General features: G+C 35.1%; 1 protein-coding gene and 1 pseudogene across 2 annotated transcripts; one reads left to right on the top strand and one right to left on the bottom strand.

Moving 5' to 3' along the window:
• Positions 1-13,751: 13,751 nt before the first annotated feature.
• Positions 13,752-15,332, top strand: LOC127132605 (PH, RCC1 and FYVE domains-containing protein 1-like; annotated as a pseudogene).
• A 16,214-nt stretch (positions 15,333-31,546) lies between these two features.
• LOC127132604 (receptor-like cytoplasmic kinase 176) lies at positions 31,547-39,310 on the bottom strand. Of its 2 annotated transcripts, XM_051061560.1 has the most exons (9): positions 38,544-39,310; positions 37,110-37,196; positions 36,795-37,013; positions 36,220-36,594; positions 35,398-35,607; positions 32,853-33,224; positions 32,465-32,708; positions 32,240-32,387; positions 31,547-32,100 (listed from the first exon to the last, which is right to left on the bottom strand). In XM_051061560.1, the coding sequence occupies exons 1-9, from the start codon at positions 38,551-38,553 to the stop codon at positions 31,720-31,722; spliced, it is 2,046 nt and encodes a 681-aa protein (XP_050917517.1). In that variant the 5' UTR covers positions 38,554-39,310; the 3' UTR covers positions 31,547-31,719. The 2 variants fall into 2 exon arrangements, with proteins under 2 accessions (XP_050917517.1, XP_050917516.1); XM_051061559.1 differs by having other exon boundaries at positions 36,795-37,196.
• Between the last annotated feature and the right edge of the window lie 32,779 nt (positions 39,311-72,089).

The following is a 72,089-nucleotide window of genomic DNA, read 5'->3' as shown; positions in this document are numbered from 1 at the left end:
CTTTTGAGAAGATTCGTCAATACTTGCAAGAGCCTTCTATTTTGATTCCACCTGTCCCAGGAAAGCCATTAATCATGTATCTGAATGTACTTGAAGGGTCAATGGGATGCGTGCTGGGGCAACATGATGAAACCGGTCGGAAAGAACATGCTATTTACTATCTGAGTAAAAAGTTTACTGATTATGAAAGTCGATATTCGCTTTTGGAGAAAACTTGTTGCGCGCTAGCATGGGTCGCTCGTCGTTTGAGGCAGTACATGATTTTCCATACTACTTTGTTGATCTCGAAGATGGACCCGATAAAGTACATCTTTGAGAAACCTGCCTTGACTGGAAGACTAGACCGTTGGCAGATGCTCTTGTCAGAATACGACATCCAGTACGTAAGCCAGAAAGCAATCAAGGGAAGTGTTTTAGCAGAGTATCTCGCTCATCAACCAGTTGAAGACTATCAGCCATTGAAGTTTGATTTCCCCGATGAGGATATAATGGTGATAAAGGATTGTGAGATCCCAGGCCCAAATGAAGGACCAGAACCAAGATCTCGATGGAAGCTCGCGTTCGACGGTTCCTCCAATTACAGTGGTCACGGTGTGGGAGCTGTTTTGATGAATCCAAATGGTGGCTTTACCCCTTTCACAGCAAGGTTGTGCTTTGATTGTACGAATAATGTCGTAGAATATGAAGCTTGTATCCTTGGTCTTGAAGCCGCAATTGATCTCTGAATCAAGATCCTTGAGGTGTATGGAGATTCAACCTTGGTGATCTATCAAGTCAAAGGTGAATGGGAAACTCGTGATGCGAAGTTGATCCTGTATCGTGCTCATGTTGTAAAGATGATGGAATACTTTGTGATATCACTTTCCATCACATCCCAAGAGTAGAAAATCAAGTGGCTGACGCTTTGGAAACATTAGCATCAATGTACCAAGTCAGGTTCCGTAATGAAGCCCCATTTATTCGAATCGAGCAAAGAGATGATCCTGCTTACTATCAATCGATTGAAGAAGAAACCGATGGTAAACCTTGGTTTCATGATATCAATTGATATCTTCTAAGTCAAAAGTATCCAGAAGATGCCACATTGTTGGATAAGAAAATGCAGAGGAGGTTATCATCCAAATTCTTTTTTAGCAATGATGTGCTTTACAAGAGAACCCATGACACGGTTCTGCTCAGATGCGTGGATAGACATGAAGCAGACCTGTTGATCAAGGAGATTCATGAGGGATCCTTTGGGACCCATGCCAATGGACATGCCATGGCTAAGAAGATTTTGAGAGCTGGTTATTACTGGTTGACCATGGAGTCCGATTGTTTCAGCTATGCTAGGAAATGTCATAAATGTCAAATTTATGCTGACAAAGTGCATGTACCGCCAACACTGCTGAATGTTTTGACATCACCTTGGCCCTTCTCAATGTGGGGCATCGACATGATTGATGCTATAGAGCCTAAAGCTTCCAATGGTCATCGTTTCATCCTGGTTGCCATGGATTACTTTACTAAATGGGTGGAGGTTGCTACCTACACCAATGTGACGAGACATGTGGTTGCTCGCTTTATCAAGAAGGAGATTATCTGCCGCTATGGAATCCCTAGCAAGATCATCACCGACAACGGTTCAAACTTGAACAATAAGACAATGACAGAGCTATGTGAGAGTTTCAAGATTGACCACCATAATTCTTCTCCATATCGTCCAAAGATGAACGGTGTTGTTGAAGCTGCCAACAAAAACATCAAGAAGATCTAGCAAAAGATGGTGAAAACTTATAAGGATTGGCACGAGATGTTACCCTTTGCTTTGCATGGATACCGGACCTCAGTCCGCACTTCAACATGGGCAACCCCATTCTCCTTGGTGTATGGGATGGAAGCAGTTCTCCCAGTCAAAGTAGAGATACCTTCAATGAGAATATTGATGGAGGCCAAGCTAGACGAAGCTGAATGGATCTAGAACAATTATGATCAACTTAACCTCATTGATGAGAAGCGTATGACTGCTCTGTGCCATGGACAATTGTACCAGTAAAGAATCAAGAAAGCGTTTGACAAGAGGGTTCGCCCTCGAGAGTTCAAGAAAGGGGATCTCGTGCTCAAGAAGATCATGCCGGTACACAAAGATTCGCGTGGGAAGTGGACTCCCAACTATGAAGGCCCATACATTGTAAAGAGAGCATACTATTGAGGTGCTTTGTTTCTCACAACTATGGATGGCGAAGAGCTCACGCACCCTGTGAACTCTGATGCAGTCAAAAGATACTATGCCTAACAAAAACCCGATGGACTGAAAACCCGAAAGGGCGGTCCAGGCAAAAGTTAGGGATAATTAAAAAATGGTGGTAGCTCGCTAAGTTGAAAACCTGAAAGGGAGACTTAGGCAAAAAAAGAGCGTCCCGGTGGATTAAAAACCCGAAAGGGCGATCCAGGCCAAAATTAGGGACAAAAGGCATAGACTGCATCAGTTGTCACTGATCAACACAAAAAAGCTAAAGGTGGAAGATCAATCCAACTGCTCCCTTCAGAAACAAGGTTTGGTGGAGTCATTGTTATTAGGGATAGTAGTAGTCATTGCGATTCGATGTAAACCTTTCCCTATTTCCATTTTCAAATGTGTAACATTCTGTGGAGCTACACCATTTGTGTGCTACCATTCTTGAATAAATACAAGTTTTGTTGTTTTTCTCTAATTTTCTTTGTTATGCAAAATGCCATTTATTTGTTAATAATGAAATTTTGAACTTAAAAAGAATTTTTGTTCCAATATATTGAGAAACACAATTTTTGCTTTGACATGTGGAAATATTAAAAGGAAATCTTTCGTCTTTCCCCACAAGTCTCTAGTGGCAGGATTTCTCCTGGAATAATCTACATATATCTTCAGAGAGCACAAATTTATCATTCTCTGAAAGAATTATTAAGCCAGTTCTAACTGTTCAGCTTGATAGATCCTCCTTTGATGCATTTACTCACTCCTTTGGTTGAGTTGCTGGTGTTGAGGATTCAGTACCTCCATAAAGCTTTCCCTAATTTCAAGTCTGTATATCGTCAGCATTTGCATATCGTGGTCATTCATATATCATGCACATAAGCAAAATCCAAATCATGCATAGCCCGAAGTATACTTCGTGCTCATTTGCATAGTATCAGGTCTCGTTGTTGAATTTATCCTTTGACCTCTAAGTCCAGTTGTTATTGGCATCGTTTGTTAAGTCTGGTTATCACCAGCATCTTTGGTCAAATCCAGTTGTAACTGGTATCCTTTAAAGTCTGGTTGTAACCAGCATTTGTCTTAAGTCCAATTGTTATTGGCTTTATCTATTAAGTCCAGCTGTAATTGGCTCTCAAATTTTGAAATCCAGTTGTAACTGGTATCCTTTTAAAAGTCTGGTTGCCACCAGTATCTGTCAAATCCAGTTATAACTGGTATCATTTTAAAGTCTGGTTGTCACCAGCATTTGTCAAATCCAGTTGTAACTGACATCCTTTTAAAGTTTGGTTGTAACCAACGTATGTCAAGATCCAATCGTGATTGGTACCTCAAGCACAGTTGTAACTGATACTTTGATAAAATCCATTTGTCAAATGGTATGTTAAGTCTGGTTGTAACCAACATTTGCGTTAAGTCCAATTGTTATTGGCATTATCTGTTCAAGTCTTGTTGTAACTGGCGCCCACATTATTAGATCCAATTGTAACTGGTGTCATTTTAAAGTCTGTTTGTTACCAGCATCTGTCAAATCCATTTGTGAATGGTATCTTTAAGTCTGGTCGTCACCAGCACCCTTGAAGTTCTGGTGTAACTGTCACTAATCCGTTTGAAGAGAGTCGTACCATATGTTTATGGTATAAGACCAATTGTTGTTGGCACATACAGAGTGTGTTCTATCCTATTGGCCCTGGCATTTCCTAGAAAGTTGTCATCTTGACTCTTTCATTGACAGTAATTTCCAGAATTTTTGATAGGGTGATTTTCTTGTGAGAAATCTCTGGATTTGTCAAGAATGTTCAAATTGTCATCAGGTCATGTATGAACCTGTTGATATATGCTTTTTGGATTTTTCTAATGTTGTCAGGTCATGTTTGAACCTACTGTCAGAACTTTTTGATATTCCCCAGCATTGTCAGGTCATGTATGAACCTGTTGTTGAGCCTTTACTCCAGTATTACCAGGTCATGTCTGAACCTGTTTTGAAGAACCTTTCTCTTTGATTATTCTAGTGTTTCCTGGTCATGTATGAACATGTTGTAGGAATTTTCTTTTTAAAATATATATGTTCGGGTTGCTAGTAAGTCATGTGTGAACTTACTGACGAAATCTCTTGTATTCTAAGTGTTGTTTGTCAACTTTCACTTTGAGTACTCCCTAGTGTGTGTCTGACTCTCCAGCAGGATTGTTATCCCCAGCAAGTTGGTTTTACATTATTTGTCTGTTTCCCTGTGGGCCATCAGTATTCCCCACATAATGGTTTGTCTGGTATAATATCTCCTGTTAAGGGTTCACCATGTCCCTAACAAGTAAATTCAAAAATATATGAGTCCTTCACCCATGCATATCATATCATAGCATGTGCATTTTTTTTCAGGATCAAAATCTGGGTCTCCATGGTATTTAATCATCCCCCACTGCGATCCAATGAAGAGGTGCAGCTTCATATTCCTCTGGTTGAGGATGTTTAAATAGGGGAGACTGTCACACCCTGATTTTGGTCCTGAAAACTTTCCCAATCGATCACATCAATTGCATTCTTTTCATCATGACCATTTCATCTGGTCATGATGTTATCCACCCAAACATTACGTGTTAGACTTGTTGTCACCTGCTATTCCATAAACTTTTGGGCTTTGCCATTGGTTTTGGTATAAGATAATTAATTTCCTCAGTCAAGCAAGTTATAGAATCTCATTATCATTTGGTAGAATCAAGTGAACCTCGTGATTTTCGTCCTTGTGTCCAATTGCAATCCATGTTTTGTCTCCCTCATAAACATTACTCATCCCTCATTGTCATATTACTAGTTCGCACCCCTTTTCAAAGAAATTACATATCAAGTGCAAAGCGTTTTGTTTGGGTCATCATTCATATTCATTTTCTCATTCATTCACAATTCAAAGAAATTTCACTCATATTCCTTCATTCACATACAACATCATGTCGCAACTTCTTCAAATGTTTCGTTTGACTTAATCTTTCAACCCATTAAACATCTTCTATTTGGCTTGCACCAATCTCAAGTCTCTGACACAGGGTAAACAGATTCATGCTCATATTATCCCAATGGGTATTGATAAAAATTCTATCTTGGTTTCTAAGCGTATTAATTTCTATGCAAGTTTTAATTTAATTGTTGATGCTCAAATTGTTACTGAGAGTTCAAATAGTTTGGATCCTTTGCATTGGAACATGGTTACCTCTTTATATGTTAGAAATAGTTTCTTTGAGGAAGCCATTTATGTTTATAAGATTGTTCAACCAGATGATTTTACCTATCCATCTATTCTCATGGCATGTGGAGAATATCATACATGCGCTGTTACGATGCTGGGTTACTTGGTCATGGAAATGAAGTTAGTCACTGGATTCCTAAGAGATTAGGTGGTGCATTAGAAGGATTATGTGTATCATATGCGTCCTGCGGTCCCTGGCACACGGCTATTGTGAAACAAAACTAACAAATATGTGAAATAACTATTCAAAACAAAATAAATTAAACCTAATTGCATTTATACAAAATAGTGAGAATAAAAGTGTGTAATTACATCAAAACTTGGTAAAAGGAACCAATAAAATGATATAAAAAGTAGTACCAATTGGTCCCTAACAACTCTCCCCAACTTAGCATTTTGTTTGTCCCTAAACAAAAGTTTCCACCCTTACAACCAAAGCAATGACACAAAAGATTGAAACAAGGATTTACCAAGGACATTCAAATGGTTCAAAAGCGTTTGGCATTTTCTCAATTCACCTATCTCAATTCTAGACAAAACATGAATAAGGGAAATGGTTGAGTGCAAAAATCATTCCAAGGAATTCAAAGCCATATATGTCAAAATTGAATCAAACTTACACACACATCATATTGATGATGAATAACATGAAGGGTTACTTTCACTCATCCAAGCAATTAAATCAACAACAACTCAAATCATGCGGTTATCACAACAAATACCAAATCATGTGAAAAATGTGAATCAAGAGGTCTTTCAAAGGTTGTAATGTGGCTTAGGTTACAAGAAAGAATATGATTAAGAGAATTCAACCAAATTGCCTATCCTAAGGGAGCATTCCCAAATATTCAACTCTACATAATTTCCATTTCTTTGATCCCTATTTTTTTTTCCTTTTACATCCACACAACCATGAGCATTTCTTTGTTTTTTTTTTTCTTTGCTCTATGGTTTCAAGGGTGATTTCTTTTTCTTGTTTCTTTTCATATTTTCACCCTTTTATAAAAACTCACTTTTCCAAGTTTCTAATCAACTTTTCACTTTACTCTCCCCAACTTTAGATTCCAAAACCAAATTTATTCAATAATGCTCCCTACTTAGACATAAGCAAAAGGCAAAATTTTGCAAACAACTTGGTTTGAGGTTTCAACTGATACGAAAGAAATTAGGATTCATTTATTCCATAATTTTCAATTGATTTCACAATGATCAATCAAATGAATCCTAAAATAAGCTCAAAGGGGTTTAACTAAGGATTATTCCTCACAAGGTTAGTTGATTCAAACTTTTTGGTCGAGTGGTTTTTCTCACAAACAATGCCTCTATCATTTTCAAAATTTTCACAAAAATAGATTGATGCATGATTTAGCATGATAAGAATGAGTTAAAATAATGCTCGGTTTCCCGCTTTTTAGTGTAGAATGGAAAGCTTCCTCACAAATGGTTAAGTCCTATTTTGATTCAAAGATGACATACATTTCAATGAGTTTATGATATGAAATTTGCACAAACCATCAAACTACTCATGTTAAGTCTAGAAAGCGATAAAGTGTACCTTGAAATACCGACACTACTTCTTATCATCACCACTCGAAGTGTCCTATGCTTCTTTCTTTGCGATCATTTCTCGGTTGCTTTAAGCTTGACTTAAGAGTAAGAACAATTTAACAGAAATGTTGGTAAACCAAGTTGATTAAAAACACACTTAAATCTCAAATAGTATTCATGCAATTATCAAGACAAACTCTAAAATTCAACAAACTCCTCAATCTTCCTTCAACTCATCGCCATGGGTTACACCACCTCCTGCACCCCCAAAAAAAAATTGGCTTGCCCTCAGGCCACTTAGCATAATCAACAAAATCCTCTTAGGAAGGCAATGGAGAGGGGAAGTTTTGAAATTTGGAGGTTTGGACGTGGAGTAGCGAGGTTGTTGAAAGAATCTCCTAAGTTCGTGAAAATAGGAATGAAACGAAAATGACATAAAACAAAAGTTTTTTTTTTTCAGTTCGCGGGGCGAACTGAAGGAAATTTCAAAAAAAATGGTTCTGCCATTCACTGTTCGCGGGGCGAACCTTGTTCGCGGCGCGAACTGAAGCTGTGAATTCAGTTCACGGGGCGAACGGTGAAAAACAGAACCCAATTTTTTCAAAATTTAACACAGCAGAAACTCACACAGCAGAAAAAAAATTAAAATGCAGAATTACAACGTTGGGTTGCCTCCCAACAAGCGCTTTGTTTAACGTCGTTTAGAGCTCGACGGTTCAACGGTCTTCACGATCCGGCTTTGTTGAGCAACTTCCTCAAGGGCTTTGTTGTCTTTAAGAGGTTCTTGATGAACCTTCGATAAAATCTGATACCACCCGTTTTCGGAACTACTCGCACAACACTCACCCATTCACCATCGGAAATAGAACAAATCATCCCGACCTCTACTAAGTTGACAACTTCCTTCTTTTTTAGCACTCGCATCAATCGATTCTCCTCTTTTGTGGACAATGTATTACTAACAACCACCGGTTTAGTGCAGTCATCACCAAGGAACAAATACTTCAAATTTGGCTCTAGTTTTGGCTCTTCCACTTCCTTTGTCATATCCAAGCCTTCGTTTTTGGTCAAAACTTTGTAGACTCCGATAAGAGATTTCTCTGATGGATTAGAAAGATGAACCTGATCTGCGATATCAACTAGTCCCTCTTTGGTGGCATCGATTCGGAAGGAGTCACACTTACTATTGAAATGCTTTTTGGCTTCAAAAAGATTGAAGGCTACCTCTTCATCTTGCACCCTCACTTTCATTAGTCCATCATCAATATCAATCATCATTCGGGCCGTTTTCATGAATGGTCTTTCAAGAATTATAGGAACATCACGATCCTCATCCATGTCTACTATCACAAAATCTACCGGAAACAAGAATTTGTCCACCTTCACTAACATGTCTTGAGCAACTCCATATGGTGAAGTGGTAGACTTATCAGCTAGTTGTAAAGTCATCCTTGTAGATTTGATCTCAACATTTCCCAATCTTTTAACAATGGATAGGGGAATTAAATTGATGCTAGATCCCAAGTCAATCAAGCCATTACCCATGTAGGTGTCTCCAATAGTTACCGGTAAAACGACTCGGCCCGGATCGGATTCTTTCCTTGGGAGAGTCTTTTGGATGATGGCACTACACCGTGCATCAAGCAATATGGTTTCGTCTTCCACATGTCTTCTTTTCTTTGTGAGAATATCCTTCATGAACTTTGCATACCGCGGCATTTGCTCTAATGCATCGGCAAATGGAATATTGATTTGAAGTTGTTTGAATATGTCCATAAACCGTGCATAGTGTCTAGCATTATCCTTCTTTGATGGTGCGTGCGGATATGGTAAATGTTGAACTGGACTGACCTTCACTCCTTTCTCTCCTTTCTTTTTCTTCCTTGGTTCGATTTCCTTATTCATTTCCGCTTCACACTGCTGCTCTTCCATCAATTGCTGGTTCTGCTGTTTTCGCGGCGCGAACTGAGCAGTTTCTACCACTTTCTTCTTTCCACAAGCCACATACTCATTTTCCAGCACAGCATCCATATCATTCTCAACTGTAATTTCCTCACTTTTTTCACTTGTCAACTCTCTACCGCTTCTAGTAAAGATTGCTTTACAATGCTCCTTTGGATTAGTTTGAGTATTAACGGAGAAAGAAGATCTTGCAGTTTGTTCCGACAATTGTTTTGCAAGCTGACCTACTTGATTCTCCAAATTCTTGATTGCTGCCTCGGTGCTCTTCTGATTTGCCATGGAGGTTTGCATGAATTGTTGGAGAGTGTCTTCTAGCGTTGAATTTCCTCCTTGCGATTGTTGTCCTTGAGAATTTGGGTGTTGATAAGGACTTTGCTGCTGAAAATTCTGGTTGTTGAACCTTGATGGTTGATAACCTTGATTGTTCCTTTGATAGCCTTGATTTTGATTGTTCACATAACTCACTTCTTCTAGTGGAGGGCAGAAACCAGTAGGATGATCTCCTTGACATAATTCGCAACATGCTACTTGATGTCGAACTTGAGAACCTTGAATTTCCTTCATTTGTTGTGGAAGCTTGGCCATTTGTTGAGTAAGCAACTCCACTTGTTAAGAGAGTAGCTTATTTTGAGCAAGAATGGCGTCATTGGTATTTAACTCAAGAACTCCCGGTTTACGTTGTGAAGGACTACGGTCATGTTGACTTTGACGATCATTGAGTGCCATCCGGTCAATAATGACTTTAGCTTCTTCCGCATTCTTTGACATAAGAGAGCCACCCGCGGTAGCATCCAAAAGTGTTCTGTGAGTTGATTGGAGCCCATTTAGAAAAATATGGATTTGAGTGAGCTCATCAAAACCATGACCCTTGCATTTTCTCAACATTGACTTGAATCTTTCCCAAGCCTCATTTAAAGACTCGTTGCTTCCTTGAGTGAATACTGCAATAGCCATTTTGGCTTCCATGAATCGGGATTGAGGGAAATATCTTTCTAAGAACTTTTCTTCTAACAAATTCCAATCCGTCATCACTCTTGATTCTTGATCAAGGTACCACTCTTTTGCCTTTCCTACTAAGGAGTGTGGGAACATCCTCTTGAATAATGCTTCTTCACCCGCTTCGTCTATTCCCGTAGAACCCGCAATCTCATAAAATTTAATGAGATGGGTATACGGATCTTCATGATCCATTCCGGTGAATGGATTTGCATAGAGAAGTTGGAGGATTCCAGTCTTCATCTCCGTATTTCTTCCTCCACGGGCAAATTGAGCATTTCTTCTTGGACTATTAGCGGACATTTCGGTACGATTGTCATCCGCCATGTTTCCGTCACAAGCCTCTACAACCACTTCTTCGATTGGAACAAGTGCGGAAGTAGATGCTTCTTATCTCCGGTTCCTCTCTTCGGCTAGTTTCCTTCTTCTTCGTGTTTTGCTATTGAGCTTCCGAAGTGTTCTTTCAATTTCAGGATCGAATTGAAGTTGCTCCTCGGTTGCTTTTCCTCGCATGCACTAGAATCTACAAAACTAACAAACCAAGTGAAACAAAAGAGGGATAACAATAAAAGTAACAAAACTTAAAACAATGAATTATTGCAATGCTTGTAATATCGACACCAATCCCCAGCAACGGCGCCAATTTGTTGAAAAGTATATCTTCGGCAAATATTTTATATCGTATCCACATAGATTGGTTGATATTACCGCCGTTCTATAATCCAAATGTTATAAGTTTAGAAAGTAACAAGGTTGTTTTGTTTGGAAAATTATCTTGTGAGTAAATGTCACTAAAAATAGTAGAATGGTTTTAATCAAATATAAAAGCTTGGCAAGATTGGAGTTCACTATTTCAAATGCTTATGATTCCTTATGATAAATAAATAGATTCAAGATTATTGATGATGTTCAAGTATCCTCTCAAAGTCATTTATGTCTAAATGATATTGTGATAATCACTATATTGATCCTTAGACGATCTCTCCACCTAACTATCAATATAGCAATCTTTAATGCTTAATACCAAAGAAGAGTAATGAGTAAATCTATCTCTACAACTTATTCACTACTTGAATATCTGTTTTATGTCAAGACTCAAATAATCTCTCTCGACAACTACTCAAATCTGGTTTTCAACGTAGGGCAAAAACAGTATTCAATACATCAACAATCTTTATCATACATATAAATCAAATGGAATACATAAACATATGAGAATAGCTACTACCTCCAATCTTGACAAAGGGAGTTTAGCTCCTCATCACCATTGTTACAAAGCAGAATGTTAAAGAAGAGAAAACTCTGTTTTCTCTCTTACAAAAATATCTCAATGTGTGAATGATAATGAATGATTGTGAATAATGTGTTTTTCTCTCCTAAAAGAGTTGACATTTCCTTAATTGATCATTTCCATCCAAAGCAGAAAAGCTATCCCAAGGCAGACACCAAAAAGGTAAAACCAGCTGGCCTTCAAAACAGCACTTTTGACCCAAAATCAACTTGCTGGATTCGCAGGGTTCGCGGGGCGAACTATGTTCGCGGCGCGAACTGACACTGTCATTCAGTTCGCGGGGCGAACTGAAGCTGCCTCAGTTTCCTTGCTTTGCAAGCTTCATCCAAAATCTTCCATATTATGATGCTGCAATCCAAAGCTTTCTCATCCAAAAATTCTACAAAACTAACAAATATGTGAAATAACTATTCAAAACAAAATAAATTAAACCTAATTGCATTTATACAAAATAGTGAGAATAAAAGTGTGTAATTACATCAAAACTTGGTAAAAGGAACCAATAAAATGATATAAAAAGTAGTACCAATTGGTCCCTAACACTGACATCCTTTTAAAGTTTGGTTGTAACCAACGTATGTCAAGATCCAATCGTGATTGGTACCTCAAGCACAGTTGTAACTGATACTTTGATAAAATCCATTTGTCAAATGGTATGTTAAGTCTGGTTGTAACCAACATTTGCGTTAAGTCCAATTGTTATTGGCATTATCTGTTCAAGTCTTGTTGTAACTGGCGCCCACATTATTAGATCCAATTGTAACTGGTGTCATTTTAAAGTCTGTTTGTTACCAGCATCTGTCAAATCCATTTGTGAATGGTATCTTTAAGTCTGGTCGTCACCAGCACCCTTGAAGTTCTGGTGTAACTGTCACTAATCCGTTTGAAGAGAGTCGTACCATATGTTTATGGTATAAGACCAATTGTTGTTGGCACATACAGAGTGTGTTCTATCCTATTGGCCCTGGCATTTCCTAGAAAGTTGTCATCTTGACTCTTTCATTGACAGTAATTTCCAGAATTTTTGATAGGGTGATTTTCTTGTGAGAAATCTCTGGATTTGTCAAGAATGTTCAAATTGTCATCAGGTCATGTATGAACCTGTTGATATATGCTTTTTGGATTTTTCTAATGTTGTCAGGTCATGTTTGAACCTACTGTCAGAACTTTTTGATATTCCCCAGCATTGTCAGGTCATGTATGAACCTGTTGTTGAGCCTTTACTCCAGTATTACCAGGTCATGTCTGAACCTGTTTTGAAGAACCTTTCTCTTTGATTATTCTAGTGTTTCCTGGTCATGTATGAACATGTTGTAGGAATTTTCTTTTTAAAATATATATGTTCGGGTTGCTAGTAAGTCATGTGTGAACTTACTGACGAAATCTCTTGTATTCTAAGTGTTGTTTGTCAACTTTCACTTTGAGTACTCCCTAGTGTGTGTCTGACTCTCCAGCAGGATTGTTATCCCCAGCAAGTTGGTTTTACATTATTTGTCTGTTTCCCTGTGGGCCATCAGTATTCCCCACATAATGGTTTGTCTGGTATAATATCTCCTGTTAAGGGTTCACCATGTCCCTAACAAGTAAATTCAAAAATATATGAGTCCTTCACCCATGCATATCATATCATAGCATGTGCATTTTTTTTCAGGATCAAAATCTGGGTCTCCATGGTATTTAATCATCCCCCACTGCGATCCAATGAAGAGGTGCAGCTTCATATTCCTCTGGTTGAGGATGTTTAAATAGGGGAGACTGTCACACCCTGATTTTGGTCCTGAAAACTTTCCCAATCGATCACATCAATTGCATTCTTTTCATCATGACCATTTCATCTGGTCATGATGTTATCCACCCAAACATTACGTGTTAGACTTGTTGTCACCTGCTATTCCATAAACTTTTGGGCTTTGCCATTGGTTTTGGTATAAGATAATTAATTTCCTCAGTCAAGCAAGTTATAGAATCTCATTATCATTTGGTAGAATCAAGTGAACCTCGTGATTTTCGTCCTTGTGTCCAATTGCAATCCATGTTTTGTCTCCCTCATAAACATTACTCATCCCTCATTGTCATATTACTAGTTCGCACCCCTTTTCAAAGAAATTACATATCAAGTGCAAAGCGTTTTGTTTGGGTCATCATTCATATTCATTTTCTCATTCATTCACAATTCAAAGAAATTTCACTCATATTCCTTCATTCACATACAACATCATGTCGCAACTTCTTCAAATGTTTCGTTTGACTTAATCTTTCAACCCATTAAACATCTTCTATTTGGCTTGCACCAATCTCAAGTCTCTGACACAGGGTAAACAGATTCATGCTCATATTATCCCAATGGGTATTGATAAAAATTCTATCTTGGTTTCTAAGCGTATTAATTTCTATGCAAGTTTTAATTTAATTGTTGATGCTCAAATTGTTACTGAGAGTTCAAATAGTTTGGATCCTTTGCATTGGAACATGGTTACCTCTTTATATGTTAGAAATAGTTTCTTTGAGGAAGCCATTTATGTTTATAAGATTGTTCAACCAGATGATTTTACCTATCCATCTATTCTCATGGCATGTGGAGAATATCATACATGCGCTGTTACGATGCTGGGTTACTTGGTCATGGAAATGAAGTTAGTCACTGGATTCCTAAGAGATTAGGTGGTGCATTAGAAGGATTATGTGTATCATATGCGTCCTGCGGTCCCTGGCACACGGCTATTGTTACATCAGCTGGCAGTTGTTTACATTTGGTGATGGAACTTTTTGCCGCCTTACGCCATGGATATCATAGCAGTTCAAGTATTCCTCGGGAAGTAGAAACTTTGAAAGAGTTGAGAACAACCAGGGTGGGATTTGGTGTTTGGCACACTACTGTCATTGTTGAGGTGATAGATGAATCTGTGGAATATTCTACACAGTCATCTAGTGGAAGAATGTTTACTTGGGGTGATAGCGATAAAGGCCAACTTGGAATTCTTGATAAGAAATTTAGACTAGTACCCGTGTGTGTAGTTGCATTGTCTAACGGAAACATTCGTTGAGTAGCTTGTGGCCACAGTCTTACAGTTGCATTGACGACGTCGGGACATGTGTATACAATGGGAAGTACATCTTACGGACAACTTGGTTTGTCCTGCAGCAAATGGGATGGTTCCTGCACGTATTGAAGATAAAATTGTCGACAGTTTCATAGAAGATTTTGCATGTGGTTCATATCAGGTTGCAGTCTGGACTTCCAAGGCAGGGGTTTTCATATGGGGGAAGGGTTTGAATGGGCAATTACGTCATGGTGACAACAATCACATGAATAATCCCACACTTGTCCAATTTTTAAAAAGATGAGCAAGTGAAGAGTGTTTTCTTTTGTGGTTCAAACTCTACTACTGTTGTTTGCCTTCATAAGCGGATACCGAGTGTTGATCATTCTGCATGTTCAGGCTGTCGTAATCCATTTAATTTCAGAAGAAAACGTCATAATTGTTACAACTGTTGGACTTGTTTTTGCAATTCAAGCACCAGCAAAAGATCTATGAAGGTTTATCTTGATCCAAATTCCAACAAGACATATCGTGTTTGTGATGATTGTTATTTTAACTTAAGAAAACTGCTGAATGGGTATCCTTGCAAACTCTTAGCTAGAAAAGTGTCAATTTGCAAGACAGTGAGGCCCCTAAAACACAGGGAACACTATTAAAACTTTCTTCATTTGGTTATATTGTTCAATCATGACAGCAGACCATTACCACCACAAAGGACGAGAACATATGCAGGTCCAAATCAATTTGTCACAAAATCTGATTCCAGCAAGCCAACTTCAAACTCGCAGATGTTGGTTTTCTTTCATTGAAAGCTTCCGTAAATACCACAAGTACCTGAAAACCAACAGAGTTCAAAGAGAATGAGTGAAAATAAGCCATGACAATAAGCATTTTTCATTTCATATTTACCACAGTAAAGCCAAATTGACAGCGATGGCCAAACGAACCCTGCAGCGATGAGAAGCACATAGATATTTGAGATTTAAGTGAAACTTTTACCAATTTACAACAGTGATTTTTACCTGTTGCCCAGGGTAGAAGGTTAGGACAAGACTTGGGGAAGGACCACCAAGTTTGGGCGGGCAATTTCAGAGTACTCGCGCTCCACTACATGGACAATTGCCTAAGATTTTGATCACTATCAGCGGTACGGAAAAGCAGACAAGAGAGCGACCACAGAGAGAATTTCCGGAGACCTCTCACAATCAGAACGGGACTACATAAAGAAACAAAGAATATGTTAAAGAGGCAGAAAAAACCCTAAGAATTGTTTTTTGACGGCGAGAAGAACATCAAAACCCTAACGAAATCAACGAAAGTTAAGAAGGAGGAAAGGCTGAAGAACCCTATACCTTTTTTCTCACCACCGTTGGATGAAGCTTATACTGGAGGCAAAGGAGGCGAGTTTTGAGCGCACCGGTGGGAATCGATTGGCGAAAGAGTGAAAGATTCAAGTGTCTGCCGCCCAATCGTCGTTTGACCTCCTTGTAAACGGTTATGTTGGTTGCTTTCCGGTCGGTTTTCATCTCCGTCATCGGCGTTCGTTGTTGTCGCGGTCATTCATTTTTGGATCTCCTCAAGTTGAGAAGGTTCGTTTTTTCTCTGAAAATAATTTGGGCTTCGTTTAGGGAAAAGATTTGTTTATTTTTACTATTCATTACTGGTTCCTCTTTAAACATTATCCTGCATTTTATTTTATTTGTTTTTCATTTGAAATGATTGAAACCATTTATTGTTTGCTCGTTTGCTGTGCCATTGAGACTCGTGTGGCTTTCTATTATAGCCACCATTCATTCATTCCGATAGTTGGCATTATAGTGTGACCGTTGGACTCTTCGGTTTCCGTCACCCAACAGCCAGGCGGCTAGGGTGACGGTTGGACTCTTGACCTGTTCGATTTTCAAGATATGGCCACTGTCGTGGGCTTTGGTCCAACTTACTCCAACGGCCCATTAGTTGGCCTTTTTTTTTCTCTTTTGAAGTTTCAGCTTAGTATTTAGGTTTTTGTTGGTCCTAGTTTGATAACTGGTAACTCATGGCCGGGTGGAGATGGAGATAGTTGATCTCCCTCTTAGCCCTGGGTTTGATACTCGTGTGTGGCATATTTGGTTTTACAACATTTTAATTTCTTTTGTACGTATTTCTTTTTAATCCTCCCATGTTCATGTTTTATTATAATTTCTCAGATACTCATTGTTTTTAATGTTTACCCTTTTTATTTATTTTAATTGACAAAGCATCGATTTTAATTTATGGATTCAACCGCTCTTACGTTGTTTATCCATGACTATTTCATTGAGATAACAATAGAATTTTTCCGCGTTTCAGTTGGTCGCACATGATCATTTGATGTTGACATGATGCATAAACCGGTGTTGAGCACAGTACTTAGTTGTAATTTCCCCATCTCCACACCCTTGTAAGTCGATTGCCTTTAAGCATCGTCGTCCACCTCACACAATTTACTCTTGGGCTTTCTTACAATGAGACGACTCCCTTGCACACACACTCATGCATTGCTTACTCATTGATTGGTCTGCTTTAATTATTGCATTACTTTGAACCCCTATTCGACAAAATGTACCCCACTCCTCTGATGTGTAATAATTTTACGGTTTTATTTCAGTATCTGCTTGACTGTTTAGCTAGCTACTAACACAAGAATAAAATCAACCTTTTCACAAGGATCAATAAAATAAAGACACGATCCAACGTCGAGCATTTTCTCAATAAACAAAATTCATCCATTTCTACCCACCCCTTTTCTTTCAAACCACTTCATTCAAATCTTCCTCAATCATCCCATCAATTGCTTGATTCAACGTCAAGCCGTTTTCACAATAAAAACTCAAAAAACTTAATTCATATTTAAGACATTTTCAATAAATATGGAAATGGAACGTGGTGGATACCACGCACTCCTGAGACTAGGGTTCGAGATGGATGTCTCGCCTATCTTAGCTCTCGCCGTCATCCAAATCTATATTATGTTTTTCTCAAACCTTCATTCAAATTTCTCTTAAAACGTCCATCAATGCTTGATCCAACGTTAAGCCATTTTCATAATAAAACTCAAAATACTTAATTCATATTTAACACTTTTTCAATAAAGGTGGAAATGGAACATGGTGGATACCATGCGCTCCTAAGACTAAGATTCGAGATGGATATCTCGCCTATCTTAGCTCTCGCCATCATTCAAAATTGTCAAAGCAGTTTCTTCAAACCCTTTCTCAATTAAGTTCAAAAACACTTAATCCTTATTAAATACTTTTGCGAATAAGATGGAAATGGAACCTGGTGGATACCACGCACTCCTGAGACTAGGATTCGAGATGGATATCTCGCCCATCCAAGTTCTCGTCATCACTCAAAAGTCATCAAACCAATCAAACCTTTTCTCGCCGTCGTGTGATTGACCCTTAAACCTTTTCTCAAACGAAAGTTACTTTGTTTCAAAACAATGCAAGGCAATGTTTCTCCACCTGTTTTGGGTAGTCCAACAATGTTTTCGTCGATTGACACAAAGTAGCTTTCGCTAAAATCGATCAACAAACAAACATTTTTCTACCCAGAACTACGTAAGTCTTGATTTCTCTATTGAGATACGTAGGAGCAGGATTTGTAAATCTTGTCAGGCCCACGAATAAAAAACTTAGGTTTAGTCCTTCGTCGAAAATCCAAAAACATTCTTCTCTCTTATATTCTTTCTTTCCCACATAATAACTTGAAAAGCCTAACATTTCAAACTAACACTAACACGCACAACTAACCTAACGGTTCCCGTTGAGTACAACAGACGTGAGGGGTGCTAATACCTTCCCCTTACGTAATCGACTCCCGAACCCTGATTTGGTTGCGACGACCATAATCATTGTCGTTCTTTCTTGGGTTTTATCGATATTTCCACTTTCCTTTCAAGAATAAATAAAGTTCGGTGGCGACTCTGTTCAGTCCATCATTGCGAGCATGCGATTGCGCTTCGCTGGGTCATATTCTCATTTTTCCGAGGTACGACAGTGACCTTGTAGGTTCTCGCGACATTGGTAATTATATTAAATCACGTATTTAACATAATAAACAGTGAGTGATATCTAGCAACACATCACTACTACCAAAGACACGAAAATATCATGTGATCTGACAAATCCTTTTGTGATAATACATATGTGTACAATTACCCTTTTACCCTTATGTCTATATTGAACACAAGGCATACCCGTGTCATCCTTGTCTAGTTCAATATTTGGCCCTTAGACATTTATCCTGTTATGCAGGATGGGCAAATTTCATCTAGGTCACTCATGTCCCTCAGTATGCTTTGTGGAGTACCCATCAACTGTCTTTATGGTCATCCATTTACGGACAATGTTTGATCAGCAATAAGGCACTCGATTCTACATCTAGGGTCCATAGTGGTTTCAGGTTGAAGGGTGGTATACACCATTATCACCATGAGAATAACTTATGACACTTTGCATAACATTCTATATAGTATTCTTATAGCGGGTCAATCCAGTATAAATATTACTCTTAATATCCATACATATGTTTAAGAGTTGATAACTCCTTATCCATGATCCATGAGATATGATCATCAGTCTATATACATAATATTCTTAATGTTTTAATATTATCCCACTTCACAATAAAGCTCGACTACGGATACTTTAAGAATAGTGTCCTTATATTTAATGGGATCTCATGATTAACTCACACTTGATATATTAAACGGACTAGCTATTCTCGGGACTTTATTAAACAAACATAATAAAGAAAAAATCATTTTATTATTAATAAATAATTCGATACAAGTACCAAAAGTATTGGCCTCTAGGGCTTACACCAACATATATATCATCCTGCAATGCATCAGAAGCAGACAACACAAGAACATGCCATGGTCTAAAAGTCTGCAACATCAAAATGCAACCTGTAACATGAAGCAAGTTCCAACCAAGTCAATGCTAACTAACATAAGATGTGCAACAACATGAGCAAATTAACATCAAGGTTGTGAGAAACAATATGAGTAAGTCTTAGCCATGAGAAAGACTTAACACACCCTGCTAAATATCAGCATGGAAAATGCATCAAAGCAGTATAACCCAAACCAAACTTAACATAACAATAACAAGGCAATAATAGGGTTGGGCTAGCAGACAGACACGCCAAGGTCGAAGTAAAGTAATTCAATAGCAATAATAATGCAATTAAAAATCTGCATAATAAATCCCAGTTACTAGCATTTTTTCACGTGACTTTAAGACGGTTGATTAAAATTCATAAATATGCATTTTAGTCACAATTAAATCAGAGTAATTTCCAGCTGGATAAATCGTGTTAGAGTCATAACAGATTCCAATTCAATCAATAGTCTACCCCTTGATCACCCTATAAAGGCAACCATTGCCAATCATTAGGTCGGCTAATAATTCCCTCTGACACCCTTCAGGATCCTCTCTTTCTCTCTCTGAAAATCTTTGAGTCATCACCCTCACCATACGCTCTACACCATAGTTGTTAGAGCTTCAATCTCTGAAGCTCTAAATAGTTGAGCATAGTCCTCTCACACACTTTCAATCCTCGTTGCCTCAATTCTCACACCAGAGCAACAATAATCACAGGCATAGAAGAAAAAGAGGTGAAGTAGAGCCAAGATTGGAAGAAGGAGAAGAAGAGATTCAAAAGAAGCTTTGTACATGAGTTCATGTTCCTCATCTTTTTCATTTATGCACCATTTCCTTTGAAGGTAGGTAAGAGTCCTTCAATCCACTTCAAACTCATTGCCATCGTATCGGTCTTACTGACGTAAATGAAAGCCCTAGGCGTAGAGGTCTCAATTCCTCCATATGAGGATCTAATTTGAAATTCTTCTACCTAGGGTTCATGAGAGATTTGATTCGGTTTGTATGTTTAAGGAGGAATTATGAGAAATTGGCTGAGGATTTGGAAATGGTTTTCATCCGAATTTTTTGAACGAGAGAGTGAGGTGATTGAACGGGTTTGCATGTGTGTGGATCCAGTGAGTAGATCTCTTCCTCTGAAAGTTTTACCTTATACCCCTACATTTATCCTTCCACCCCTACATTTTATAAAAAATACCAATTTTATCCTTATATATTTTTAATTAATTTATTATTTTATCTTTTAAATATTTTTAAAATTTTATTTTTGTGTACCGGAAGACTTTGCAAAAGAGTTCCGGTAGTCATTTTTCAAGTATTTTTTTAATATTTTTTTATGTACCGGAAGACTTTGCAAAAGAGTTCCGATAGTCAATTTTTGTGTACTGGAAGACTTTGCAAAAGAGTTTCGATAGTCAATTTTTGTGTACCGGAAGACTTTGCAAAAGAGTTCCGGTAGTCATTTTTCAAATATTTTTTTAACATTTTTTTTGTGTACCGGAAGACTTTGCAAAAGAGTTCTGGTAGTCAAATTTTATGTACCGGAAGACTTTACAAAAGAGTTCCGGTAGTCATTTTCAAATATTTTTTTATCATTTTTTTGTGTACCGGAAGACTTTGCAAAAGAGTTCCGGTAGTCAATTTTTGTGAACCGGAAGACTTTGCAAAAGAGTTCCGGTACTCATTTTTCAAACATTTTTTGACTCTTTTTTTTTTATACCTGAAGACTTTGTAAAAGAGTTCCGGTAGTCAATTTTTGTGTACCGGAACTCTTTTGTAAAGTCTTCCGGTACATAAAAAAAAATTAAAAAATACGTGAAAAGTGACTACCGAAATTCTTTTACAAAGTCTTCCGGTATGTAAAATAAAATTTAAAAAATATTTAAATAATAAAATAATAAATTATTTAAAAATATATAAGGATAAAATTGGTATTTTTTATAAAATGTAGGGGTATAAGGATAAATGTAGGGGTATAAGGTAAAATTTTCTCTTCCTCTTGCTTCAGTTTGGGGATCGATTAGGCCTCAGGCCCAATCACTTTCCTTCCATCAGCTTATTTTACTGGATACACCTTCCTGGTGCAAACCAAAGGGATATGGGCTCAGGACCTTGGGCCTCCCTACGCATAGCCATGGCAGCACCCTGGTTTTGGTCCATAAACCCCCTTGTCTTGCTATTATTTTGGTTTATTTATCTTACTTGTTTTTTTTGCCTATTATTTTTTAATATCTTTTGATATTATGCAATGTGGATCTTGATTTCCATCATCGCATCATCTTGATCTTATTTTGCAATTGGCCTTATTTTCAATTGGATTTAACTTGATATAATTGCTTAATTTTTCATATTTAATTATAATTTAACCACTAATTACTAATTTTTAACGTCTAATTACTAACTTTTATTCCGTTTATTTTAATTTGTTTTGATGGCTTGATTGATTAATCTTCCACACTTTAAATTATTGATAGATGGATGTCTCAGTTGATTTAATCTTCTTTGATTCAAACTTGTTGACAAATGATCATTGGATCATGTTTTACACGTTGAATCATTGATAGGGTATCCCTTAATGCGCTGTATTTTGAGTCCTTTGATTTGTGGATAGATAATCTCAAGTAATCGTTCTTTTTTTGCAAATTGACTTCTAACATTTACCTTATGCACTCTAACCTTTATTTTACATTCTTGTCATTTATCTTATGCTCCTAAATATCATCTATCATCATTATCATCTATATCATCATTATAAACTTTATCTTCTTATCATTTTGATCTTTAATTCCTTTACTTTGTTATCTAATCTAAAACGAACAAAAACATGATAAAACGGAAAAGACTAAAAAAACCTAATTTGAGGACTATTGGACTATAAACTTAATGTTTTACTTTAGCATTGGACATGGAACATTATGGACCATATGAACCTTGTGTATGACCTAAGCTTAGAGACTTAGAGGACCTGTTTGTACCCTTGCATTTGGACCTTGGACTTTTGTGATCGACCTATGCAACTTGGAGTCTCTTTGGACTTGTAATCTTTCATTACAAGAGAGTATTCATGGCACTATCCTAGGGAGGCATGATTTGTAATTTCATTATTCACTTGTTATATTATGACACAATGCACACACAAGGTTTTCTCTTGGGCTACCTTACAACGAGACCCTTTAATTCTCGCATCAATCCCTTGTATTTTTTCATGTATCCCCTTTCCCATTTTGGTGTACTTTTTACTCGTTTTCCTTTGTCTGTTGTTGCTTGTTAGCCAACCTTAGAAGTAAGGACCATCACTATTTTGAAACAATAAAAAAAACCTTAATCCAAAGCCTTAAGTGGTGGAGAAGGAATGAAAATGGAGTTTTCCTACCCTCATTCTGAATATTTTGGACACAAGACGCTTGACTAGGTAGTTTTAAATACTCACCCCTACTCATAGTCTTTAGTGCAATCCGAATTCAAAAAAACTCTATTTTCAAAACCTAAAATCAGTATCAACTCATCAAACCTTTTGTTTTGCACCTGAGGGCATCACTTCCAAAATCCTTTTTCAAGGTATAAGATCAACAAAACAAATAAACATTTTTACCACGAACTACGGGGTTCTGATTTCTCACTTCAGCAAGTGAGCATACGTACGCGCGAGGATCCAAATCATTGGCGAGCACACTAATAAAAAAACTCATTTTCACTCTGTAAACCTTTAGCAAGTAAGCATTAAGATGACGACACCCATTCAAGCATAGAAATCATAGATGGTTCCCATTGAGTATAATGGTTGTGAGGGGTGCTAATACCTTCCCCTTTCATAACCAACTTCCGAACTTGTTCATGGTTACGATGACCATTCTTTTGGGGTTTTCTCGACATTTTCCCTTTCCTCTTGGAATAAATAAAATCTGATGACGACTCTGTATTTTTCGCATAGCGACAATGGGGTGTTGAAATTTTTTTATGGTGCATTGATAATGGCTAAAGGGTCTAGAATATGTGGGTTATATATTTGGATGGTTCCATTGTTATTCGTCATGCATCAGTATCTAGTTAATACCTTATTGACAAATCTAAGTTATGGTATGTGAGATAAGGGAATGCCAGTGAAAGAAGGTTAGTTGAACTTTATAAATATGATATGATATGGAGTGAGAAATTAAATAAGCTAGAATTTTGTGATAATTGCATTCAAGGCAAACAAAAAAGGGTGAAGTTTGGAAGTGGTGTACATAATTCTAGTTGACCTTTTGAGTATGTTAACTCATATTTATGGTATTTGTATGGGGGGGATTATATTTCCGCTCTATTATTGAAGATTTCTCTAGAAGCGTATGGGTTTGCATTCTGAAAAGTAAAAGTGGGGTTTTTGAATTTTGAATTAACGGTATACTCTTATAGCAAATCAATTGAAAGTTAAATTTACTGTATTAAGAGCTAACAATGGGATGGAGATTATTTGAAAGTAGTTTAATAATTTTGGAATGAAAAATGGCATTAAGATGCATAAAATCGTTCTTGGAACATCTCAACAAAATGGCTTAGTAGAACGTATGAATAAAATCATTTTATAAAGAGTGAGATGTGTGTTGCTGGGAGTTGGGTTACCAAAGATCTTTAGGGGTGAAGTTGTTTCTATAGAAATTACATGATTAACACATGCTCATCCATATGAATAAACTTCAAGACACCTATGAAAGTTTGGAGTGCGAAACCTGTAAGCTACTCAAATTTGAACGTTTTCAAAACTTTGGTGTTTGCTCATATCAAACAAGACAAACTTGACGTTAGGGCTATGAAGTATGTATTCATTAGTTATCCTAAAGGTGTGAAGGGTTACAAATTATGGAGAATGGATCCTTGAGGATCAAAATTTATCATAAGCAAGGATGTTACTTTTATGAAACTTGTATTGGAATGAAGTGCAAAGACCTGGAGGTTAAAGAATTAGAAACTTTGGTGGAAAAGACTTTGTTTGAGGTGGAGGTTCCAACTAGTGAGACTAAAGACAATAAGGTAGTCAATACCCCTATTTCTTGGAAGTAGAAAAACGGTCTAGAGGTAATGAATAGACTTAACTTAAAATTCAACCGTCGTTTTCAAAATTATAGTGCTTCCAAAAATAATTATGAGCGGAAGGTTTGATGCAAAAATGTGAAAATTATATTGTTTAAATTTTGATCAAGTGAACACATAGCGTTTCAAAAATATCAAAGATAAATAAGATGAACCACTAGGTGTGGATTGATTCAATTGTGTAATTCACAAGAAGTGTATACACAATGATTTAATGAATGGAATTCTATTGTCAATTTGTTTCTCAGAAAATTAATCACCAATCTAGCTTAACAAGTTATCCAATTCCAACAAAACCTAATGATTACGTAATAAATCTCTATAAATGAACAAAATATAAACTATGAAGGAATTGAAAAACCTAAGTGTGAAAATACTATGAAATAAAATGCAACAGTAAGAGAGAGATGACACTGAGATTTATAGTGCTTCTGCGTTCGTCATCGCTATGTCTACGTCCATTCTTCAATGGTTTCCCATTATAACCTGCATAGTTCCTTGTCATTTGACAAATATTTTTTAGACTTCACACAATCACCAATCCATAATATAGTTGAGAAAATAAAATCTCCTATTTGGATCTTGACTTGTATACAGTATAATGGCCAAACTCTTATAAGTAATCTTTACTCGAATTACGTTTCTTGAATCTTCAAATATCACAAATCTTCTCCAAGACTTCGCGTGTAGCTATCAACCCCTTGATCCTACCGATTCCTTGAGTGGTGCATTTTCTAAAGATCTGAGAAGAACTTCGTCTTATCCGCAACCTTCCATACAATCATTACTAAGGCAATTATTGAGAGAAGAACTTATTTCTTTTCAATGGAATTTGTCACAATCATTGACTATCACCTCAATCTTGCTAGCAACCTGAAAAACTCAACCAAATATCCAAGAACGATTAGTTTCAAGGACGCGCCTCCTTCAATCAATCACGAAACTCTTGTTATCAAGACTTGAACCAAAATGAAGTTGAAGATGCAAGAATTTCGTTGCAGGACTTTGAACACTCAAAACATAGGGAATTTATTTTTCACTAAAAATATAATCAGAATGATATATGTTCTATGAGAAATGATGACAAAAGATTTTATATGTGCTGGAGATTAAGCACAGAAAATGGTTGAAAAAGTCAGTTAAATTCGAATCAAGAGTAATCTATAATTTGAATCAAATGAGCAAGTGAAGTGTAATAAAAGGAAAACAAAATGTTAAAAATATGTCAATTAATTCACATTAGAGGAAGTGTGATTCGAATCATGATCCAAGTGATTCGAATCATGCACAAAAAATAATTTGAATCAAATGCAACAGCCCTAACTGGAAAATATTGAAAAATATGTGATTCGAATCATGTTCAAAATTTAATTTGAATCAAAACAAATTGAAGTGGGCATCAGGAAATTGATTCGAATCAAGTGGAAAAATGATTCGAATCAAATGATCCAGTTTTGCCTCTGTCCAATTTGATCAGAATCATAAAATGTGTTGGAGATACATGATTTAAATCAAACACATAAAATCATAAATTATTGTAGTTTTAAAAACACTTTGAGATTTTACTTTGAATCAAACTCAAATAAAAAACGTAAAAGGTTTTCATTCCACTTACGCATGCAATTGATCAAAAAACATCATGACCAAGTTCAAACCTAACATATGGTTTATGTATGCTAAAAATGAATCTTTTCAAACTTGATTCAGAGAAGTGCAATCATGAATGAGACTCAATAAATTAAAATTAAATCAAATATGAAAGTGATAAGACAAGCAACAAAGTAGTTAGATATAAGTTCCCCCTGAATGAATTAGGGACATGCAACTACAATTGAGGCTCGTGTCTTTCGAGGTGAATTAAGGAATTATCCAATGGAAGAAGAAGAAGTTGAAGCTCAACCAATTGCAGTCAATGAAGAAGTGATGAACACCATTCTTGCAATCTCCCGTGTAAATTCTCTAACTCTTCAAATTTCGGTCAAAGAATTTGTTGTCATCAAGAAGAACACAATGGGAAAATCCAAAGTCAAAATGATGATAATAGTTACAACTAGCTAGTAGATGTCTCACTTTTATGTTTTTAAGAGTGCTTAAATTTCTGCATTTCCCCCACTTATTGTATTTGAATTCTCCATTTAGTTAACTAAGATTTTTGTCTATTATATGTGTGCTTCTTTCACTTCTTATCTTGTGATCCATGATAATGGTAAAGGGAGAGAAATATACTCTCAATAGGGGTAGAGTATACTCTCTATATTTGTCAGAGGGAGTTTAACCACTTCAATATGTTATCTTTGTTTTCTTGTTTTTCCACCTCCTTGAGAGATGCATTATCATCGTCAAAAATGGGAAGAATATGGATCTATGTGTTTGCATGTATAATGACTGCAGTAATCAGTTGACCTTGATGGTTTTGATGATAACAACATTATAAGGCGAATTCTTAATTTAATGTGATGATCAAGTTATTGTACTTGGAGATCAAGATATCAAAGCATGTCTCTAAAGGACAACACCTAATGTCAAGCGGCATTTAATGGAACCCCTGATGATATCAAGTAAGCAATCTCTTTGATGATGGTATCTATGAAAAAATCTTATCAAACCTCATTAGATAGAAAAAGTCAAGTCTCATGTGAAGTGATATATGTATGTATCAAGTGATATGTGTATGTAAAGGCATAAGACTGACTCTTGAAATACTTAGGAAAATTACACACACTTTTGAATGATAAAAAACCTTTATGACTTTGTTAAAACTATCAGAAAACCTTTTTATGCATAGCTAATGGATTAGGGACTCATTCTAATCAATTAAGAGAATTTTTACACTGCATAATAGATTATCTCATTAGGGTTAATCAATTATCACTTGTGTAACCCTAATAAACGATTAGATGAAGCCATGACCGAGTAGTGATGATGTCGTTTAAAAGTCTTCCATATTTTAACTACATAATCAGTTATGTGATATGCATAATTCATTATGTGCATTAAAAAGCCCATGATGTCTTTTCATTTTTTAGCCACACTTTGACCTATAAATAGAGAGCTTGTTTCTCATTTCGTTCACACCAGAAAACGTATTTTGAATTCTCTTTCTCACGTTTCTCTCTTTTCTTTCTTTTTATTTCTTCCTCACTTTTTTACTTGGTGATTTGAGAGTGAAATTTACATGTGAGGTGTTTGGTTCTAATGTTGGGGAAATTTTGTAAAATCTCTTGTGATATTTTGTTGTTTGGTTCTGAGCTAAACTATGTTAAAATGCTCTTGTTTGGTATGTGAGATTGTCTGTCAAAATATCGTGTTTAGTTTGTGAGCTTCACCTATTGTAAAAGCTCTCTTTGGGTTAGTAAGATTGGCTTTAGTGATGGCGCCTTGAAAGTTATGGTGTTACTTTCTGGTCCACACGATAATTATATGGACTGGCTTACCACTGAAGCATGTGCTCCACCAACTGGATCTAGTCAAACGGTTGACGAAGTTGTCCATCGAGATGTATAGTTTGATGTTTCCTACGAGTCAAGGAAAGCTCTGAATATGCAATTGTTTGTAGACTTCATAGCAAAAATGACCTTAGACGCTCTAGAGTCATCTGATACCTGGGTAGTATTTATAGATGGCTCGTCCAACAGTCGTGGAAGTGGAGTCGGGCTCATCCCAGAGAACGGAGTCGGCTTAATGATTGAGGTATCCCTACATTTCGAATTTTCTATAACTAATAATCAAGTTGAGTATGAAGTGGTCGTCTTCGGCCTCACAATGGTCGCTAAGATGGAAACATAAAGCGTTAGGTTGAGGACGGATTCCTAGCTTGTGGTAGAGTAAGTCAAAAGAGAAGTCAATGCCAAGGAGTTGTTATTGCAACTGTATGTCAATTTGGTCAGAAAAAAGTTGTCAAAGTTCAAGACGTCAGAGATATTACACGTCTCGAGAGAACATAACACCCATAATGTGTTTCTCTTGATGTTTTATATTTGAATCGTCATCTTACAAAACTTGACCTAAAGCAAATATAAGTTTCCAAAATAAAATATTTATATTACTCATAATTAATATGTAAAATTACATTTACATTCCTTTAAATTTGATCTATTAATTGGATAGGGTGTTTAAAAATTTTAAACTAATGTGTTACATTTCATTTACACAGTTAAGTTTTTGTTAAAAAACATGTATGTTTTATATTTTTTCTTAAGTTAAAATATAAAGATATGAAGTAGAAGAAATTGTGAAATGGAAAATCAGGTGAATCAATCCTTATGGCTTTGAAAGCCGTCATAGATAGATTAAAAAAGATGAAGGGTTACTACCTCTTTTTTTACTGTTATTTGGATCATTTTCGAAAGAAAAAAAACGGTAAAAAAATAGGGATTATCCCCCTTAATCTTTCAAGATTCCTCTCTTTATTCCCCCTCATTAAACTCGGTTAGCTTCCCCCTCATTAAACTCAATTAACTTAAAAGTTGATGTGTCATTGACATGTATGCAATTTTCACTTTAAATCATTTAAATCATTTTCACGTGTGTAAATCAGTAAGGGTAATAACCTAATTACCCCAATAGATTAAAATGAAAATTGCATTCATATCAATAACACTTAGGCTTTTAAGTTGACTAGGTTTAATGAATGGGGAATAGAGGGAAATTTTGAAAGGTTAAGACGGTAATAAAAAAAAATATTACAAGGGTTTTTTGAAAATGACCCAAATGACAAAGGTAAAAAAAAAGGTATTAACCCAAAAATGAATGATCATTTTAATTCACTTCATAGTTCAACAACGCACCAATGATTCTCATTTTGTGGAAGATGTCTTGTAAATCTTTAGTCTTTAGGTTCCTCTATTGTTGGCTTCATAAAGTGGTAGTGGTTTCCCACTCGTCAACTTGGTGGTTTCCCACTCTTATCAGTGGTGGTGGATTTAGTTAATGCGCTGCTTTTATCATCATATTTGGAATTAAAGAGAGAGAAACTGAGTTTGATTTCTATGTTTTTGATGGAGGATGTAAAATGAAGTTAAATGACATTGAAGTTGGGAGAATGGATGCAGGGTGATGTGAAAATCACAATTTTTTAGTATGATTTTGAAACAATTTGAATTTGGTGCGGTAAACACTTTGAAAATGTCATCCTTCTTTGTTGCTTTCCTTTTTCCATATTTCTAGTTTTAAGTATCATTGAAATTTAAAGATGCACTATATTTTTATGATTTATGATTTAAGAAAATAGTTTAATGTTAATTATTCTTTTAATAAAAATATTATTGGCCTCAACTTTACTTTTATTCTTCTTTTTTTGTAATTTAAGATTTAATTTTAATTTTTACAAATCTATTTCAATTGAAATTTGTTATTTATTCACATAATTTCTTTTATTATAATTTAATAAAAAAATAATTATAAATAAGGTGGATAATCTCGATTTTTTTTTAAATAATCATGTTTTTCAAAACAAATACGAAAATAACCAACTTTTTAAAAAAAATTCAGAATGCGCCGAGGGAGTCAGCGTGACGCCTATGTGTGTTTCTTTTGAAAATAAAATTTAATTTTGCAGCCAACAAGAATCAAACACACAACCTTTGAATTAATAGTGAAACAGATTACCATTACACCATGAACCCTTCATGTTAATTTGTTTCATCATATATTTAATGAGCCATTGTTCTTAGATCATAAGAGAAAGACACTAAATTTTTATTTTAAATTTTAATATCTTAAATATATGAATTATATTCTTCAATAGTTATATAATTTATTTATAATCAATATAAATTGCTATTTCCAATATAAATTATATGTTACTCCTATTTTGTAAAATATTTTATTTTATATTTTAAGTTGTTTTGCAATATAAATTAAATATTAATAAGTTTTTCTTATCATACTATCTACTATTTATATTATTCTTTTATTTCATCATCTTTTCATATCATTAATAAATGATATATAATTTATTTATTTATAAAATTAATTATAATCTAAATTTGTGTGAAATATCATAAAGAAATTATTATTTAGGACGAAGAAAGTATCTCATTTAAGTTATGCACGATTTTTAAAAAATAATTGATAGTATTTATTTTATTATTAAAATAAATCTAATTTATTATAATGTTTTATTTTTAAAAAATATATTGTTTTTTTTTTATTTTATTAAACTTTATCTCTATTCTTTAATTTTTAAAAATATTATATATTAATATATTCAAATTAGTATTCAATTATTTTGTGTTTTATTTTATAATGTATTTATATTTTATTAATTTTTTATATATTAAATATTTAAGTATTATTTTATATAACTTAGACATGTATTAATATATTATATTATTTATAAAAAGTAACTTATGATAAGACATGTATTAAATATTTAAGTATTATTTAAATATTTAACTTAGACATGTATTAAATATTTAAGTATTATTTTATGATAAGAAAAACTTATTAATGTTTAATTTATATTGCAAAACAACTTAAAATATAAAACAAAATATTTTACAAAATAGGAGTAACATATAATTTAAAATGGAAGTAACAATTTATATTGATTATAAATAAATTATATAAATATTGAAGAATATAATTCATATATTTAAGATATTAAAATTTTAAATAAAAATTTAGTATCTTTCTCTTATGATCTAAGAACAATGGCTCATTAAATATATGATGAAACAAATTAACATGAAGGGTTTGTGGTGCAATGGTAACCTATTTCACTATTGATCCAAAGGTTGTGTGTTCAATTTTTGTTGGTGGTTGTAACATTAAATTTTATTTTCAAAAGAAACACACATAGGTGCCAGCTCTATTGACGCCTCTTCATGAGGCCAATGCATGTGCACCGTTGAAAATTGATTATTTTCGTATTTTTTTTGAAATAAAAATATTTTCTAAATTTGCAGAGGAAATAAAATTAAAGAAAAACTCAAATAAATAAAAAAACTCAAATTTTAAAATGAAAGATCAAAACCTAAAACTAAAAAAAAATTAAAGAAACTAAAGTTGCAATTAAGCCAATATTATAATTATAATATTTATAATATTGTTTGATTCAGGTAGCCAATCCTATTTAATGAAATAAATTTTGATTGTTGTAAATTTTTACATGGTAATAATCTGATTGTTTTATTAGAACTCAAATAATGAAAACTAATCTGGCTATTTTTGTTGTATTTGTAAAAACTATATTTTTTTTATTTATTTAAAAAAAGTTTCTTATAGATTATGTCAAAAAAAGTATATACTAATATTCTAATTCCTAAAAAAACACAATCTGCCAACTACACTATTTACTCATTAATTAAAATCTTGTCACCCAAACCACTTACCAAATACCAATAGGTAAAAGCTTCAATCACGTCGGAAAATTTTGCTGCTTATGATTCAACCTTTAGCCAAGGATTGAAGTGGATCTAATTACAATATTACAGAGTTTTTTTTTCGGTATTCATCGTCCTTCATGAAGATCCTCAGAGAAAACCACTGTCCTAGAAATGTTGTCATTGTCAAAGGCGGCACTTAAACCGGAGTATGGGCCTGAAGAGAACACTGACGATGCTCCGTCAAACTCAAACGTGCTAGAGGACTGTCTCAGATTGGTCTGTGTATTGGATGAGGCTAGCACTGAATCATGGTATTCTGTGATTCGCTGCACCATTTTAAGTGACTGCACCACTTCACCCATTGTCGGTCGTTGGTTTGCTTCAGGAGCAACACATGCTGCTGCAATCGTGCACACGCGTACAAAATCTTCGTTTGGATACTTTCCCCCAAGCTTCGGATCAGCAATCTCATCTAACCGGTCTTTATCTCTAAGGATCGGTCTGGCCTGAATGGAATAAAAAATTTACAGTCTGCTCAATAGTGAAACTGAAAACTTCACAGAACAGATTGAAATGCAATCTTTGCTTCCAATTATAAAATGCAGAAAACATGGGAAGATGCTTTCAAGGTATGGAAGAACTAACCCAGGTAACAAGGTTCTCTTGTCCAGATGGCTGTGACATATCCACGGGTTTCCTTCCAGTGAGCAGTTCTAGCAAAACAACTCCATAGCTATACACATCACTTTTAACAAGTAGGTGTCCAGTCATGGCATACTCGGGAGCTACGTACCTACATAAAAGGTTTGTTTCACCTTAAACCTAAACTCTGGAAATAAAAACAATAAGAAGGAATATACCAAGACTAACCCAAATGTGCCCATGACACGAGTAGACAAATAATTAGCTCCGCCTTCAGGTGCCTGCTTAGCAAGACCAAAATCTGCAACCTTAGCATGAAAATTATTTTCGAGCAATATGTTGGATGCTTTGAAATCTCTGTGTATTACACATGGCTGTGAGTCTTCATGTAGGTATGAAAGTCCTCTTGCAGCATCGAGAGCAATCTTCATTCTGGTGTCCCAATCTAGAGGACAATTTATTCCCATTGGACCTGGAATAAGGCAATGTGAAATCTTAATTAAGGTGTCACATTTTGAAAGTAGAAAAGACTATACCAAGAAAAATAATAGAACAAATAACACAAGTAAAAGTTCAAATTTAAAATAAGAGCCCACTATTTGAAAAATTACACTACCATGAAGCCAAGCCTCCAAACTTCCATTAGGGACAAGCTCATAGCAAAGTAGATTTTGTGACGACTCACGATTACTATAGTATCCCACTAGTTTTACAAGGTTACGATGATGCAACCGACTAAGCATTTCAACCTCGGCCAAAAACTCTTTGTCACCCTGTTGCCCTCCATTTGTAAGCCTCTTAATTGCAACAGAAGTACCATCACTTAAGATACCTTTAAAAACCTTACCAAACCCTCCTTCTCCAAGTACACTTGCAGGTTCAAAATTGTTTGTGGCTTCTTTAAGTTCTTCAAAAGCAATAAATCGTGTACTGGTTGGGTGGGGAATAGAACCCCCAGCTGAAACAGCATTCTCTGTCCTTGGCTTTTCTGCAGGAAAGAGAGAAATATGAGCTGTATATACTAAAACACAATATAAGACAACACAAGATAAATGAAATGAATTCTAAAATAAATAAAAACATCATTGACATCTAAAAACTATCATTGATATTAATGTTACAGATGAGTGTGTTATAAGTTATTATTATTTCAGCAATAGCTGGTAGGTCATTTTTCCATAAGTAACAAACCTATAGTGTTACAAGCATATGACTTTACACTCTGCCTTACTGTTTAAAAAGTAAAACCATGCTACGATGAAATCCTTAAGAATAATTAAAAGAGAAAAAAAAAACATTTTACCATTTCGCTCCAAACCTTTTAACCCAGTTTGGATTTGCTTCTAGATTATAGAAGCTTCTCAATAAAATAAGTTAATGGTTCTTCCCATACAAAAAAAGTCCTTATAAGCTTGTAGATATTTATGAAGTAGTTAAATGAGAAAGGTTCTAAAAGAATTGGGATGCAGAGGCTAATTTCAACGTATACAGCAAGCGATTGTTTAAAAATTCTATGATTGTTGCAAAACTGTGTAATATTTCTTTTTCCATTAATGCTTCTCAAAAAAGTTTTCCAAACGGGATCTAATTTGCTATTTATTTCGTCGGCAGCTTGGCACATCATTTCTTCATAAATAACACCCTGAGTCTCAAATGCATTATGCACATGATCTTACATTATACCTTACTGTAAAATGTAAAAACATGCTAAGAAGAAATCCTGAAGAAGGAAATAAAAGAAATTACTATTTTGATCCAAACATTTAACAAAGTTGTTAATTATTTCATCAGCAGCTTGGCATTTCATTTGTCCATAAATGGCAAAAATTGAAATTCACAAGCACGTGACCATAGATTTTAACTCACTGTTTAAAATGTAAAAAAAAAGGATGAAATCCTAAGGAAGAATTAAGAACAAAATTACTATTTTCTCCAAACAGACCTGTAACCATGAGAGTTTTGACACTTGGCTGCTTTCAATGGGTCAGGTAGACATAGCACTTTACTAGATGTAGAGGTCCACAATTTTGGGTTTCTATCCCTAATTCAGCAGTATAAAATTGTAAAAACATGGTAGCATAAAAACGAAAGGAGGCTGTGACACAACAATTGAGAGTTGTTTCCATGTGACTAAGAGCTCATGGGTTCAAGTTGTGGAATCGGCCTCTTGCAAATAGGGCTGTTCATGGTTAATGGTTCATGGAGAAAACCGAACTGAACCGAAACAAACCATAGTAAAAATTTATTCGAACTGAACCGAAACCATTTCAATTTACTCCAAACCGAACCGAACCATAATCATTGGTTTGGTATACCATTTTGAAATTTCGAACCGTACCGAACTGTTAGAAGTTAAATTTCCCCAAACCGAACCGTTTATTAAAGAACCGAACCGTTAAACTATTTTTAAAAAAATTTATAAAAATATTAAAACAACTTTTTAGTATTTTTCATTTTCGGTTTCGGTTCGATAACAGTTTCAGTTTGGTTCGACTTTCAGTTTCGGTTCAGTTCTAAAACTGTTTGTGCAATATGGTTTGGTTCACTAACCAAACATAACGGTTCAGTTATTTTAACTTCAGTTCGGTTCGGTTCGGTTCATGGTTTTTTTGAACAATCCTACTTGCAAATATAAGGCAATGCAGCCAAGAAAGGCTTCCTGAAATAGATCAGCAAAAGCCTGACTAAATAAATTCAAGTTTATATTCCTGATTCGGCAGTATAAATTTGTACGAACATGCTAGGGTGAAATGAAGAGGTGCCTTGGCATAACAGTTGAAGTTATTGTCAGGTCTCGGTTAGATTTGTGGAAGCAGCCTTTTGCGTAAAATAAAAAACCTGACTATTTTGCTCTAGATGTTAATTCAATAAACCAAGAAAGCTTTGACATTTGACAACTTTCGATAGGTCGGGTACACAACATTTAGTGAGCAATTTCAATTTTGCATTTCTGGTTTAGCAGTATAAAATTGTTTAAAGAACAATTGAGTTTCTCAGCAAAAGCTAAAGAAAATTCCTCCTCAGCTCCAGTGAGGTCAGTTGCAGACAATAATAACTTAAAGAAGTCAGTCAACAATTTTAATTTTGCATTATTGATTCAATGGTATAAAATTGCATGCTAACAAGTTTCATGATCTCAATTTACAATTAGTGATATTTACCAGTTTCAATGGGGGGTGTTTTTTCCTTTGACAGCAGCGTGCACAAGCAGAATATTAATATAGATACAATTGCAATGAAGAGCATGCCAATAGCAATTCCAAGAACAAGAAATAGATTTGAATGCCCTCCCTTATTTGAAGAACTCAATGATGTAGCCGTAGGTGAATGATATAAAGGTGCTTTCTCTGGCGAAGCAGTTAAAGTAGGTGCTGCATTAACACAAAAATATATGTTGATAAATATAAAAACATAAGGAATTGTTTGTTTTATTATTTGAGTTCAATAACAGTAGGAAAAGTTTCTGACTACATGTTAAACAAACACCAGGGCCTCAGTGTGTAATAGTAAAAAATTAAATAATGTGTAAACCCACAAACACATACAGAAAACAAGGATAAATAATATAATGACAAATATTATATCTTCAATGTCACAATTCAAATTTACATTTCACAGTACAGAAACCACCATAAGCATCAGCATTGTGTGCTGTGTGCTGGTTGAAAACAAAATCTATGAAAAAATGTTTTTTTTAAAACAGTCATTAAATGCCATGAGTACAATATGAACACAACTTTCTCTTCTTAACCACTTAAGCAGGAATTGTGATATATTAAAAAGGGAGACGAATAAAGGCAAAGTTGTAATAATGTAATTTATACACACAAAAGTTAAAAAACTAGGTGCAAATAAATAAACATTATTCTTTGTAACCTGTACAATAGTCATCTTTAGGTTACTTTCGCAATTCAAGTACATCAAAGCACCGTGATTAGCAGTAAGTCAGTAACATATTTTAGATTAAAAAATGCTTGACCTACCTTGAGTTGGAGGTGGAGGTTCAAACCAGATTATGTTGAGAAGTTTGTACCCACCTACTAATCCAGGGTCTAGGCGCACCTTATGCATTGAAAGTGAAGAGTTTATTTTAGAAGCTTCATTGGCAGAGAAACTGATGCCTTTATGTGGAGTAATATCCATTGAGATATTTAATGTTGAAAAGTTGATTACATAAAAGTTTATCAGGTCAATCTGGGTATTATTTTGCAACCCTAGCTGGGTAGCTAATTCTTCAAGAAATTTATCCCAATCAGGACTCTGAGAGACATTCAAAAGAAGAATGTCTAGCTTTATGGGATATACACAGTGGCAACCCTTACCGCCTCGTTTCAACACCATGTCTTGTTTACAACAATCTGGAAGAATGAAAATAAGCAACTATGTCATTACAAGCTTCGGGTTCCAAAGCTCACAAAAACAACACAAGACAATGTAATGTTTATTTTCAACTTTAAGCAGTTATTGAGAATAGGATGTGCCAGTTTTCTAGGCTGGGCTTTAAAAAAAGTGACAACTACAAAGTTAATTTTTTTTTAAAAAGAAAGAGATGACTTACTGGAAGCATGAGGGGTCAACGGTGGCTGAGCCAAAACAGAAGGGACTGCAGCTTCCGTAGAATGAATAGGAGCAATATTTTTAAAGCCGGAAATTGGAGGTTTCCATTCACTCCTCTTCTTGAATTGGATGGAAAAATGTGAACTTTTAGGGGGGTGACTAGGGTTTATTAAAGGGCCATATATAGGAGGGTTGGCCGGGGACAGTGCTCCAATTGTTGCTGCACCATGAGAAAGCACATACTTAGACCCGTGGGAGTTCCAGTGTTTCAAAGATGATCTAGCAGCAGATAGCAATGGAGGTTCCAGTGTTTTACCATGTGCACCAAACTTGATCATCAATACCAGGTAAGATAATATAAGCATCCATTTCAGCAATAAGCCCTGGACCTTTTTTAATATATCTGCATTGTTGGGGAAAAACCAAAAGCATGCTATTAAGGATACTATACAAAACTCTAAATTGACAAAAAAAATTGAAAAAGTATTACTTTTGTATAACATAAGCCTAAGCAGAGCTATAAGAATTATGATTGCTTCTCAAGTAAAAGCAGTGCCAATGCGCAAGGCTGTACAAATTACAATAAGAATTTCTAAGATCAAAGTTAATCTTGCTGGTTGTGCTGAGAAGGAAAAAATAAACTAGTAAAAATATTGATTCTTATAGAATACTAACTCTGTCCTTAAATATAAGACCCCTTTGAATAAATTACGGGAATTAAGAAAAGTTAATTGTAATATTAAATTTGTTGACAATGATATTGTTTTGCAAGTTTATCCTTCCGGAGAGAGAATTACTTAATGTTTTTATCTGAATATTTATTACAAATTGCAGAAAAATATTTAACATAATTAGAGGTGTACTATGTAGGTAAAGAAATAATCAATGTAGTTGGGAAATTTTGAAAAAGGTCTTCTAAAAAGGACAAGGAAAAAACTCAGTTTTAGATTTAGGGATGAATGTAGTAATAACCATTCTTATAGAATAATTGTTCTTCCTGCCAAAGTCCACAACAGCTTGCTCCATTATTTGAGATGCTCTTACATGATTAAAGGATCATAAGATGGACAAAAGTACAAAACCTCAACCTCAACTCCATAGATCATATCTATTAGATTAAATAAATCCTCTTTCCATCTTCTAGGTTTCATTAATTGATTTACTTCCTACTATTATTCAAACATGGGTCTTTTCCATATTTGGCAACCAGAATATATCAAGTAAAAAAATTTATAATATCAAATACATTGCAAAAGCTTAGAGCCGGTTTAAATATTCCCCTAGTCATTTTCTTTTACTACAAATTTGGAAAACAGATCTAACATTTTCAGAAATTTCAAAAATCTCAAAACACATTTTTATTGTTTCTAAAAATACAGTCTTCCTAGTTGTCTTCCATCTTTTATCCATCACAATCGTTCACCACACGCCTCTCATCTCACTCATCGTTAGTAGTTTAGAATAAGCACAAATTTTCAAAAAATGAAAACTCACAATGTTTTTAGAAACCCTAACATACTTTTCTTCGGCATTTTCAGTAACATTCTCCTTGGTTAAACCATTAACCCCAAATTCAAAATAGAAACTCCATATACACACAGTGTCTCTAGTTAGTTAAGCAGCATTTCCAAAGAACACACAGAATCTCCAAATCAAACCCGCAACTCAACAAAGCTTCAATATCCAATTTCATATTACATAGTAAGCATAAATTAAGCAAAAGAAGAAGTATCCGAAAACCTAGAATTACCGATTAACATGACCGACGCAGTTGATTGCTCTGAACGGTTCAGATCTACGCAGAATCCGGAAGAAATCAACGGCACTATGAGCAAGAATCGGCAGAAGCTGAAAACGAAGAACGATCCAAACACGGAACTATCATTGACGAAACTATTTCAAGCTGAGTTAATAACAGCAATAAGCTCCGAGTCAAACTTTCCATAACCGAGTCAAATCGGAGAATCGTGATTGTGAATATCTCGTTGTAGTCAAACTGTTAGCGGTTAGTTGCGTTCTTCCAACTGCCATGGAAATGGAAAAGAAGTAGAAGCAGTTTTTTTTGGTACTGTGTGAGGTGAGGTGAGGGTAGTGGTGGGAATTGGGGTATTTTGGTAATTTCAGTAGCGTGGGGTGGAAGGGTTTTAAATGCGGAGTTAACGGAAAAGAACAAACAAACGGTAACAGTATGGATTTTTGAGAAGCGTGTTGAATTGGATTTGCAGGTGTTAGATTGAATTGAAGGGGTCAAGGGGATAGGTAATGATTTATTGAATTTATGGAGAGGATAGTGTCGGTACTGCTTTATCCTTTTTTGTCATAAGTTGACAAGGTTTGAAACAGGATATAGTAATCCTTTACTCTAAAAGGCAATTTATTGGCATTCACTATGGTCTATAAACAAAGACGCTAAAGGCCAAATTTACAATCGTTGTTGATGAAACCAACAAAGTGCATGTGTCAAACGACTACTATCATTCATCATTTCATTATTTCAATGATGAATGTGTGAATCAAAATGTGAAAACTACTAGTAGCCACTAGGTGCTTATTTGTTGTATATGGATATGGATATGTGCTCACCTATATGAATACTAGTATGTCTTACCACTAGGATTATGAACTTAAATTCTTTTAGGAAATAGGTTGATTTAAGATGAGAGATGATATCATTTAATTGTTCAAAATCGTGTATATATATAAAAAAAAATTCTTCCTTAGAAGTAAATTATAGTTACAATTAATTTCTCTAAACAATGAAATTCTTTTATATTTGTGTTGGGAAATTTATGTCTCAAGTTACTTGATAAATAATGATAAGAGAAAGAATTAAAGAATGATGGAGAGAGAAGAGTATATTGGAATGGAATTGATGGAATTAATTTTACAAACATGTGTTACATCTCTTTTATAAAGGATCGTTCTACTAACTAACTTCTAGTTAGTAATCACATGCATAATTAGCATTAACCACATGTATAACTAGTATTAATCACGTGTTTAATTATCATTAATCATTTACTAAGTTATCACTAACCTCGTATTGAACTATTAATAACTACGAACTGAACTAACAATAACCACATGCAGAAAATTTAACTACACATCCAATATCCTTCCTAATTCAGTTTCTTAGGTTCCCAATTTCCATGAATTATTTGGCTTCAACTTCAGCTTATAAACTCACTTTACATATATTGCTTTTTTGCCTAAGTTCTCAACCAGTTCCCATGTATGGTTTTTCTTGATGTCCTTTAGCTCCTTAACCATTACATTTTTTCAATTCTTATCATGCAGGGTTTGTACATGATTAATTAGTTCTGACTCAATCATCATTGCTTCTTCAATCAAATTCACCATTTTCCTTGATAACTTGATTTGGAAATCTCTCATAGTCATTCAGTCTTACTGATGGAGTTCTGATCTTGCTTGATCATCTCACTCATCAAATTTGTGCAGGCTCAGCTGGTGTAACATGATTCTCAGCATGCATAGTAGTTCTGATGTGGCTTGAACTTTCACCTTCTTACATTGATTTTCTTGAATTTTCAGCCAAATATCAACATTTGCTTTCATCAAACACCATGTCTCTGATGATGTGTTTCATGTGTCTTAGTTGAGGAGATACATTTTGAATTCGTCTCATATAATCCAAATGGATGATATACAAGTGAGAGAGAACTTGACTGTTGAGGCATCGCCCATGCGGATAGAGGATCGGGAAAGTGAAGTAGTTGCGCGGTAACGAGATTGCCTTTGTGAAGGTATTATGGGGAGGACCACCTGGGGGAAACATGATTTGTGACCTGGAGAGTCAGATGAGAGAGTCGTATCTGACTCTGTTTCCTTCAGGTAATTTTCGATGACGAAAATTCTATAAGTGGGGGAGAGTTGTAAAATCCCAAATTCGATTAAATTATTTAATTGAATTATTTAGATTTATTTTTTTTAATTATTTGATGTTGGTGTGCATTAAAATAAAATTATATGATTATATGTTGTTGGGTGTAGTGACAATAGTAGGGTGTGGGGAGAAAGTAGTAGCTTGGTATAATAAATTAGAGAATAATTTGAATAATTTTAATTTTAATTATTATTAGAAATAAAATGAGAAAAATGGTGAAATATGAGATTTGTCATTTGTGTGAATTGAGGAAAATATGTGGCAAGAGGAGAAACGTTGAGAATAAGTTAGGCAAAAACTACAATTTTGAGAAATATTGAGAACCATATAAACTCCAAAAGTTGAGGGGAAGGATAGGTTTTTAGAGAACTTTAACCGTATGTAAAAACAAAAGGCAAGAAGAACAGGGCTTTGGGGAAGAAGAACGCATAGGAGTTGCTAGATTCATCATTGTTGCTGGAAATATAAGGTAAGAAGGAGAAAGGACTATCAATATGCGTGTATTGCATGATGGGATAGAGAAGATGGGTTCATACTCTCACTAGGGTTCCTAAGTTTTCTTTTGATGAATGGTTGCTTAATAAAAAATTGGAAAATTGTTGGTTGATTTTGTGGTTATATGTGTTTCTATGAGTGAATCCATGTTTCAATTATCATGGATATGTATGTATGAGGTTCTCCCATTGACGAATGTGTGAAAGCTTGAGTTGTATTCATGATTGATGATGAAATTGTTGTTGAATTATTGATGAATTGTTATGGACTATGATGAGAATATGTGTTATGTATGTTGATGATTATGAAAATATGAATCACTATTAATTCATGTTTGCGGGTATGTTGAATTTGGATGAATTGATTGAGATTATGAATGGAAGTTAGGGAATGAAAAGGATATTGAACGTACGCGAAAAATTAGGTGTTTAGGCAAAATTGGCTTAGACCAATTGATTGGCCTCATGGAGAAATCTATTGGTTCCCTCAAAAATTTGAAAAAAAAACAAAGGAACAATCGATTGGTCTTAAGGTGGAACCGATCGATCAATTCAAAATTTATGAAAAACATAGTCAGAGAGTTTGGGATAATCGATTGGTCCCTTGTGTCAATCAATTGTCCATGTTTTAGTTGGTTGACCCACTTGTCGATTTTGGTCGTAACTTTTGTTCCCTAAGTCTAAATGAGACGTTGTTCGAAGAGTTGGAAATCTAACGCGCAGAGCTACCTCGTAGTAGTGTTTGGTGAGTTGTTTGAGTCATAATCATGTTCATATTGTAGTAATGTTTGTGATGACTTGTAAGATCGATTAGCGAATACTTGTGTTTATCTGATGATGTGTTGATGTTATGATGAAATAACATGATTGAATGCTTATGAATATGAATTTGTTGAGTTGCTGATATTGGTTATTGTTTGTTAATGTCGTAACATTGATTAATTGTTGCATATGATAAATGACGTTGTGCATAAATGGTGAAATATGCATGGTGATTCTTTCGGGGAACCTTTTGGTGATAATGCATGTTGTTGAGAGTCGTGCATCATGGTGTATGGACTTCAATCTAATTTTGGTGTGCCCTGGTCCTGGGGAGGGGATTCAGGAGTGAGTAGCTAGTTCCAGGTGGGAATCGGTGAAGCATTAACTATGGTGATGGTAACGATTTTGGTGTGCTCTGGTCCTATGATGGGGATTCAGGAGTGAGATGAACCTGAGTGTTCATGAGTGGTACTGAATGTATAATGAGTCAGTTGTGAAGTATATAACATACATATTTGCATATGCAGTTGATTGTTCATGATGTCGTTGTTCAATTGTGAATATGTGTATGTTGTTATGAATGGGTGTGAGACTATGTTGTTGTTGATTGTGTAATGAATGTGTGCTTGTTGTATATTCTCTACATTAGCATTCCTTACACTGATTATATTTATTGTTGTTTCTCACCCCTTTGTTTCATATTATCCATCATGGGCATCTTGCAGATACTCATGAGTGATCCTTGTTGTATGTTCGAAAGTGGCTTGTTGGAATTACTCTTTATTTTTTATTTCATTCACTTTATAATACTAGTGATTTACTGCTTTGATTGTGTAACATTGGGGACGAAATTTATTATGTTTTCAAAATTGATGTTGTTTTTGTTGTTTTGGAGTTTATAAATGACTTATGAGCTTGTGTTAAAAATTGTTTTTTGCAACTTAGTTTCAAATGATTTTTAATGTGTTTCGAAGGATTATCGATGGTAACACCTTGAATAGTCGTTTAATGTTTTATTTATAAGTTTCGGGTTTTAGGGTGTTACAGCTTTGCTTGGGACTATGATGAGATGTCAGGACTTATTCAAGATCTGGTGGAGTTGAGATTGCACATTTGACCTTACAAGAGGTCAGTGAAACAATTGCCAGGAAGGTTTGCACTAGAAGTGATGTTGAAGATCAAAGAAGAAACTAAAAGGCTTCTGAGAAACAAGTTTCATACAAACTGCCATGTATGTCGAATGGTTAGCAAATATAGTTCATGTCATTACTAATAATGGAACTCTTAGGGTTTGTATAAATTTTAGAGAATTAAATGTTATTACTCCAAAAGACGAATATCAATGCATGTTGCAGAAATGTTAGTCAACTCAGCAGCAAGTTCTGAGTATTTAAATCTTTTAGATGGTTATTCATTGTATAACCAAATTTATATTGCAAAGTAAGATGTGCAAAAAATGGAGTTTCAGTGTCATAGGGCCTTAGGAACGTATGAATGGGTGGTAATTCCTTTTGGCCTGAAGAATGTTGGTGTAACTTATTAAAGGGAAATGAATCATATGTTTCATGATTTCATTGAAACCTTCATGCAAGTACACATTGATGATATAATTGTTAAATCCTCGTCGAGAAGTGGTCATTTAGACCACCTTTAACATTGCTTTGAAAGGATGAGAAAATATGGACTAAAAACAAACCCATTAAAATGTATTTTTGATGTCCATGCATACGACTCTCTGGGCTTTGTGGTTCACAAAAAAAAACATATAAATAAACCTAAACAAGGTGAATAGTATAGACAATATGAATCATCCACCAAACAAAAAACAACTTTAATCTTTGTTGGGTAAAATCAACTTCTTGAGAAGATTCATCTCGAATCTAAGTGGCAAGACAAAAATATCCTCACCATTATTGCGTCTGAAAAAGGAAGAGGGGTTTAAGTGAGATGCATAACATCAAAAATCCTTTGACGAAATCAAGATTTGTTTGATAAATCCTCATATTCTATTACCATCTATTAGAAATAAACATGTGAATTTGTATATTTCTGGATTTGAACTAACTAATGGAAGTATGTTAGCTCAAGAGGATGATATGGTGTCAAAAGAGTCATTTATTACTTCATTTGAGTTCTGAGTGATGTATAAACTAGGTATATAGTCCAATTGGAAAGTTGTGTATTTGTTTGTATTTCTCTTGTACCAAATTAAAATGTTATATAAAACCGACTGATATTTTTCGTTTATTCTCATTACGATGTTATTAAGCATATGCTCTCCAAACCTATTTTACATAGTAGAATAGGGAAATATGCTTTGGCATTAACTAGATATTATTTGACTTATACAACTTTGAGGGTTATGAAAGGCCAAATTATTGTTGACTTCATTGTTGATCATGCAATAGTCGAAGTAATACATAGCTATATTGGTATTCTGATTATTTCTCCAAAAAGAATTTCAAATAAGTTTCAATTTAAAATCAAAGGTTATTTCTCAAATAATGAGGCTGAGCATGAAGCCTTAAATGCAGGCCTTATGATTCTTCTAAACGTTGGGGAAAAACATGTTGATATTAGAGGTGGCTCAGAGTTTGTTGTTAAACAACAAACAAAAGAGTACAAATGTATCAAAGATAATCTACTGATGTACTTTGTGAAGGCTAATTCACTATTAAGAAGATTTGATGAAGTTGACATTAAACATGTTCCTTGAGTCGAAAACCAAGAAGCCAATGTCCTGGCACAAATTTCTTCAAGATACATAGTGTCCAAAGAAGAAATTAGCAGAGTTAATTGAAGTAAAGGAGAAGTTAATTTCGACCAATCATTCCCTCCTAGATTTGTCAAAGTCAAAACTAGCGGGAGTAGAATGGTTTGAAGAATTAAAAAACTAAGGAGAAATTTTTGAAATTTTTGTCATTGACAATTTGTCGAATAATGATTGGCGAAAACCAATAGTTGAGTTTTTGGAAAATAATACAGGAACGAAAGATGAAAATATCAAGTACAAGGCGTTAAGTTATGTTATTATTAAAAATGAGTTGTTTAAAAAGACTCCTAAAAGAATCTTACTAAAATGCCTTAGTGAGAGTGAAGCTTATTTGATATTTTTTTATGTCCATATTGGATCATATGCCACTCATAAAGCAGACCACAAGAAGAAATGGATTTTATTTTGACAAGGGTTGAATTTTCCAACTATTCTAAAATTTTGTATTGAATTTGCCAAATGTTACCAAGAATGTCAAAAACATGCAGACATTCAACATGTTCCTGCAAGTGAATTGGATTCGATTATCAAGCATTGGCCTTTTAAAGGTTGGGCATTAGATTTAATTGGTGAAATTCGACCTGCATCATCCAAAAGTCATAGATATATTTTGGTAGGTATTGACTATTGATTCGATATCGCACACAGGTCAAAAACGAGTTAAAAGAACATAGTATAACGAAAGTGACACTCGAGTCGTATCGCAAGGACTCTCTAATTGATTTAACCAACCAAATGAAAGAGAGGTTTTTTTAAGGTTCAGAACTGAAATCAAAGATGCTTAAGTTAAAAGCAAAATTGATAAATAAGCTAATTTGTTGTATCGATTTCTAACTTATCATCGATTTTTATAATTCCAGTTCCCTAAGCGGATTCGATCCTATTCTATTACAATACTCACTGACAAACACAATTGGTATTATATGATGTATGTTCCTAATTTCTGAATTAAGCAAACAAATTTACGCAGTCACAAATTAAGAAAACATGACTTTATCAAACACGATAATGCAAAAGCTACACTAACATGATTATAGTTAAGGATCATACAAACAATCAAATTTAATCAACTTTATCCTATAAGAAGCAATCAAATTAAACAAACGAAAGCAATCGAATAAGCAAACAAGTTTATAGTAAAAATTGAAAAGAAATAGAAATTAAACTGAATTTTATAAAAACCTCAAAGTGAAATCCAAATACAGCAGATCAACTCTTTGAGAATTACCTTTGCATAGAATTTGTAATTTCAATTTTTATTTTGTGATGTTCAATATTAAACCTAAAACTACTAAATTGTTTAAATAGAGCAAGGGAATTCGGGACTAATAGCAACCGACCCGGAAGAGATACAAAACCGACTCAAAAAATTTGTATTTTCTTAAGTCTGAATTGAAAATGAATTATGAGACTCTTTTTGATTCCTAATTTGCTTTTTACTTCAACACAAACCTTGTAGTTTATTCATAAAATAAGCACTTATTTAGAAAATAGGTAGAACTCAACTTAACTTTCAAAAACCTATTAAAAACAATTAAAATAATGTGAGAAGTCCTATAAATGTATTAGTACAAAGAAAAATATAGTGTTTTAAAATAAACTGATCAAATCCCTCAACATTTGAAGTTTTGCACTCCGAGCAAAAATTTAAAGTTAAAATTCAAAGCAGAAAAATAAGAACAAAACAGAGCATGCAAACTCAAAGATATTCAAAATCACAAGTGTGTAAGTAAAATCCCATACTTATCTTAAAGAAATTGGTGTTAGTGAGAAACTTTTTGTGAAATTCAAAACAAATAAGAAGGCGATTTATCAAATAGCACCTCATAAACAGCAAGATCCTCACAGGATAAAATTCAATCAACTCTCAAGTATTTAGGTTGACTGTTTCACTCAAAGTGCATCATGAAAATCAGCACTACCATAAAATTGAAAAGACTCTAACATCCATAATTGGAACACATGCACACAAAGATTAAAAAGACTTTTATTCGGGTTGTAACTTGGCCAAGGTAAGGATGAGATAGATCCTAAAGGGTACTAGGCTAAAATTCAAAGGGCCAAGAGAAAATTGAAAGAAATCGTGGAAGTTAAACTAAATAAAACTTCATTCACTTTCAAACAACAACCTTACAACTATTTCTCTTGTCTTTTCTCTCTTTCATTCTTCTTCTTTTTTCCGAAGAAATATGTATTGTCATCCTTCTTTTCCTTCTTTTTTCATTTTTTCTTTTTCTATTTTCTGTCAACTTTTGAATTAAATATCACAACTATAATTATTCTACTATTATTATACTCAAAATGTCACAACTATAACAAGTTTTGAATGTTATCTATTATTATACTCAAAATGTCACAAAGGTTAATGATCTACCATAAATGATGCACAATTCAGAATCTAGTCATACTTATCATACTAAGAACGCACATCAAATCACTCACATCAAACCATGAATCTTTAGTCAAGGGAAGGGAGAAATTATTTACACTTACAACACCATAAACCAACGAAAAAGCATGCATAATTTTTTTTAGGAAAACAAAGCAACAAAATTAAATGAAGAAAACAAAACAAGAAAAGTAAATGACAAATCTCCCCCCCCCCCCCCCCCCCCCCCCCCCCCCCCCACACACACACACACACTTAAAACACATATTATCCTCAATGAAAGAAACAAACATAAAATAAGAGAGAGGAAATAACACACTTGAGGAGTTAAGACAGATAGATGATTGAATAAATAGCATTTTCCAATGAGATCACTTCTATAGTTTCCTCTTCCAATGTGGGACTCTCATGGGATAGCTTGAGGTAGTGTCCATTGAATTTTAAATTTTTATCAGTGTCTTCACTTTTTATTCCAGAATTAAAGAACATACTTCTATAGGTAAAAGTATTGAATGGGCAAGTGAAAATTGTATTCTCTTTGTACTTTGGTGCAATATAGATCTCGTTTTTTTTAACATCTAAAATCAAGGGGTTGGGCCGCCTTTGGGGCTGCCTCACTACTTTTGCTCAATCTTCAAGTAAGATTCTATGCATACACATGGACGATCTAATATCATGAATGTCAGTCACAGTCCATCCAACTCCCTTCTTATGTTCCTGCAATAATTATCACAAATTTTGTTCATGTTCAAATTCAAGTTTAGATGAAATTATTACAGATAAATTTTCATTAAAATTTGAAAACACAGGGAGTGGCTTTAGCTCTAAAGCAAGTGGTTGCTTAATGGATCGTAAAATTTTGGCAGCAAGAGCTACATTTACATCTGCAACATCAACTTTGTCAATAGAAATCTCATAAGAAATATTAGAAGAAATATCACCATGTAAAGAAACTTCAATTTCAGTACAAACTGAACATAAGTGAGTATCAGTACAAACATCACAAGTATATATATCGTCAAAATCAGATAAAGAATGGAAATCATTAAAAAGTGAATCAGATGCGTCAAGTTCTCTTAAGATTCTTTGTTCATCCATATTATAATAATCAAACTCAAAATAAGATTCAAACAAATTATGGGAGAACACATAATCAGAATCACTAGTAGTCATGCATCATGAGTCAACATTGCAACAATTGTGACAATACCAACAATGTTCCTAATGAGAAAAAAAGTTGAAAAAATGAAGAAAAAAAATTAAAATTAAATGAAATAAAATATGAAAATATCGCTAAAAATCTAATAAAATCAAAATAAGACTCTACAAAGTTTTTCATATTTTTTAGAAAATATAAAAGCAGAAAATAAATAAAATCAAATAGAAAAACAATGAATTTGCATTTTTGAGGGTCAAATTCACTTAAAAGAGAGTACTATTTGTTGAACTATTTTTGAATTTATGGGAAAAAATATAGTAACTCAGAACAATAGCTTACACAATGTCACCTCGTAGGCTGAAATACTCACCACTATACTGCAACCCTAAAAATCAACAAAAAAAAGCTAACAAAACTCTAAACTAGGATTCCAAATTTGGCTAAATTAAACAGAGAGTCCCGGGCAACGACACCAATTTGATCCAGTGTTGCATAAGGGTAAAAAACGAGTTAAAAATATATATAGTATAAAGAAAGCGACACTCGAGTCGTATCACAAGGACTCTCTAATTGATTTAACCAACCGAATGAAATAGGGGGACTTTTAATGTTCATAACTGAAATCAAATGTGATTAAGGTAAAAGCAAAATTGATAAATAAGCTAATTTACTGTATCGATTTTTGACTTATCATCGATTCTTATAATTCCAATTCCCTAAGCGGATTCGATCCTATTCGATTATAATATCCACTAACAACCATAATTGATATTATATGATATATGTTCCTAATTTCCGGATTAAGCAAATAGATTTAAGCAGTCGCGAATTAAGCAAAAACGGCTTTATCAAATGCGATAATTTAAAAGTTACGCTAACGTGATTATAGTTAAGGATCATACAAATAATCGAGTTTAATCAATTTTATCCTATAAGAAGCAATCAAATCAAGCAAACTAAAGCAATCAAATTAAGCAAACAAGTTTATTGAAAGAATTAAAAAGAAATCGAAATCAAATTGAAATTTATAAAAACCTCAAAGTGGAATCACAATACAAGTATATCGGCTCTTCGGGAATTAGCTCTTCGAGAATTTATAATCCCTATTTCTTATTTCATGAATGTTCAATATTAAACCTAAAACTACTTATTTGCTTAAATAGAGCAAGGGAATTCAGGCCTAATAGTAATCGACCCGAAAGAAATACAAATCCGGCCCAAAAACTATGTATTTTCTTAAGTCTAAATTAAAAAACGATCTATGAGATTGTTCTACACTCCTAATTTGCTTCTTACTTCAACACAAAACTTGTATATTATCTTTTTAACTTTCCAACGCATATTAGAACGCGTATATCCGATTCTTGTAGCTTAAGTTAGGACATGCACAACAAGAATGTGTAAATAACTGCTTATTCATAAAATAAGCACTTATTCAAAAAATATGAAGAACTCAACTTAACTTTAAAAAACCTATTAAAAGCAGTTAAAATAATGTGAGAAGTAATATAAAATTCTTAGCACACCGAAGAATATAGTGTATTAAAATACCTATCATCCAAAAGTCATAAATATATTTGGTAGGTATTTAATATTTTACCAAGTTAGTCGATGCTGCTCCATTCATTAATGTTGATAATGAAGCAATAATCATATTCATTCAAAGTCATATTATTTATAAGTTTGGAATTTCCTTATACTTTGACCACAGACCAAGGTACTATTTTTACTGGTAGAAAGATGGTTGAGTTTGCTTCAGACTCAAGAATCAAACTGTTAACATCTATTCCCTATTATGCTCAAGCAAATGGCCAAGTCGAAATAGCCAACAAAACTATAATAGGTTTGATTAAAAGACATGTGGGTTAGAAGACAAGAAATTAGCATAAGAATTTAGACCAAGTATTATAGGTTTGTGGAAACTCTCATAAAGAGGCAACTAACTCTACTCCATTTTAACTGACATTTGGTCATGATGCGGTGTTCTCTGTCGTAATTTATTTACAATTGATAACACCAAGTTACACCATTATTTTGACTTGTTTTGTACATGTTTTATTATTGTTTTGTCTCGATTTCCAGTGTTTTGTGGGTATTTTGTCTGCATTTCAAGTATTTGACCATATAGGAGTCATGTGCGAAGGAATGAAGCATTTCGAACGCAAAACGAAGAAAAAATGGGAAATTACACACAAGGCGATCTATGTCGCATTCACCATGGAGAATTCCATAATAAGAATGACGTGTCTTACTCACCAACAGGCAGATTGACCCGTTCTTCCACACGTTGGGAATGTGGCGTTCACCACCTTGGTATGGCGTTCGCCATCCTTTGTGAAGGCCAAGCGGTTAGAAAATGGACTTGTTTGGTCTCTCACTCTCTCAATGCACTCATACATTCTCTCCCATGAATGAAGAAACTCCCCACTTTATATTTTGGACTTTGGAACGCTATAAATAGAGGATAGACTTAATTTTCCAAGGCATCCAAGCTTAGCACAATCTTAAGAACTAGAATTACCGATTAAAAATATATCTTGTTACATCGAGGGGTTATAGCACCAGAGAGCATTGATTTTGTACGAAGTTTGAAGCACTTTGTTTTCCCGCAGTTTAATCTTGCATCCATTTATATTTCTTTATAAGTATTCAACAAATTATTTTGTACCAGATTCAAGCCTTAGTTTGGAGCAGGTTTTTATTATATGATGCATTTTTATTATATCGCTTTTTTTATTTACTCGCACTTTACTTTCCTCGTCTCGCACTACTTCTTTTATTCTCAAGCCTTATTTCTTGCATTGTACTGCTTTACTTTTGTTAATTGCATGTTCTTGTCATTATTTCGTTTTCAAAATCAATTTCTAAACCATTCTTTTCAATTCAATTACCTTTCTAAAATGTTTACTTCTAAGCTTCAAATCCATGTTGTTATGCTTTTCATAAGCATGTCTATCTAATTTATTGATGATGGGATGTGAGGACCGTCATTTGGCGGTACTCTAACTGTTGTTTATTTAGGATTTCAATTGTGGTTTGTTTTGGCTTTAATACAATTTTTCTGAACTTAATTTAATCGGTCACTACGAAAGTAGAGCCGTGAAAACGTCGTGTAAGATCGAAAGTCGTCCAACATTAAAGAATAAGATTGGTTTGTTTTTTATTAACGAATGTCGTGAAAGCACTTTGTTAATTAATTAGGAAAGTCTAATATTTCTATAAAGAGGTTTTAAAACTATTTGTGGACGCGTTTATAGGTTTATGATTTGGTTACCTGATCCAAATCCTGAAACCCTTTTAAGATAAAATTTCCAATCAAAATTACTTTCCAATTTAGTAAAGATTATGATTTCTTAAAACATTATTTACTACTTTAATGCAATAAGCGTTGGTCACACGTGACAGTGGACAATATAAATTAGAGAGTCAAATCAAGTTCTGAATACGCGAAAGTGATAGTTCTTGTTCAATTACATTCTTTTCAAAGTAGAAAATATTCCCCCGTACAATGATCCTATTTAGATACAATCAAGAGTATTGTTGTTTGATGAGAGTCACATCCCAATATTATTTGTCTGAATTTAGTAAAGTTATTTATTTCATCTCTCTTTTGCTTAATTCATTCGCCTTAGATAAACACCGTAGCAACTGGAAACGATAGATTGACAGTTACGTCTTTGTGAGATAGATATCTTTTAAAACTACACGATAGATTGTACAATTGCAATTAGGTAATCCGATAGGCTCATAATCTCGCGATCAAGTTTTTGGCATCGTTGTCGAGGACCAATACCGTCAAATTTCGTAACATGTTATTTCACCGTCTAGATTAAGGCAACCCTCACCGGTCAATACGAAGAACTCGCGGTATCGAAACTTTAGAAGATTCAATAGCTAAACCAGAAAAATACATTAGAGCTCGACTTTTGCTTCAACGAATCAAAAGAGAAATGGCAGAAGACTAAAATCGTAGGCCACTCAAAGAGTTTGCTCTGTCCTCTAACAAAAAGCCTCATTCAAGAATTGTCAACCCAACTATTACAGCTAACAACTTCGAATTAAATCCTGCTTTATTGCAAATCGTGCAACAGAACCAGTTATATGATCTCCCAACAGAGAACCCAAACCAACACCTAAAAGTTTTCATTCAACTAGCTGATACACTAAAATGCAATAACGTTGCTCCTGAGGCGATACATTTACGTTTATTCCTTTTCTCCCTCAGAGTTAGAGCACGGTCTTGGCTAGATTCTCTTCCAACTAATTACATCACTACTTGGAATGACCTGAAGAAAGTATTAATTGCTAGATAATTTCCACCTAGTAATACCACCGTCCTACGTAACCAAGCTACCAGATTCACTCAACAGGATGGTGAGCCCTTCTTCGACGCCTGAGAAAGGTACAAAGAGCTATTAAGAGCTTGTCCATATCATGGACTAGAACAATGGCTAAGCATCCACACCTTCTACAATGGACTTCTCTACAACACTAAGATGACTATCGACGTTGCCGTCGGTGGTGCGCTAATGAACAAACCATACCCTGAGGCATGCACACTCATTGAGTACATGGCTTAAAACCATTACCAGTGGGGTACAGAGTGCACACAAGCGAAAAAGAAAGAGACTAAATGATGTATATACGAGGTTAGCAGCCTAGACCATGGATGCCCTAGCCCAAAAGGTCGAAAGCTTTGTCATAAACCCTACAACTACCGTAGTTGTAGTACAACCCGAATGCAAAGTCTGTGAAACACCAGGACATGTAACTGCCGAATGCAATATACTAGCTGAAACAAACCCAAACAAGGTCAATTATGCACCTTTGGATTTTTGCTCATTTTTTTTCCAAATCTTTAATGCATGTTTTGATTATCTCCCATGCTTTCTTTTCCTTGTTTTTGTAAATAAATTTATTGCTTTTTAGTATCATTGCTTAGTTTTTCTTTTCTAGTTTTAACCTTTTCGCCGAGTCATTGTGTGTGTTGTCAAGTCTTTATGTATGGTTTTTGCTGTTTATTAATTCTTCCATTTCATAAGTCATACCAAAAAAAATTCTTTAAGAAAACAAGTGTTATTTTAAATTTTAAGGCTACTAGACAAGTTACGGATAGGTTATAGAGACTTAGGAAAACCCCCAAAATATTAGTATCATCTTAACACCGTAAGTCTCTTAATTATAGAGATCGATCTGGATACTTGTTATGCCACGACCTTGAAATCTTGCCCCTAAATAAGTCTTTGAGTAGTTTATCCTAGCAATCAACACCATTTGAATAACCATCGAGTAAGCGGACCGATGCAAATAGGTGAATGATCCCACGGTAAAGAGAAAGAAAAGAAAAAACAAAAATATGGAAAAGTAAGAAAAATAAAAAGGAATCTAACTTATAAGTTAGGTGACCCTCACCCGGTCATTTAGCCTAACGACTGTGAAACTTCTAAGAATATTGCATATCCATAAGAATTTTTGACATAATATGCATCATGGTCACTAACATGCTCGTTTGTCGTGTGTGAACAGATAACGGGCTTAATGTAATTGCACTTGAATGAAAAAGGACAAAAAATGGAATAAGTAAGTTAGGTATGGGCATAATGACATGATATGAATTGGTTTGTATAGGAAGGAGATTTATGACCGCAAACGCGTAATGTGTTATTACGATACCCTTAGTTCGCGAGTTAGTACCTATCAATGTGACCTTGAGTGAATTAGAGTCTTTAGCCTAGAATAGTTACAAATTCACCACTTTTTTTCTTCATAAATGTTTGCTTGAGGACAAACAAAGGTTCAAGTATGGGGGAGTTTGATAACACCAAATTACACCATTATTTTGACTCGTTTTGTACATGTTTTATTATCATTTTACCTCCATTTTCAGTGTTATGTAGTATTTTTTTCTGCATTTCAGGTATTTGACCATATAGGAGCCATGTGCGAAGAAACATAGCAATTCGAATGCAAAACAAAGAAAAATGGGAAATTACACACAAGGTGATCTACGTGGCATTTTCCATGGAGAATGCCATAAGAAGAATGATGTGTCCCACTCACCAACTGGAAGATTGACCCACTCTTCCACACGTTAGGAAGGTGGCGTTTGCCACCTTTGCATGGCGTTCTCCATCCTTTGTGAAGGTCAGGCGGTTAGAAAATGAGCTTGTTTGGTCTCCCACTCTCTCCATGCACTCCTACATTCTCTCCCATGAATGAAGAAACTTCCTATTTGATATTTTGGACATTGGAATGCTATAAATAGAGGATAAGCTTCATTTTCCAAGGCATCCAAGCTTAGCACAATCTTAAGCACTAGAATTACCGATTAAAGTTATAACTTGTCACATCGAGGGGTTATAGAACCAGAGAGCATTTAGTTTGTACGAAGTTTGGAGCACTTTATTTTCCCGCAGTTTAATCTTGCCACCATTTATATTTCTTTACAAGTCTTCATCAATTTATTATCTACCCGATTCAAGCCTCCGTTTGGAGCAAGTTTTTATTATATTACGCATTTTTATGATATCGCTTTGTTTATTTACTCACACTTTACTTTCCTTGTCTCACACTACTTATTTTATTCTCAAGCATTATTTCTTGCACCATACAACTTTACTTTTTTTAATTGCATGTTCTTGTCGTTATTTCGTTTCAAAACCAATTTCTAAACCACTTTTTTCAATTCAATTACCTTTTTGAAATGTTTACTTTTAAGATTCAAATCCATGTTTTTATGCTTGTCATAAGCATGTCCAGCTAATTTATTGATGTTTGGATGTGAGGATTGTCATTTGACGGTACTCTAAGTGTTGTTTCTTTAGGATTTCAATTGTGGGTTGTTTTGGTTTTAATACAATTTTTCTGAACTTAATTTAATCGATCACTACGAAAGTAGAACCGTGAAAACGTCGGGTAAGATCAAAAGTCGTTCGACATTAATGATTAAGATTGGTTTGTTTTTTATTAACGAATACCGCGAAAGCACTTTGTTAATTAATTAGGAAAGTCTAATATTTCAAAAAATGGGTTTTAAAACTATTTGCGGACGCATTTATAAGTTTAGGATCCGGTTACCTGGGCGAAAGCCTAAAACCCTTTTAAGTTAAATTTTCCAATCAAAATTACTTTTCAACTAAGTAAAGAGTCTGATTTCTTAAAATGTGATTTACTACTTTAACGCAATAAGCGCCAACCATATGTGATAGTGGACGGTATAAATTAAAGAGTCAAATTCAGTTATGAATACGCGAAAGCGATAATTCCTGTTCAATTACATTCTTTTCAAAGTAAAAAATATTACCCCGTACAACGATCCTATTTAGAAACAATCAAAAGTATTGTTGTTTGATGAGAGCCACATCCCATTATGGATACACCTCCATGAGCTTTGGCAATGTTATTGATTAATTCCATAATAAGTACTATTTTACCTACCCCAGCTCCACCGAAAAGTCCTATTTTTCTGCCACGGTGATTTATTTCTTTGAATTTATTAAAGTTATTTATTTTATCTCTCTTTTGATTAATTTATTGGCCTTAGATAAACACCGTAGCAACTGGAAATGATAGATTGACAATTAGATCTCTGTGGGATCGATATCTTTTAAAACTACGTGATGGACTGTACACTTGCAGTTAGGTAATTCGATAGACTCATAATCTCGCGATCAATAATCAACTAGATTTCAAAGACAATTGGAAATTCCTTCTGATCATTATTGGAATTTAATGTTGGACGAAGTAATTGATTTAGATGAGGAAAGGTTGGTTGCCTTGAACGTTCTCATAAGACAAAAAGAGTGAATATATAAAGCTTACAATAAGAATAAGTCGAAATTTTTTACAATTGGTGATTAAGTTTGGAAAGTTATTTTACCTATGGATCAAAAAGGTAGAGCTTTAGGTAAATAGCTACCAAATTAGGAATGACCATTTCAAATTAGCCAAGTATTTTCAAATAATGCCTATGAAATTGAATAACTGACTTTTGAAGGTCAAATTATGAGAATAAACGGCAATTACTTGAAAAGGTGTAAGTTTATGCTGCAAGAAATTCGAATAATGGAAGAATAATATTTAGACAATAAAGTTGTTAGAATGGCGTTGAATGTAAAAGATGCCAAAATGGCACATTGTCATTAATACATTAAAACAAAAATAAAATAAAAAGGTCAAAAATTCAAAGTGGAAATTTAACCTTAAGCTTCTCAAACGCTTCTTTAGTCAATTTGATCTTGGTGTCATTGATGGTGTCTTCAGTTTTTAGTTTTTGAATTTCCCTATCCAGTGTAACACCATACTTCCTGACTCAATAATTATTAAATAAAATATAATTATATCCAAGTGGGATGTCACTTCACAATCCAAGAAGTCTGAATGTTGATTCATTTAGTAAAAAATATAGTTCAAACAATAGAATTAACAAAATTATGACATCTATAGCCTCAACAAATCATCCACACCAAAAGTGGTTCAATAATTACATTAGATTAAGAGATACGTAGCATAATAACATAAAGGAAACAGCCTGATATCCGGTGTTATGTATCAGAGCAACTCCACTAGTAGACTTGACCGATAACAACGTGAGGTACATCCCAAAATACCCAGATACCTGGTTGTCTTTACTCAGAGGGAGCACAGACACAACAAACACAAAAGGGGTAGGAAATTCATTCATATAATAAATAGTTTATAGTAATCAGGAGAGTAGTAGTCATACACACAAGTCACATTCATTCATAATTACATTCTCACCATAACAAATGCAGAAGCACAACATAATTACGTAATAATACCCGAAAATATTACATGATGCATATGATACCAATTCTTATCAATGGTTCATCATATGAATCTGATTCCCCCTTTTGAATCCCGAACTCCCCTTATGAGTTCTGGATAAGTCTTTTGCCCCCCTTTAAACCTATGACTTATCTCCTTTAACATATTAACAATGAATGCATATCATGGTAATAGTGCAATTACCACAATAATTATAATAGTATTTTATGATCCATAATTGATCACACAATTTCAACCATGCATAATATAATCCATCCTTCTGGATTATCACCAATATAATCAAACACATCCTCCCAATCATTCACAACACATCAAATAATTTGTCAATACGGACCTCACACATATTCGTCACATCATACACTTCTTTTCCACCTGCTACGGACCCGTTATAAATTCGTTAAAAATATTGTATCCCTAAAACAAAGTTATAACCTTCTGTTTCAGCTACCTAACATTTCAGACCCCATCCCAAAATGAATTACGAGTTGAAATTTATGATCAATACCATGCACGAAGGTGTTACCAAAAAATTGTTGTTTTTATGAAATTTCCAACATGATTTTCATCTTCTCCAACCTCAAAACATCCATGAAACCATCATCAAAATTATTTTATACCTGAAACAAAGTTACACTCCTCTGTTTCAGCTGCCCAACACTTTGAACCCCATCTGTCATACCCCAAAATTTGCCTATTAATTTTTATGATAAATTGATTCATGCATGGCATTCATTTCACATTTGCATTCATTCATTAGCATACATTCTCATATAAATTATAAATTTTAATTTATTTATTATGTGATACAGATATAAAAAATAATAATAATTTTGGTTATCTGTATGATATAAATAAATTTTATATATATAAATAAAATAGTTTTAATTTAATGATAAATAAAAATAGATTTGAATTTTAATTGTATAATTAAAATTTTAAATTAATTTTATTTGTTAAAGCTCATTAAATTATAATAACTATTTTTTATAATTTAGTGACTCATGTTCAATTTATTCATTATTTATAAATAGTATTTATTTAGTAATTCACGTTTTTTACTTAATAAATTTTATTTATAAGAGTAACATTTTTTTAAGCCCATAAATTATAAAATAATTTTGGTTGATATAATTAATAATAATTTTGATTTTTTTTAAATGATGAAAGTAAAAATAGAAATAGGTTTAAATTTTAATTCAATTATGTAACTAAAATTTAAATTAATTTTTATTTAAATTATTCATTATTTATAATAATACTTGTATTTAATAAATATTTAGCAAGGTTAAACCCTAACTCTCCTAAAGTATAGGAAGGGATCCAAATATTTAGCAAGGTTAAACCCTAACTCTCCTAAAGTATAAGAAGAGATCCAAATATTTAGCAAGGTTAAACCCTAAAGTATAAGAAGGGATCCAAATATTTAGCAAGGTTAAACCTTAATCCACACCATTATAAATATTTCATATGGCTGCAGCGAGAGAAAAAGGGAAAAAGATGAGAGATACAGCAGAAGAAGATACACAAGGCAAGGCAGAAGCAAGAAGATTCACGGGCAGGAAAAAGAGAAGCAACCATAAAACACTCATAGCCTGAATAAGAACAACACACATACCGTGAGCAAACTAGAAGAATCAAATCCCCAGTAAGTGTTCATTATGGAATTTGCATCCAGCATGATTACCTTGCAATACTCTTTAATTCATGCATGAATAATATTGGTTTAATATATATATTGAGATGATGTATTCATGGTTTGGTGGATGTTGATATTGCTTTATTCAAGTATGCATCTGTTCTTGATATGTCATAGCATGTTGGAGAAATTATGTTTGCATGATTAAAGAATTATATTTGCCATTTAATTATTATTATATGAGTGTTGTTTCTAGAATGATTATGTTTATTTCACATGTTGTTATTACATAATAATGATGATGATATAACGGTGATAATATAAATCCTTGGTTGTCTTTAACATGTATGTGTAAGGTTTGCTTTATCATTATCACTTGCAGTAAAGAGAACTAATACATGAGTAAAATAATATAAGCTTCTTGATTTGTGCATGACTATTTTTATTATTGCATTATGATAACATATGATTTTATTTTATGTGTGTGGTTTGATATAAGATGAAGTTACAGGTTTGTTGTATTCACATGAAAGGAACAGCATGAGAAAAAATAAAGTAGCTTGCCGTAAGAGAGAAAGTTGTAACATGCATGGTGGTGTTGTGTCAAAATGGAAAAATCCATATAGAATTAATATATATTTTAATGAAGGCGAATAAATAATGAATGGACCAACATGGCTCGTTGGTAGCTCTCCCCTCACTGCAACGTAGAGGTTTTGGGGTTTTCAGTGTTTTTACTATGTTTACTCCCTTTCCACTATAATTAATTCACCACTATTTTTCTATTATTAAAATAAAACCCATTAATTAATTTTCTAATTAATATATTATATTAGTTATTTAAACTGGGATATAATTTAATCTAGTTTATTAATTAAATTTTCATATATCACTTAATTAATTAAAATAGGCTATTTTGAATAATAAAAATCTAATTATATTTTTTTCTCTTTTCTTTTAAAATTTCTATCAATTTAGTCTAAGTTTTTCCATAAATTCATAAAAAAGAAAAGTTTCTATTATTATAGACTACAAATATTCTTAATTCATTCTTAAATTTAGTTTATTTATTTCATTTGTCATGAACTTTCTATGTAATAGATTTAATTAGGATTTTTTTTATTTCTTTCTTTTTAGTTTAATTAGGTTTTATTATTTGGTATGCCCTTTTAATTTTGTACTCGTTAATTAAGATTTAGATATTTTGTATCCCTTTTTAAATTATGTACCCCCATCCCGAAGTCATGTAATAGCGTAGTCTTATTTTTCGCACTTTAATTTTTCCATACTGTGAATATAACTGTCTAGATGTATGCTAATAGGATTGCATGGAAAGATAAATAATCGAACTTAGATAAATTAATTCAAGATAATATATCCGAATCCAATCATTTCCACACTTGCACCTTTAGGGTAACCCTCTCTTTGTTGCCTTACGATATTACGGTCATGTCCCGTGAATGTGGGGATACCCTTAGCAAAGACCCTTTCGATTAAACCATCATCATCCCTAAACAGATAAGTCTTAGTCCCTTCGATCAAAAGGTCAATGTCCCTACAAGATAAATCATAGTCCCTCGAACGTTGCCTTCGAATATATGACCTTGTCCCTCGAACGTTGCCTTCGAATATATGACTTTGTCCCTCAATGACCCTTCGTTGTAGCCTACGATTAAATGATGATCGTCTCTTCGAATGCTAAGGTATCCTTACAAATGTTGCCTTCAATGACCAATCGACGACCCCACGATGTCCCTTTACATCCAAAGGATAAGACTACTTACTTCTCAATAGTAAGGACAGTTTTACCCTCATAAGGATAGGAAATACCTATAAAGACCTTGGTTAGGTATAACTCTTAAATGCTTGCTCACAACTTAAAATACTTTTCACACCTCACACTTTTCATAACATCTTTTAGAAAATCACCACTTGGTATACATTCGCACAAGAATCATCGCCGAGTTATATTTTTCTAAACATCTTTCAAAATCAAACGAGATAAACACTTTGTATACATTCGTACAAGAATCATTACAAAGTTAAACTCTCCTTTCAAAATATTTTCTAAACACACCACATTTCTCAAACACTTTCTCAAACAAGGAAAACATAAGTGAGTTAAGCAATTAAGAGCCCATGGATAACTATGGATACAAAGGGTGCTAACACCTTCCCTTTGTATAATGTACCTCCCGAACTCAAAATCTAATCAAGGTCTTTCCTGTTCTTTTTCGCCTTTCCTTATTGGATAAAAAAAAGTCGGTGGCGACTCTTGCTATCCGCAACATTGCTATACAAAGCAAAAACACAAAGTCAGTTCACCGTATCACAGAACTGGCGACTCTGCTGGGGAATCTTAAAAAGAGAGGTTACCTTAAAGATAAGATCACTTATGTTTTCGAATTGTTTCTTTGTCTGATTTACTTTTAAGGGATTGTTTGGGTATTCTATGCTTGAGTGAAAGATCCTACACTCGGATCTAGTGTACCTTAGGTAAGTAGCAAGAGATCATCGCGACTGTCCGGCGTATACTGGAATGGTTAAAATGATGGCTACGGTTAATGTGACACTTTGGATGTCCTGATGTTCCTCGTGTTTACTTGAGGAAAAATTTGGCGTCTGCGTGGTGTCATCAAAGCATTAACCAAACCTTTAGAACCCTAATTGACTCATCCTAGCCATTAGAAAGTAGTGAGATAACTGACTTCGGTTCCGATTGGGGTTGGTTGATACTCGATACTACACTCTTTGAGATTGGACTTTAGGGAATTTTTGGTCAACCGCTTGGTGTTGCACTGAAGTGGACTTAAGGAAAGGTCAATGATTTGAGATCCTTCTAGAACCCGGTTACTATTCTAGGACAGGTTGAACCAACTAAACTTCAGTGGAGAGGGTACTTACCTATGGAACTCATGCAAGCCTTAAAACCTAGGAATGATTGTGGTGTGACTTGTTTGTGCTTGTTACTTACTTGATATTATAACATCATAACATCATGACATCATGGCATTGTACTAACCATTTTGAGGACTTAGGGATTTAACTTTGCTCTGTTTTGTAGGGCTATGGCTTACAGGAAGACCATCCGGATCAATTTTGTAGCGACCTCTCCTCAACTCAAGGATTTAGTGTCAGAACTTCCCGATCATGCTCAGTTCATCAAGAAACATGGTTATCTCCTCAATTTAGTTACCACCGGTTTCAAGGAAGATATGATGAGAGTTCTATTCCAGTTCTTCGATCCTAAACATCATTGCTTCACCTTCCCAGATTATCAGTTGGTACCCACATTAGAAGAATTTTCCAGGTTTCTTGGGATACCTATCCTTGATCAAACACCTTTCAGTGGTTTAGAAAAGATTCCGAGGTCTGAAGAGGTTGCCGCGGCTTTACACATGACAAAGTCCGACATTGAAACTAATTGGGTAACAAGAAGTGAAGTTAAGGGTTTACTTGCCAAATTTCTGATGAATAAGGCCCGAGAATTCCTAAAAGCTATGAGTGTCCACGCTTTCGAAGATGTTCTAGCATTACTAATCTATGGTTTGTTGCTATTTCCTAATCCGGATCAATTCATATACATGAATGTTGTTAAGATATTTCTCACTCATAACCCTGTGCCCACCTTGCTTGGAGACATTTTGCATTCCCTTCACACTCGTACTATGAAAAGGCAAGGGACTCTCATGTGCTGCGTACCTTTATTATCTAGGTGGTTTATTTTGCACCTTCCTCAATCAGTCTTGAAGAATGAGCAAAATTTGAAATGGTCTCAAAGGATAATGTCGCTCTCCCATTCAGACATCCATTTGTGTCCCCAACCCAAAGAAAATGTTATCATCATTGACCGTTATGGAGAATTCTCTAACGTACCACTCCTGGGGATAAGAGGAGGTATTACTTATAATCCTGCTTTAGCCCTACGTCAGTTTGGTTATGCTCGAAGAGATGATCCACATGAAATAATTATCCAAGGCACTGTGTTTGACTATGACAACGATTCTCAAGGTCTCCGTCAAAGGTTTGTACGAGCTTGGGGCATGGTGAAAAGAAGTACTTTAGGACAGAAAAACTCTATTCCTATGGAACCTTATCTCAGATGGGTACGCGCCAGAGCTCGTGAGATTATCATGCCATATCTTGCAATCGAACCTCTGATTGTTGAGCCAAAAGTTGAAGGAGGTACCCCTCATATCATTCCTTATCCAGATATGCCTACCAATGTTGAAGAATTGAAGAAATCTTGGATCCTGTTGAGAGAGGAAAGGGATACTTTTGAAGCTCAGTTCTGTGCTGAAAGGAAGAAAGTATTAGAGCTCACCAGCCAGCTTAATGAGTAACGAAGTCTCAATGCATATCTCCGCCCAAAAAGAAGCCGTCCCTGGGAGACTTGAGCTTTCAATTTTTCTTGTAATGAACATTGATTAAATAAATTATTAATAAAAGTTCCCCTTTTTGGTGGTTTACGCAAAGTTAAATTCCAAAAGTCCTTGAAAACATTTCATACATTGCATAGCATAACATAACATTGCATAACAGGTACTCTAAAGGATCAATGTTCTCACGGTCTTCCTCTCAAACAGAAAAATGGCCCTCGAACAAACTGTCAAGGATCTCCAGGCTCAGAATGCTCAATTCCAGGAGATGATCTTGAACTTATCCAAGGGGCAGGAGGAACTGAAGACTCTATTGCTCGAGAAGAAGAAAGACAAGAAATCTGTGAGTTACATTAACCCGGGAAGAAGACTTAAAGGACAGGCTCCAGGAGTCAAGATTGGAATTTCGAAGGATAAAGAAGATGAGACAGAAAATGATTCGGAAGATGAGAATGTTGATCCCTTCAACCCTGAGGACGACTATGAAAATTATGAAAATGAACAGTACTCTCCGAAAGATGATAAGTATAAGTTGCTGGAAGAACGTATGCTAGCTAAGAAGGGTCCGAAGGCGCCCGATCTGGATTTCGAAAGCTTAGGTCTGGTATCTGATGTGGTCATTCCTCGCAAATTCAAGGTCCCCGCTTTCACTAAGTATGATGGTGCGTCTTGTCCTCAGATGCATTTGAGAGCTTATGTGAGAAAGATCCAGTCGTATACCACTGATAGGAAGCTATGGATCCATTTCTTCCAAGAGAGTCTGTCTGGCACACAGTTAGAGTGGTATTATCAGCTCGAGAGCTCTAACATCCGCACCTGGACTGATTTAGCGACAGCTTTCTACAAGCACTACCAGTATAATTCTGAATTAGCGCCTACTCGGTTACAGCTGTAGAATATGACTATGGGCTCTAAAGAAAGCTTCAAAGAATATGCTCAAAAATGGAGAGACTTGGCTGGCAGAGTCAAACCCCCTATGACTGATCGAGAATTAATGGACATGTTCATGGGTACACTGACTGGCCCATTCTACAGCCATCTATTGGGAAGTTCCTCATCGGGTTTCACTGAACTTATATTGACGGGTGAACGTGTTGAAAGCGGCATTCGAAGTGGAAAGATACAGGCGACTACCTCTGCAAGCACCAAAAAGTCCTATCAGGGGAAGAATGAATCAAATGTTGTGTATGGTCAAAGGGGTCATAACAAGAAAAATCGTGACCATACTGTTGGAGCAGTTACGATTGCAGCACCGCCATCTCAAAACTTCCAACACAGACAAGACAGGCCAAGAAGGCAGTTTACCAAGATCAATATGACTTTAGCACAAGCACTGCAGGGTATGCTAAAAGCAAATTTAATTACCCTCAGAGATCCTCCTGCAAATCCCAACACTACTTCTCCTCGTTATAATCCCAATGCCAGGTGTGCATATCACTCTGATAGCCCCGGGCATGATACAAACGATTGTTGGTTATTGAAGAATAAGATTCAGGATATGATCGACGCTGGAGAAATTAAATTTGATCCTCCGGAGACTCCTAATGTCATCACTGCTCATATGCCTAATCATGGCAAGACTGTTAATGTTGTGGATGACAATTCTCACATTACTAATGTAACTGACTTAGCATCTCCTCTCCTGATCATCAAGAAGAATTTATTGTAAGCTGGTTTATTTCCAGGTTGTGCTGAAAATTGTGATCTCTATATACTCCGACCCAATGATTGCTTGAAGTTGAGGAATGGTATTCAACGGCTGATGGATGATCGTACAATTCTCTTTGAAAAGGTTCCTAAGGTGGAAAACTCTATTGAAGAAATATCTGTGATTGCTATGTCCAAAGTTCCAGTGAAGATTACCGCTACTAGAGTGCTTGTGAAGATTACTGATGAGCCCAAGGTAGCTCCCCTAATTATTATTGCACCTGTCCCAGTACCGTATTCCTCAAGCAAAGCCATTCCGTGGAATTATGGAGGTGATGTTTATATCCACGGCATAAAGCAAGATGATAATTCTGCTAATCCTAATGACGTTGACATTGTTAGAACTAGTAAAATTACTCGAAGTGGAAGGATCTTCTCTCCAGAAATCTCACCTCCCGCCCCTGAAGCTCGAGGAAAGGGACCAGTAATCAATCCTTCTCAGTCAAAGACACCAGTCGAAGTTACTACCGAAGATGTTGCCAAGCAGGAAATGGAAGAAATGCTGAAAATCATCCGTAAGAGTGATTTTGTTGTGGTAGAACAGCTGGGGCATACTCCGTCTAAAATTTCGATGTTATCCTTGTTGTTATCTTCTGAATCTCATGCCAATGCGTTGATAAAATTCTTGAAGACCGCTCATGTACCTCGGGAGACATCTGTCAATCAGTTAGAAAATTATGTTGCTAACTTGGCTGTTGATAATGGCATAGGCTTTTCTGATGCTGACCTGACACCAGCAGGAAAGAATCACAATAAAGCTCTGCATATCTCCATTGAGTGTAAGGGGATCACCTTGTCTCATGTGTTGATCGACAATGGCTCTTCTTTGAATGTGCTACCGAAAGCTGTGCTCGATAAGCTTGATTGTAAAAGCATTTAATTGAAACCTAGTGACGTTGTGGTGTGTGCTTACGATGGTGCGAAGAGTGTTGTCCATGGTGAAGTGGTTCTCCCTATCAAGATAGGACCTCAAGTCTTCAACACTACCTGTTACGTAATGAACATCCGTCCTGCCTATTCCTGCTTGCTGGGACGCCCTTGGATCTATGGGGCAAGTGTTGTAGCTTTGTCTCTCCATCAAAAGTTGAGGTATCCAATAGAGGGCAAGATTGTCACTGTGTGTGGAGAAGAAGAGTATATTGTCAGTAGTGTGCATACCTTCAGATACGTCGAGATGGATGGTGAATTCTTTGAGACTCCTTCTCAGTCATTTGAAGTAGTTCCTCCGACCAGTCCTGTCCTTAAGCCAACTTCTCGTGTGCCCAAGGTTATTCGTGCTCCTCCTGCTATGATTTCTCTGAAAGATGCTCAAACCGTGGTTGAAGATGGTGGTCGTACTGGCTGGGGTCAACTGATCGAGGTACCGTACAAGTCTGATAAATTTGGCCCCAGGGTTTAGCTCTGAAAAGATAGTCAAATATCAGATTAATGTTGTAGAAGATGCTGATAGTGATTGCGACTTGGATAGCTGGATTTTCCCAACAATTGGTGACAGACTCAATAATTGGGAGGCTGAAGACACTATCCCGATTTCCTTTAGTCAGGAGTAATTGTTATTGCTTATTTTAGTGTTTCAAATTTTGTAATTTTTATTATGAACAATTGAACTTCTTAAAGCATTGTGTCTATGCCCGGGGCACAATAGCTAATTTGTTAAGGGTTTTGTCATTTTCATAAGCATATTCACATTCAATAAATCAATGGACTTTTTGCATTCAAATATTGCGTTCTTTATCTTTCCTGTCATCTTTCAAATAAGCTATGTTTTCCTACACACACTCATGTAATAAATTGTAGATCCATATCCACTCTAGATCCTGTTGATAATAATTCTGCTACTATTAATTATGGCTTTAAAAATCTGATCTACCAAGCCAAGGATGGAAGTGAGGAAGATTGCGAAGTGCCTGGAGAGCTTGCCAGACTGTTACTGCAAGAAGAAAAGACTATACAGCCGCATGAGGAATCAATTGAAATTGTAAATCTGGGTACTGAAGTAGACAAGAAAGAAGTCAAAATAGGAGCAGGCTTGGAAAACAGTGTCAAAGAAAGATTGATTCAGATGTTACATGACTATGTAGAGATTTTTGCTTGGTCTTATGAAGACATGCCAGGACTGGATACTGATATAGTAGTACATCGTTTGCCGATGAAGGAAGATTGTCATCCTGTTAAGCAAAAGGTTCGTCGCATGCGTCCTGAAATGTCTGAGAAAATCAAAGTCGAAGTTATGAAACAATTTAATGCAGGTTTTCTAGTTGTTACTTCTTATCTTCAATGGGTTGCTAATGTGGTACCAGTGCCAAAGAAGGATGGTAAGGTGCGAATGTGTGTAGATTACAGAGATTTGAATAAAGCAAGTCCCAAAGATGACTTTCCACTTCCGCACATTGATGTTCTGGTAGATAACACCGCTCAACACAAGGTATTCTCATTCATGGATGGATTCTCAGGTTATAACCAGATTAAGATGGCACCTGAAGACATGGAGAAAACTACGTTTGTGACGCAATAGGGCACTTTCTGTTACAAAGTAATGCCATTCGGTTTAAAGAATGCAGGGGCAACATACCAGCGTGCTATGGTGGTTTTGTTCCATGATATGATCCATCATGAAATAGAGGTATATGTGGATGACATGATAGCCAGATCTCATACTGAAGAAGAACATCTCGATCATTTATACAAACTGTTTGAGAGGTTGAAGAAATACAAGTTGAGATTGAACCCGAACAAATGCACCTTTGGAGTAAGATCCGGTAAACTCTTGGGCTTTATTGTCAGTGGTAAAGGAATCGAGGTTGACCCGGCTAAGGTGAGAGCTATTCAAGAAATGCCAGTTCCCCGTACAGATAAAGAAGTCAGAGGTTTCTTGGGACGCTTGAATTACATTGCCCGATTTATCTCCCATTTGACTGCTACTTGCAAACCCATCTTCAAATTACTGAGGAAAAATCAAGAGATAATATGGAATGATGAATGTAAAGAAGCTTTTGACAAAATCAAGAAGTATCTCCAAGAACCTCTAATTCTAATGCCACCAGTTGAAGGAAGGCCTCTAATCATGTATTTGACCGTGTTAGAAAATTCAATGGGGTGTGTGCTGGGGCAACATGACGAGTCTGGTCAAAAAGAGCATGCAATATACTACCTTAGCAAAAATTTTACCGACTGTGAAACAAGATACTCACTGCTTGAGAAAACTTGTTGTGCTTTGGCTTGGGCTGCTCGCCGACTAAGACAGTATATGTTGAATCATACCACTTTATTGATTTCTAAGATGGATCCTATCAAATATATATTTGAGAAACCTGCTCTCTCCGGAAGAATAGCAAGATGGAAGATGATTTTAACAGAGTATGATATCCAGTATACTACCCAGAAAGCAATCAAAGGAAGCATGTTAGCTGATCATTTGGCTCATCAAGCAGTTGATAATTACCAATCTATGAATTTTGAGTTCCCTGATGAGGATGTTATGCTTGTTACTGATTATGAAGAACCTGGACCGGATGAAGGACTCGAACTGGGATCCCAATGGACTATGGTTTTTGATGGATCTTCTAATGCATTGGGCAATGGTGTTGGTGTTGTAATTATTTCTCCCAAGGGTTGCCATACGCCTTTCACTGCTAGAATATGTTTTGATTGTACCAATAATATGGCTGAGTATGAAGCATGTATTTTGGGACTCAGAGCTGCTATAGACCTAAGAATCAAGTTTTTGAGTGTGTTCGGAGACTCAGCCTTAGTAATCAGTCAGATCAAAGGAGAATGGGACACTAAACATCCGAATCTCATCCCTTATCGAGAGCGGGTGTTGACATTAATCCCATACTTTGAAGAGATTACATTCGAACATATTCCACGAGAAGAGAATCATTTGGCAGACGCATTGGCTACCATGTCATTTATGTTCAGAGTCAGATGGGACAATGAAGCTCCCATGATCACCATTGAACGATTAGATGAACCAGCATATTGTTATGAACTTAATGCTGATGAAGTAGAAGAGAAACCTTGGTTCCAAGAAGTAAAAAGATATTTAGAAACTCAGGAATACCCTGAAGGGGCATCCATCAATGACAGAAAATTTCTAAGGAAGTTTTCCGCTAAATTCTTTTTGAGTAATGGAGTATTATACAAACGAAATCATGATTCGACTTTGCTTCGCTGTGTGGATAAAAAGGAAGCAGAAAAGATTATGGAAGACATGTATGACGGTATTTTTGGGACTCATTCTAGTGGACATACGATGGCCAAGAAGATTCTGAGATCAATGTATTATTGGTCTACCATGGAAGTTGATGGCCACCAGCACTCTAGAACTTGTCACAAGTGCCAGATCTATGCGGACAAAGTACATGTACCTCCTACTCCATTGAACGTCTTGACAGCCCCTTGGCCCTTTGCAATGTGGGGCATTGATATGATTGGAGAGATTAAACCTACTGCTTCTAATGGACATCGTTTCATTCTTGTTGCTATTGATTACTTTACGAAGTGGGTAGAGGCAGCCTCATTTGCTTCTGTCACCAAGAATGTGGTGGCACGGTTCATCAAGAATAGTCTTATTTGTCGGTATGGCATCCCTGGAAGAGTTATCACTGATAATGGTACTAATTTGAACAACAAGATGATTACTGAACTCTGCACGTAGTTCAAAATAAAACACCATAACTCTTCTCCGTATCGGCCAAAGATGAATGGCGCCGTAGAAGCTGCTAATAAGAATATTAAGAAGATTATACAAAAGATGACAGTAACATACAAAGACTGACATGAGATGTTACCATTTTCTCTTCATGGTTATCGCACTTCAGTATACACTTCGACAGGGGCAACTCCTTTCTCTTTAGTCTACGGAATGGAAGCCGTTTTACCAGTGGAAGTTCAAATTCCCTCTCTAAGAATTATGAAAGATGTAGGCTTAGATGAAGATGAATAGATTCAGACTCGACTCGATCAGATAAATTTGATTGATGAAAAGAGACTTGCGGCTGTTTGTCATGGACATATATATCAGAAGCGCATGACCCAAGCATTTAATAAAAAAGTCAAGAGACAGGTGTATCAAATTGGCGACTTGGTGATAAAGCGTATCATTCTACCACAAGGTGATCCTAGAGGCAAATGGACTCCCACATACGAAGGGCCATTTGTAGTTAAGAAGGTATTCTCTGGTGGAGCCATGATGCTTGCTACAATGGATGGCGAAGATTTCCCGCATCCCGTGAACGCGGACATAGTTAAAAATACTACGCATAAAAGAGACCCGCTAGGTCGACATATCTAGGCAAAAGTAAGGGCATCCCGGCGAACCAAAAGGGTTCGGGCAAAAATTAGGGATAAACATATAAAAATGTACACCCGGCAAGTCGAAAACCTGAAAAGGCGGCTTGGGCAAAAAAGGGTATCCTGGTGGACTGAAAACCTGAAAAGGCGGTCCACGCAAAAATTAGGGATTAAAGCGTATGACTATGTCCCGTTCTCGGTCAGCTTCACCAAAGTCAAAGAGACTGAACAAGCCAATCACTTCTATCCGACAGCAAGAGATGAGATGCTTGAAGACATATTAGTAGTAGTAGAATTAAAATCAATAGGACTTTTTTTTTCATAGCTGTTTTTTCTTTGCTTTCTTGACAATTTCCTCTTACTAGGATTTCTGTCTCCTTGTATTAAAATTGCTTGTTTATAGGCCCTCTTTCAAAATCAATACAATTTTATTTTTAAAAAGATACTTTTATTTTACTTTCTCCGTTTTGTTTGCATAAATGTCCATTGATTTAATTCGAATTAATATATGCATTTGAATATGATTGATGTTTACCAAAAATACATGCATAAAATAGAAATAGCAATTACTAAAAGACTTTAGGATCAAGGATAAGGTTTAACCATGCGTTCTAACAAATCCGGTTACAAATCCTATTCCCCAACAAAACCTGTTATTCCCAGAAGAAATTGGCACTAGACAGACTGGTCATCTCTTTTATCCCCAGTCAGGTTCTGTTGAATATTTCTACTATCAGATAGAAATCAAATATCCCCAGCTAAGAAAGGGTCATCAATACAAATATCTCCAACCAGAATATCAAGATTTATTTTCCCATGGCAAAAATTTCCAGACGCATAATTCATTCATGCATTATTTCACAACATATACATGCATGCAATGTTCGCATTTATTTTCAAGAGCATAAAACATCTCATGCATCATGACATGGCATGAGGCTAACTCTTTTTTTTTCCAGGTTAATTATCCTCCTGATATAGTCAAAATAAAGATTCATTCAGACGGATATCTTTATCGATTACATTCAAGATTCAGATACATCTTTCAGATATAATCCATATGAATATTCATTCTGACAAGCATTCTGATATCCTCCTAATGATGACATCTTTAAGCCCATCCCAGACATTTATTGCAAATACAACATATACAAATATTATCAGATATAGCCTAACGTACGGCTCATTCTGATTCAGCCTAACGTATGGTTCCTTCAACTATTCCAATACGGTCTAGCGTACGACCCATTTGGATATTCATCCCCTCAGATACTACCTAGTGTACGGTACATTCTGAAATGTAGTCTAGCATATGACTACCCCTTTTATCATCAGATACAGCCTAATGGACGGCTCATTCTGCTACTCAGATACGATTTAGCATATGATCCATTCTAATCTTTTATCCTCAGATACAGCCTAATGGACGACTCATTCTGCAACTCAGATACGGTATAGTGTACGACCCAGTCTAGCTCTTCTCGTCAGATACTACCTAGCGTACCGTACATTCTGAAATGTAGTCTAGCGTACGACTACTTTTTATCGCCAAATACAGCCTAACGGACGGCTCATTCTACTACTCAGATACGATCTAGCGTACGATCCATTCTGATCTTTATTTCTCCAGATACAGCCTAACGGACGGCTAACTCTGCTACTCAGATACGGTTTAGCGTATGACCCATTCTGATCCTTATCTCATCAGGTTCAGCTCACCCTAATATCACCTAATGGATGACTCATTATACGGTCTAGCGTACGACCCAGTGTGACACCCATGTCTTCAGATATGGTTTAATGTACGACGCACTCTGAAGCTCTCATCATCAAACTTTCTGGATGGCATCTTTAAGCCCATCTCCATCAAGACTATCTTTTAATTAACAAGTGCAAATTTTTGGGGCATTCTAAGTGTTCAATAATCTTCCACCTCCAGATCACGAATGACGTACATACCATTCTAATTCTCTCGGTATAAGAATATTGA

Source organism: Lathyrus oleraceus, chromosome 3 (assembly GCF_024323335.1).
Source record: "Lathyrus oleraceus cultivar Zhongwan6 chromosome 3, CAAS_Psat_ZW6_1.0, whole genome shotgun sequence".
Taxonomy (NCBI): Eukaryota; Viridiplantae; Streptophyta; class Magnoliopsida; order Fabales; family Fabaceae; genus Lathyrus; species Lathyrus oleraceus.
The sequence above is the reverse complement of the archived record's forward strand: the minus strand, read 5'-3'. Positions and strand labels throughout refer to the sequence as shown.

Excerpts from the sequence above, each read along its gene's own strand:
- LOC127132604 (XM_051061559.1), bottom strand. Across the intron at positions 32,709-32,852 it reads TTTGGAGGCTTGGCTTCATG|GTCCAATGGGAATAAATTGT; the intron begins GTAGTGTAATTT and ends GCCTTATTCCAG. Across the intron at positions 32,388-32,464 it reads CGTGTCATGGGCACATTTGG|GTACGTAGCTCCCGAGTATG; the intron begins GTTAGTCTTGGT and ends CCTTTTATGTAG.